Source organism: Triturus cristatus, chromosome 5_1, assembly GCF_964204655.1.
Source record: "Triturus cristatus chromosome 5_1, aTriCri1.1, whole genome shotgun sequence".
In the NCBI taxonomy this organism is placed as follows: Eukaryota; Metazoa; Chordata; class Amphibia; order Caudata; family Salamandridae; genus Triturus; species Triturus cristatus.
The window spans coordinates 177,853,656-177,925,744 of NC_140587.1; positions in this window are offsets into that span (position 1 = coordinate 177,853,656).

Here is a 72,089-nt window from a genome sequence, read left to right on the forward strand (position 1 = left end):
TTACGAGAATTACACAAGGAGAACTAGGAAGATAGAGGGAGAGAAATTTGGACATTAATACATTTGTGGCGGTTCATGGTCACGATTAGCGGGAAAATGTTGATATACGAATAGGTTACGAGATAATCGCTTGTAAAATGTTTAAACATGTACAAAGTAACATCGATTTGGAAAGTTCTTATATTGAAACGTTGTTTTTTAATCGTAGAATACCCCTGACGAAGGGCCACGAGAAGGCTCGAAATGCATTGGGTTACCGTGATGGATTAATGAAGATCACTTACATGAACTCCTAGCTACCGATTTAGGCCACGGCATGTATGTAGCGTTTGAGGTTACAGTGATGAAAGTAAGATGTCTCACAAGTGACTATGGATAAATCCTGGATACCGTGAATAACTCTGATGAGCTTTGAATACATTTTGGAGTAAACTTTGTTTAACTTATTGCATTATTGGTATGCACATATTCATCGCTGTGCGTCCAGAAATGGGGTGAGAGGTTACCCCATTGTTTCTAATGTCAATCAATGGGCTCCATCACAGTACATCAGTACGAGTGTCACATACCAGACACACACCACAGTGACTAGTAAGGACAGATGTCTACCCCACATCACAGGTTCCTGACAGATACACACAGGGACCTTGTGTCGCAACATGGACACCATCATGATGTGGCGTACCATGTGCACAACACAACGCACACATGACACACACATGAAGGGCCCCCTGATTTCATGCCAGCTCACACATGGATGTCTGTGACACACAGACACAACATCAACTCACATTGACAATAGACTGTGAACATTTGACATTGAGCACATGAAATCTGAGTCATCTCTGCATGGAAATGCACACATACTGTGGATGAACATCACATATGTGGCACTGTGACACCCTGTGAGGCACCTACCAATCCACTGAAGAGTCAGGGTGTATGTCACATGAAATAAACAATGTACACCGGGAACTGTGTACATGCCTCATGCACTGAAATGTACTGTCGTCAAACACAGTGGCTATGTGTCCAGCCAACAATTGGATCTGTCCCCATGACAACCTGCCCTGCCTGGGAGTGGGTGCCACTAAGGGAAACATACAAATTCACATGTTTACCCACATACACACACAGGTAATGCAGCCTGACATGCACTTTGAGTTACTGTGTCACAGAGTGTATTGTTGTTGTACCCATGGGTCAATGGCAAGCTATGGTGTGTTGCATGCCTTAAACAGTTACTTCTATGGTGACTGACGCAGGTGACCAATGCGAAAGACGCGTTGAACACCTAGGGAAGGAGCCGCACGCACGTCTTGCAGGCACGCCTTGCACAATGTCATTAATGTGGACTGATGCAGGAGGACCCATCCACACGCACACCTTGCACAATGTCACCAATGTGGACTGACGTGAGTGGACCGATCAGCATGCACGCCTTGCACGCACGCCTTGCACAATGTCACCAATGTGGACTGACGCGGGTGGACCGATCCGCACGCATGCCTAGCACGTACGCCATGCACAATGTCACTAATGTGGACTGACGCGGGTGGACCGATCCGCACCCACGCCTTGCACAATGTCACCGATGTGGACTGACGCGGGTGAACTGATCTGCACGCACGCCTTGCACATTGTCACCAATGTGGACTGACGCGGGTGGACCGATCTGCACGCACGCCTTGCACAATGTCACCAATGTGGATTGATACATGTGGACTGATCTGCACGCACGCCTTGCACGCAAGGCCTTGCACAATGTCACCAATGTGGACTGACGTGGGTGGACTGATCCGCATGCACGCCTTGCACAATGTCACCGATGTGGACTGACACGGGTGAATTGATCTGCACGCATGCCTTGCACATTGTCACCAATGTGGACTGACGCGGGTGGACCGAGCCGCATGCATGCCTTGCACAATGTCACCAAAGTGGACTGACGCAGGTGGATGATCCGCACGCACGCCTTGCACAATGTCACCAATATGGACTGACACGGGTGGACCAGCCACACGCACGCCTTGCACGCACGCCTTGCACAATGTCACCAATGTGGACTGACGCCGGTGGACTGATCCGCACGCATGCCTTGCACAATGTCACCAATGTGGACTGACACGGGTGGACCGATCCGCACACACGCCTTGCACAATGTCACCAATGTGGACTGATGCGGGTGGACCGAGCCACACGCACGCCTTGCATGCACGCCTTACACAAGGTCACCAATGTGGACTGACATGGGTGGGCCGATACGCACGCATGCCTTGCACAATGTCACCAATGTGGACTGACGCGGGTGGACTATCCGCACGCACGCCTTGCACAATGTCACCAATGTGGACTGACACGGGTGAACTGATCTACACGCACGCCTTGCATATTGTCGCCAATGTGGACTGACGCAGGTGGACCGATCCGCACGCACGCACGCCTGGCACAATGTCACCTATGTGGACTGAATCATGTGGACCAATCTGCACGCACGCCTTGCACATACACCTTGCACAATGTCACCAATGTGGACTGACGTGGGTGGACCGAGCCGCACGCACGCCTTGCACAATGTCACCAATGTGGACTGACGCGGTTGGACGATCCGCACGCATGCCTTGCACAATGTCACCAATATAGACTGACACGGGTGGACCAGCCGCACGCACGCCTTGCACGCATGCCTAGCACAATGTCACCAATGTGGACTGAAACGGGTGGACCGATCCGCACGTACGCCTGGCACAATGTCACCTATGTGGACTGAATCATGTGGACCGATCTGCACGCACGCCTTACACATACACCTTGCACAATGTCACCAATGTGGGCTGACGTGGGTGGACCGATCCGTAGGCACGCCTTGCACAATTTCACCAACGTGGACTGACACGGGTGGACCGAGCCGCACGCACGCCTTGCACAATGTCACCAATGTGAACTGACGCGGTTGGACGATGCACACGCACGCCTTGCACAATGTCACCAATGTAGACTGACACGGGTGGACCAGCCGCACGCATGCCTTGCACGCATGCCTTGCACAATATCACCAATGTGGACTGACACGGGTGGACCGATCCGCACGCACGCCTTGCACAATGTCACCAATGTGGACTGACACGGGTGGACCAATCCGCATGCACGCCTTGTACAATGTCACCAATGTGGACTGACGCGTGGGGACCGAGCCGCACGCACGCCTTGCACGCACACCTTGGTCAATGTCACCAATGTGGACTGATGCAGGTGGACTGATCCGCACGCATGCCTTGCACACACGCACTGCACAATATCTCCAATGGGAACAGACGCAGATTTGAGCCTGGTGCGAATAGGTTTCTTGAAAATCCGTTGGCTGCCTGCAACAATGTTTCAGACTCATCATTGCAATGCTTTTGAATATTTCAAACGAAGCGTAAGGTGTGTACGAGGCGTGCAATGCGATGGATTGGCCAGATTCATAGGATGCAAACGTGTTGGACCTATCGCTTTTGACATATGGAACTGAATCTGCCTCTGCCGCACAGATATAAGTCTGTCTGTTCACCTGGGAGCTTACTTGCCTGCATTACATGATCAAGATTGACATCTCTGCTACCACTGCTGCTGTCTCTGCATCCTCTGGCTCCAAGAATGGCACATACTGTGGAGAGGGCCCCTGCCTTCACAGAGGAGGATGACAAGGCCCTGCTGGACAGCCTCCTTCCTCAGTACAGCAAGCTGTATGGGACACCAGGGGAGCAGGTGAGTGTGCTCTCCACGGGGCATATATTAGCAAGGACATGCGGTATTTTCCGCAAAACGCGCTTAGCCTATCGCCAGATATTATTGCAGATATAACACGCTATTAGCAACATTTATCTCTAATGCGATAAAATATCCTGCGATAGCGGCTGAATGCGTGAATATCGCTGGAAATCCAGTGATATTCACGCATTAACGCCATTGGGACCTAACCTGACAATCCACCTCTCATTGATTACACAGGTAAGTAATGTTTCGAGCAGGTGTGATTCTGGCGATAATCGCGCTTAGCGCGACTTTGTTTTATCTCTACGCCTGCCTTGCTAATAGGCAATAGCTGTGTTAGCGACTGCTTTCAGTCGCTAACAGTTTGGGTACGCCCACTTTGCATGTCATTAGCGATAAATATCGTTGACATGCAAAGCGGGCCCCGAACCGGTCGCTATCGCCTGAAAGCTGTTGCTAACTGCTGTTAGCGATAGCTTGCTAATAGGGCGATAATAAAATCGCCGCTTTAGCGGCAAACAGTGCCACTAAAGCGGCGATGAAGCCCTTGCTAATATGCCCCCACATCCCTTATTCATTGTGTATGTTGTCTGACTGGCACCAATGAAATTGTGTTCAACAGTGTCTAGCATGCTCACTGAGTAGTTCATACCCCCATGGTGTGAAGGTCCCTGTAGTGGACAGGTACTGTGCATGAATACTGCATTTTCACATGGTTGTAATACTCAGGCAATGTTTCCCTGTTGAAAAATCCGACAACTGTCAATCACCATATCTGCACTACCTGTGTCCATCATATTCCCCAACGAGAAAGACATATATATCCAAATGTGTGATACACAAACATGTGGCTTGTGTGGTAAAGGAATTTTTCTACCCTTGTCATCCTCACAGGTTGATGCCCACCAGAAGCAGGAGATCTGGCTGACCATTGCCCGGGCTGTTCGTGCTTCGGGGGGCCACAGACGCCGCCTCCACAACTGCCAGAAGAGGTGGCAGGACCTTCGTGGCTGGACCCGGAGGATTGCCAGAGTCCAGCTGAAGCTGTCGCCTCCTCGCAGAAGGGGCGGACGACGGATACTGACCCCTCACATGCTCAGGATTCTGGCGGTGGTCTTCCCAGATCTGGATGGGCAGTTAAAGGCCAGACAGCAGCAAGGAGGGGGTAAGTGTATGCATTCTCTGTGTCCAATGTATCACATGCTCTTTGCACGCCCACATCCTGATTACACCTCCACAGATCTCCTGTCTGCTTGTACAGAAGTCATGTGGCAAGACTACGTCATGTCCCATCCTCATCTGATACACAGGTGTGCCCCTTTCAGGCTGTGACTTGTGTAGCTTGGGTTGTGTGTCCCTGCTGTTGTACAAACTTAACATTGTGAACAGCATCTGCGAACAGTGCATTGTTTTGTCTTCATGAGTGAGGCACATGATTTCCATGTGTTTGCACATTGCCTGAAAAAAGACATGTACTCTGTGTGGGCAATTGATATGTGTTCCAATTGATGTTTTTACACACCATATGTCCCTGGGGTATTTGACACACAGCCATTTGGCAGCAATGAGAATTTATGGGCCTCAGGAAAATGTACATCATGTGTTTCACACATGCATGGACACATGCCTGGTGTCCAGGGTAATACCTTTTTGCACATGTTCCTGGACAGGTATCCCTACTCCGGACATGAAGTACACTCTGTTCTTCTACTCTTGTGTGTCAGCCTAACATTAGTGCATTGTGAAGTGTGCTATATGGTGTCTGCATCGGTGTCATTGTGAGGTGGCCTAGCCTCTTAGACTCCTGTGGTGCTGGTCATTTTGGTTTGTGCAGCTAGCTGTGGTGTGGGAAATGGATCATCACAATGGGTCAAGCATAGGTGTCGAATCACCTGACGGTGCATTATGTTGTATAGTACATCACAGTGCAGGCAGTCTCAATTCATTCCCATCATGCTGTGATGTCATCATGCTTACAGATTGGTGCTTGCAGTCAGTCATCTGTTGCATTTTTATTACGTGTGATCATCAGATGCCTGAAGATGTGGTTAGCATTGGGTGTATCTGTGCACTTGACATCTGCGGGGCTTTAATTCTCATAAATGTTAATGGTTGTGACACAGTGCAGAGTGTTTAATTTTGGATGCCCTACCCCTGAAACTGAAGCCAGTGCTGGCTGCTTAGCCATTCTGGGCCGTTGCCTGGATACCCACTTGCTGATGTGTACCCCGCAGTGATGTCAGTTGTACAGCATGCACTCTATTGTGGCATTGACCATCAAGACATGTGCACATCATGGTGTCTTGTGAGTGAAGCATATCCATTTTACCGACAATGATTTTTGCCATCCCTTCTCATGACACATGTACTGAGTAAGTGGCAGGAGATGGCATGTGTTAGTCCAGGCAGATTTAAATCAAGAGTCCTGCAGTTCTGACATATGTCTATGTGGTGCTTGTGCACACATATGAGAAGTGGCAGACAACATGTCCCAGGCAGATGGGTCCATGGAAGGGCAGGATATGAGGGGCATGGTTGACTGGCACATTGACAGGTGTCATTTCCAAATGATGTCTCCACATTCCAGAATATCTGGCACTTGATGCAAAGCCATACTCTGTGATGTACTGTACTGTACTGACTGTGATGTGTCAGGTGAAACAGGTGACTGATGTGGATCTGTTTATCCCGATTGATTGCAGATACATCGACGGCTACTGGAGGAGACAGCTCTACAGACCAAGAGGAGCTGCAGAGCCAGACTGGGTCAGCTTCAGAGGAGTTGGAGGGACTCAGTGGCACAGAGGGTGAGAGGAGCCACACAGAGGAGACCTCAACTACAAACTCCTCTGCTGAGGAACACAGCATCTCCAGTGAGGACTCCCTTGTGGAGGTGGGTGTCAGCAGACCCCAGACAACACCTAGCGAGTCTGTCCCCACCACCACCACCATCTCCACCCTCCCATCTGCCGCCATCCCAGATGTCTGTGGAGGCCCCCGTGTGAGGGAACATGTCTCCTTTCGTCCAGGCATCACACCCCCTGCCCCTGTATCCCCTGCTGCCCTCAGTGTGGAGTCTGTGGACTTACTGAAGTAGCTCCATGTAGGGCAGACAGCGATGCTGAGTGTCCTCCATTCCCACACCACTCTGTTGACTCAACTGGTGTCCTTCATGGAGGGCATCTCATCCAACCTGTCTGCCCTATATCGGACCATTCAGTCCATGGCCTCCACACAGACGGCAGCAGTGTCCTTCATCAAACAGTCCCTCACCCCTCCTACCTCTGCACCACCCACAGTCCCCACTACCCTACCTGATCAATGCACACATACCGGCATACCGGCACCAGCACGCACCACAACAGACCCAGGCAGCACACAATCAAGCAAGTCCAAAACAAAATCCACAGGCACGCACACTCCAGGGACTTATGGCACACACACAGGGGTTGGGTCACAGATGTACAAACAGGCATCCACGAGCACTCTGCAGACCTCAGATGCCTCTCCCTCCAAAAGCACTTCCCCTGCCTCACCTGCAACACCCCCTTCCAAGCAGCTCTTCTTGTGTGACCTTGGCCACTTCCCCACTGATCCATCTGTTCAGACGCACAAGGGGAAGAGGAAGTCACCATGCACAGGGGTGAGTTCCCCTGCCACACAGACACCCTCCCCCAGGTGCCCAGACACTGAGGCCCCCATCCCCAAGTCCCCCGGAGCAGGACGAGCAAGACCCCCCCAATCCCACAGGTAAAAGTCACATTCTCCTTCCTGCAGCCCCCAGGCCCCCACTCCACAGGTCCCCCCGCCACACCCTGCCCCTGGTTCCCCCACACACCAATACCTCATCCCCCAAATTAGACCATCCTCTCCTACCACATGCACTTCCACCCCACCTCACATGCTCAGCCTGTTCCTGCCACTGATGTGGGGACTGTGCCCCCCCTCAGTCCTGCCAACCTCACCTGAGCCCCATGAAACTCCCTTGGAGTTTTGCACTGCAGTGGAGGCCCCGTCCCAACCATCTGACCTGCCCACTACAGTGGTGCGGGTAACAACCCTGTCTGACTTGGGCCCTGCATTGATGTCAGCACACACCCCATTGGACCTGGGCCCTGCCGTGGTGACGGCGCCCACAGTGTCAGACACCTCCGCTGCAGTTGCCAATGACACTGCTGCACCCACCAGCCCTCCCCTGCCCCATTCTGCTGGCCCCTGATCTTGTCCCTGCGGTGCCTGACCTGCCCCTGTGTATGCCCCTCCAAGGGGAGATGTCTCCTGCCTGTAGCAGTGCAAGCAAGCAATGGGTGACAACTTGTCACATTTCACCCTGGGAGGACTCCTGACATTGACTGGGTCCCGCTTCGCTTCTGTGGCCAGTATCGCCTTGTGCTGCCTGTCACCCCCGGAGGGGTAGACGCCTGGGATTGCTGCCGCTCCACTGCCCTGTGCCTGAGGAAGAACTGCGCACGGGACTCCATTGCCCAGGAGTCCGTGCGTCAGCACACCTGCGTGGAAGCCCGCCTCCCTGCCCACAAGCCCTTTAAAACTGCTCGCGGAACCCGCTGGCGCGGGTCCCGCTTCACTTCTGTGGCCAGTATCGCCTTGTGCTGCCTGTCACCCCCGGAGGGGTAGACGCCTGGGATTGCTGCCGCTCCACTGCCCTGTGCCTGAGGAAGAACTGCGCACGGCACTCCATTGCCCAGGAGTCCGTGCGTCAGCACACCTGCGTGGAAGCCCGCCTCCCTGCCCACAAGCCCTTTAAAACTGCTCGCGGAACCCGGTGGCGCGGGTCCCGCTTCACTTCTGTGGCCAGTATCGCCTTGTGCTGCCTGTCACCCCCGGAGGGGTAGACGCCTGGGATTGCTGCCGCTCCACTGCCCTGTGCCTGAGGAAGAACTGCGCACGGGACTCCATTGCCCAGGAGTCCGTGCGTCAGCACACCTGCATGGAAGCCCGCCTCCCTGCTTACAACCTTTGTCTATTGGCTTCCGCTCATATAAGATCATCCATCCATCGCAGAGCGGGACGCGCCGCGGGACGCCCAGGACGAAGCCCGGACAAAGGGCGGACAGTCTGAGACAGTCCGGGACAGGAGGGGGCTGGAGGGGGCCTATACAGGTTTGCCCGTTCGCTGTTACTCTGCCCAACCTTTTGGGTGATTTGTTGTAACGTTATAGTCATAAGGATAGGGCAGCGAACTGTACTGTGGTATCACGGGAAGTTGTCACTTATGTTAGACTGTCTTATCTTGTACAGGCTTGCAGGGTGCCGCATTGTGGTGCTAATTTATTTTAGTATCTGGGTACCGGTCTAGTCCGGCTCATTATGCCTAAAGCTAAATCAGCGGTTGTAAAGTCCACTATGGATAACTATCTAGTCAAGATGGTGGATAAAATTAACAAAGAACGGAGGAAGTCCCTTGGACGACCGGGATCCCAAAGTTCGAGCCCCACCTCTCCCGACCGATCAGTTATCCAGGCAACCATCAATCCTGATGTTAGTGTTTTTATAGACCCAATGGATAGTTCTATTGTGGTTGATGCAAATGATACTACTATTGAGGCTATGGTTATCCCTGGTCCTCCTAACGATGTGGAACTTGGTCCAGAAACTATTATTGATTCGACCGTTCCAAAAGTGCAGGCACCGAGGCCACAAAGATTAATACGATCATGTAGGAACATTAGCAAGATTAATCAGCCTAAACGAGGGGGGAATCGCCCCGTAAAAAGAACTGATCCCTCATTAACTAATGCCCAATGTGACCAAAAAAAGAAACAGGATGGTACTGCGATCAGTTTAGATAAGGTGCAATTAGATTATTTAATCAATGCTATTGATGTTAAGTTTGACATACTTGTTAAACCCCTATTGATTAAACTGGCTACAATATCAGACGAAGTAGTCAGATTGGGAGGTTTAGTGGATACATTTATTAAGGCCGCCAAGGGAGCAAAAGATAATGATAATGATCATAGCCCTGTGGAGGTACCAAGTAACTCCCGTAATTTGGTTGTAACGCCGGCCGTGAGCAGCTCACTTGGTCTTGGGAATGTTTGTGTAGCCCCCTCAGCTGTTCCCAATTTTCCCCCGCAGTTGCCGGCCCAAGCTAAACCATCCTTTAGCTCAGTCCTAAGGAAGCCGGTGAGTCCCAACGCTAATTTTAATATATCTAGTAGACATCAGCCAGACTTACCTCCGACTTGTGCACCTTTTGTGGCAGTTTTAACCAATGTTCCTCCTTTAAGTGCGACCGGAAGCAACCACGGTCCTGATGAATCCCATTCATCATTAAAGAATAAAACCGTGGATTGGCTTCACCGGCAGTGTGGTTTCCCCGTAGCTTTGTCAGGGGATATCTTAAGCACCAGAAGAGCTAACTGGGTGGGGAAATCCCGTAAGACTTGTGGAGGGGATTGTATTGTTATTAATTTTCGAAATCCTCAAATTACCTCCACGGTCCTGATCAAAGCCGCTTCTCTTCCATCTCGAGAACAAGGGATTTCTCTACGCCCCCTAGGGTTCTTTTATAGAGATCATGATATTCAATTGGATGCTAGGTATCACCAAGGGAGGACAAGAGAAATGAACACGTGTGTTGACCCCATTATCCCCACGTATAATAGATTCCAACCCTTGAGCGGGCTTGACTGTAACGACTGACTGGTATCCCCTATGGTGGACCCAGGCATTGTGGATATGACCCTGGGCGAGGGGAGATGTAGAGCGGTCCCAGTGGCTTCAGATTCAGTGGAGGCCATAGTTACAAGTGGTTCCAGTGTTTATAACACCGATGTAACAGTCGATTGTGGAAACGTAAGATTGATCCCTGGGGCTTCAGAATCAGGGGAGGCCATTGGTATAAGTGGATCCAGGGTGAACTCTACGGATGTATCAATCGCCAATGGAATTGTAAGTCCGACCACTGGCGATGGGGATGGGGTAGTATCTTTTAAACCCTCTGCATCAGTTAATTGGGATCGGTGTTCTATTGCCAGCTGGAATGTTGCTGGCCTCTCACAAAAGGATGCTTGTTTAGGATGGTTAGATTTTATTAATAAGTTTAAAATCATTTGTTTCCAGGAAACTTGGAGTATGGTCCCCATTAATTGTTCGGGTTATGTTTCTTACAAACTGCCGGCGGTGGCTTCCACCTCGGGCAGAGCTAAGGGTGGGCTTTTGATTAGGGGTGGGCGGAATTTGCGGAATTAACCTTCGCAAATTATCGCGAGAATGTTTAAAATTATCGCAAACAAGCAGAAATATCGCAAAGATGCGGAAGTTTTTTTCCGGCATGTTCGCGAGATTTTCTGCATGGTTGCGGGTCGCCAACTTACCCATGTGGTTGCTTGCGGGCGCGGCCATCTTGTTTTGAGTTGTTCTCGCGGTGCATGATCGCGAGAAGAAAGACGTGATCGCGCGACGCATGACGTCACTGCGGGCGCGAACTGTCGCGAGACAGCGCAAATGGCTAAAAACAATACAACATCTCATGGAGAACGCGACCGGATCAAGAAAACTTGTCGGCGAACGCAGGGATTCAGGTAAGGCGATCGCGCGCGCGCGAGAATGTATCATTTTACAGCGCGAGCAAGAAACAAATTATCGCCAAGCTGCGGAAACCGGAATTTTTGACATTTTCGCGCTCTCCGCGGAACGCAAAAATGTCAAATTATCGCAATTTCCGCGAACGGAACGAAATTTTTGCCCAGGCCTACTACTGGCCCCAGAACGTCTCCCTGGGGGCACATTTTCAGACTCCTCTGTGTTTACGATGTCTAGGACTTCTTGGGCGCTCTCCTCCTGAGGTGCATCTGGCGCCCCCTGTCCCTCATCCCCTCTCCCTTCTGGGTGGGCTTCTACCCATGCCCTAATGGCGGTGCGGAGTTCCGGCGCTTTGGCCCTCCGCATCCCAGGCACCCCCAACTCCTGCGCAAACTCCCTTAGTTGCTTCACTGTGTACCCCTCGAGGTCAGCTAACCGGGATTCCATTCTGGCAGGTGGGGACCTAGACTCTAAGGAGAAAATTCCTAGGGTGTAGGCAACAGTTAGTGGCTAACCAGGTTTCTTGCACTCTCTACCTGGACAGTGGAACTAATGATCCAGCAACAATGGTTTCTGAGCTGTGGAACAAAAAAAATGTAGGATAGGCGTTTAATTGTGGCGCCCTTCGCCTCACGGAAGGGTGCTGTATGGTCACAAGTCCCAAGGATCCCACCGCTGCCACCAATGTAGGAACCTGGGGTCACCAGGCCCTAAGGGCGGTAACGTGGCGCGAGCCGGTCGGGCAACCAGAGGGCTATGTGTTAAGCAACCATACACCACACGCTTCTCATGGACTAGAGTCACACACAATAAGGGACGCCACACCGTTTAAATTATGCAAATACTTCAAGTTTATCCAAGTATAGCTGGTCAGTTGCAGTTCAGGAAATAACAAGGTAATACATGAATCATAATACCATCGTTCAGTACATGCGACACTCTTGGTGATATCTATGCAGTGCCTAACCTCGTTCATGTACCCACGCCCGCTGGTTAAATGCAGGAGATTCTAGCGCTGTGCGCGCTTATGTAAAGTCTTTCCCTGAACAGGCCGTCTAACACAGCGTAATACTTGTAAGGGGAACATTGGGTTCATCAACATGGTGCCTGTCGAACTGAGCGCTCCTCGTGACCACTGGCCCCTAGTACTGTGAAGCAAGGCATATAAAACACAGCGCTACGCGCAATCAGTTGCATGTGGAAATGTTTGCGTGGAACAGTTATCACAACGCGTTACTCATAATCAGTTGCATATCATTACCTTCGAGCAGAGCATATAACACAATGCGCTACTCGCATTCCTGGGCATGTAACTACGGTCGAGCAGAGCATATAACACAGTGCGTTACTCGCGTTCCTGGGCATGTAATTACTTTCGAGCAGAGCATATAACACAGTGCGCTACTCGCATTCCCTGGCAGGTAATTACTTTCGAGCAGAGCATATAACACAGTGCGCTACTCGCATTCCTTGGCATGTAATTTACTTTCGAGCAGAGCATATAACACAGTGCGCTACTCGCATTCCTCGGCATGTAATTTACTTTCGAGCAGAGCATATAACACAGTGCGCTACTCGCATTCCTTAGCATGTAATTTACTTTCGAGCAGAGCACATAACACAGTGGGTTACTCTCAGTCCCGGTCTCTCCGGCTGGGGAAGCAGGGTCGGTGGCGTGAAGCGCCACACAAGGGTAATGGCAGTCAGTTCTTTGGGCGGCTTCCAGCGGGGAGGGTGACCGGACTTGAGGAGCGGGTCCCTATGCTCCGGTGCAGTTCACAGAGCACCGCGCTCAGTATTACAGAAGGGGGGACACGGACAGGATCCCTCGGCGGGGTCTCTCCGTCGCGCAGGCAGGGGAGGGGACTCCCACGGAGGGGACAACTCAGGCCAAGTGCGGTGTGGTTTCCAGACCAGCAGGGGGCGCACCAGGGGGGATCTCGGCCTCCGGGCTTACCTCCGTCTCGGCGTCAGCAGGCGTCCGTCCTCACGACGTTGGGGGAACTCGGCCCCGACCTTGCGCACCTCCTCACACGGCTGCGACGGCAGCGACGGGGCCCCGGACTTCACCTGGGCCTCGCGACAGAGCAGGGCACTCCTCCAGGCCTCCAGGCCGCGGCGGTGAGCGCGCTGGCTTCGTCGTCGCAGGGGGGGGGCTCAAATTAAGGATGGGGGTAAAGTGCTCAGCGGAGCACACTGCCGGGGGTCCCAGACCAGGGCAGGGAGCGCGGGGGTCACAGCGCTAGTACCTGGTCGATCCCCGGTGACTTGGCAATCGGCTTAGTATTTCGTTCAATAGGGTAGCTTGGACACGCAGTCTCAGCTCTGGCATTCAAGGCTTACAGCTCGCTCTTGTCATGCAGTCTCAGTTCTTAAAGTTAGGTTTCAGTTCTCAGTTGACAGATGAAGTCTTTTGGCGCAGATGTATCTGGCGCCCTTAATGGGTTCTGTTACAGGGGTAGGGATGGAGAGGGCGACTAGGTCCTTCCTAGTCAGGTTGGCAGAGAGTCTCTGGGTCCTCCTACTACTGGGCAAGATCAGTGGGATTCACAGGGCACCTCACTCACTTAAGAGGCAGTACCTAAATCCTGTCACTCTCAGAGGCATAAGTCCCTGGCTAGGCCTTACCGCCTACACTCCTGGTGGATTCTTCCAGCTCTGCTTCACCCCAATGGCCAACTCACCACAAAAGTTTCCCTCCCACCCTTAAGTAGCCCTAGGTCAGGTGACCTCTAGCCAAGGCGGCAAAAGTAAAACCCCACCTCCCTTCTAGAAGGTTCCAGCATATTCCAGGAGCTTCCCCACTCTACCTATGGGACAAAAAGGCGGGCTGGTGTCGCAACATTGTTGTGGGTCCCAGCTAGCTCCTGGCAGCTAGGGTGCTACTATGCAAAACGACCACCCTGCAGTAGCAGGGGTCTGTGGCAGCCATCTTGGGAGAAGGGAGCACCTGCACCTTAACACTGATTGGCAATGAAAAGGCGCCCGGAGACCTAGTCCAACATAAAAATGAGGGTGGAAAAAATGAGGCACGATACAAAAATAGAAGGGGAGACCACCCTAGGGCTGACAGGTCCAACAGTTCATAATGGCTCTGCCTCTGTGGCATTGTTCCCTGGCCTAGGTAGTAGTTTTCACATGTGTGATACATTTGCCCACTGGACAGGGATACACCAGTTTGCTTGTGCATACTCACACTGGGCAGTGCCTGTGTGGCTATTCACAACAATCTGTTGATGTTTGTTTGTGACCAATATGTTTTGCCAGCCCTACAAGGTGATGTCGTGTTAATGAAGCTAGTTTTCAAGCACAGTTATTGTAACCCTGAATAAGAGCTTTCACTTCTTGATTGGTATCAGTCACATTGACTCAGGTATGGGTGGGTGTGCGCGGGAGGGGCGTACATGTTCAACCCTGATGTTTCATTGCCAGTTCTGACTTGTGTGTGATGATTCGCAGTACAGAAAGTCATCGTGCAGTGCCCCCATGATGTTGGCCAGTGCTTGCTGTTGGTGCTTCATTGCCTGTGTCAGTTCTTGGCAATCATGTATCCTGCTTGTACATTTTTGGCACCTGTGTGTGGTTCAGATGCTACACAGTTGTGACTTTGTGTGCTGACATCTGTGGGTACATTCTGGCTTGCCATGAGGAGGGACCCACAGTACAGCTAGGCAATTGCAGGCCCATTAGCTCATGCATTGTCCTGGGTGTGGACATGTGTGCCACTCCAGATGACAGTCTGTAGGTCATATGTGTAGCCAACTGTGTGATCAGGTGACGGATAGCCATGTGACAAATGACATTATTCAAGTTGTTACTCTGGGAAAATGTCCATTGGCACTCACTACACCTGTCAACATGTCTCAATGTTTCATATGCTTGACCTTGTTGTTTGGTTGTGAAGGACAATGATGTGCCTGCATGACAGATGTCTCCCAAGGAAGTGCACAAGACACCACCTTTACACTTTCCAGGGACACGCTGGCACATTTTAAAGTAAGGCACAGTTTGGACAACACTTGTTTGGAGTTCATACATATACATGTTCCCACAGTGTGCTAGCATTTGGGTTAGTCCTTGGTTGTTGCTGATACCAAATTACGAGTGTCAAGTCATCCAGCCACCCTGGTGCCATGTATATGTACTTACTGCTACGCCATTTCTGCCTAACAGTGGCTGATTTGAATGAGTCTGGCAGCTCAGACAATGACTGTGTACATGTAGTTTGGTGTGCACCTCCTTGTGTGACTTCTGCTATACAGACACATGTGTGTTGTGTTCACAGAGTGCCACATTCACACATGCTAGACATGTCCATTTTGTAAAGGGTTGTGATTCTCCAGGAGTCACAATGTATTTATTTGGGGTGTCAAAAGTACTCACAGGTCTATGAGTGTGGGGACACCTTCTGCATTGGCATGTGGTATTTGGCCTTGGGTGCGACAATACTGTTTGTTTCCCAGTGAACAAGAGGTGGCATGCCTTCATAGTCTTGCTGTGCTCAACTGATCCCAGACACTAGCTTCTCATGATCTTGTGATTTCAAGTTATTTGCTGTTGTGTCCTAATTTTCATTGTTTGCAAGTGGCATGGTGCGTCAACCAACTGGGGAGTGCAGGGCTTACATATGTGGGGAGTATCCTAGATGTTACTCCTGATGCCTTTCCTGATATGCACTGTTGCCTATTTTGTTTGGACTCATGTGTCAGATGTATACAGGTGACTGATTTTTTCCTGTCTCTTCACCTTGCCCACAGCATCATCGGAGGACACCGAGGGAGACACCTTCACGGACGTGGAGGAGGGATCGAGCAGTGGTGCCATCACTGCTGTGGAGTCGGTGGAATCTAGTGGCACGGAGGGCGAGGGGAGTGAGGCGGAGGACCTGCCCAGTACCAACACAGACTACGAGGCAGACGGGTCCAAGGCTGAGCTCCCAGAGGGGGCGGAGGCTGCTCCCAGAGCTGAAAGCAGCAGTACATCTCTCGCCGCCCCCTCCATTCCCATCACCGCCCTCCCACTTGCTCGGGTCCCTTCTGTCCGTGCTAGGCCACACCGTGTCTCCTTCGTGCCAGGCACCGCACCCCCTGCCCATGTCCCCCCTGCTGCCCTCACTGCCGAGTCTGTGGACATTCAGCGGCAGTTGCAAGTTGGGCAGACATCGATACTGACTGTCCTCCATGGCCACACCAGACTGCTGACCCAGATGGTGTCATACATGGAAGGCATGTCATCAGCGATGTCTGACCAACGGATGTTGCTGCGGTCCCTGGACTCGTCACTGACGGCAGTAGTGAGTCACCTGCAGCGCTGCCTCCCCCCCTACCCCTGGCCCATCCACAAGTCCAACACCCATGCCTGTCCCAAGCACACCAAGACATCCACACACACGCACCCCACCAGAAACAAGCAGCACACCACCACGTAAGGGCAAGCGCACACCTCCTGACATGCACACTCAGGGGGTAGCAGGCACACCCACTGCGTCTGGGGCACACAGGCAGGCACGCAGCCACAGTCCTCATCCACATGACTCACTCCCCAGTCCCTCCGATGTCACTCCCCTTGGCTCCCCTGCCCCAGATTCAGAGAAGGAAGCCTACTTTGCTGGGCTGGGCCTCAGCCCCACTAGTTCACCTGGACGCAAACGGTCACGGCACTCCACGGGTAGTGGAGTTAAGTCCCCCAGCCCGTCCACCACCTCCCCCAGTAGCACTGCAACCCATCCCTCCGACCCCCCCCCCTCCTTGGGGCCTGTTGTTTCTCCGGGTGCAGGGGAGATGCTTGTAGAACTGGCAGAAGTGTGCAGCGCTGAGCTCGCCTCCACCTTTCGCTCTGCCCCACCCCCTGTGGTGGAGTCGTCCGTCCCTGCACCCACAACACCTACCCTTCCCCCTCCTGTCCCTGCGGTGCCTGGTCCTTCCCCACATGATGCCCCCCCCCCCCCCAGTCGACGAAACACTCTTGTGATGTGCAGGCAAGCTAGGGGAGACGCATGGCCATGTGTCCTCCCCGCAAGGACTGCTGATATGGACTGGCCATTGGCCTTTGTGAATAGTCTCGTTTACACATTATTATTTTCATGCTGAATAAAGCATTTTCTTTTTCTTTGGAAAAGTCTTGCATTTCAGGTATTGATGTTGATGCTGATGCTACAGGAGTTGGGGTTGTGGGCATGTGTTATGTTTCAGGGAAATGTTGTGGCCTGCTGCTCATGGGGTGGAACCTGGTATCTGCGTGCCATCACGCGATCTCTGCCAATATTCTTTGTTGTGTATGCTCTTTGTGTTTGGAGACATTGTCCCAAGGGGTGTTCCTTCCTCTGTGGCACCTGACATCTCCCCTGCAGAGAGTTGCACAATTGTTGTGTTGCCCTGTGTCTACATGTCCTTTGTTGGTGATGGATCCCTTCAACTCTGGCCATGCCTGCTCAGCAATGTGTCCGGCTGCATCGTCTGTGCCATCCTTGGTACTCACTGTACTTGTGTATGGAGTATTTTGCCATGCCTTCATGGATAAATGGTCCCTTTTCCGCACAATGCATGTGTGTAATCCCAGCCTAGTACACATATGGTACTTGTTCTGCTGGGTATTTGGACACCTGACTCACAATTGCGGGCATTGTATCTGTGGGATCTCCACACTATTCCTTCCATGACAGACAACATCTTGGTGGCTAGCCCAGCACCTGCACATTCCTATCAGTCCTGGGATGTGCGTGACAGTGTGTGTTCTCTTTAGCTCTCTTAGTTTGTTAGGCAGTGACATGACTATACAGTCTTGTGGCATGATCTCAGTGTGTGTATTGTGCTGCATCTGCCAGGGGTGGGTATGCATGTGTTATTTGTCCTCACACCCACATGTGGTGTGTCATGCAGTGTGGGTAAGACCTCCTTCCTCCTGGGAGTGGGACACTGCTGTCATTGATGTGTTGTTATGGCACTATCATCATTGTCCTAAGTTAGGGATAAGTACATTCACCCATGGAGCTGTGGTCATCTGATAATGATGTACACCCCCCCATGTCTCTGTCCACTGCTGGGAGTCCTCTGCACCCACCCCTCATATGTCTGGGCACTGCTGGGAGTGATAGGCACCCACCCCTCATATGTCTGGGCACTGCTGGGAGTCCTCTGCACCCACCCCCCATGTCTCTGTCCGCTGCTGGGAGTCCTCTGCACCCACCCCTCATATGTCTGGGCACTGCTGGGAGTGATAGGCACCCACCCCTCATATGTCTGGGCACTGCTGGGAGTCCTCTGCACCCACCCCTCATATGTCTGGGCACTGCTGGGAGTGATAGGCACCCACCCCTCATATGTCTGGGCACTGCTGGGGGTCCTCTGCACCCACCACTCATATGTCTGGACACTGCTGGGAGTCCTCTGCACCCACCCCTCATATGTCTGGGCACTGCTGGGAGTGATGGGCACACACCCCTCATATGTCTGGGCACTGCTGGGAGTCCTCTGCACCCACCCTTTATATGTCTGGGCACTGCTGGGGGTCCTCTGCACCCACCCCTCATATGTCTGGGCACTGCTGGGAGTGATAGGCACCCACCCCTCATATGTCTGGGCACTGCTGGGGGTCCTCTGCACCCACCACTCATATGTCTGGACACTGCTGGGAGTCCTCTGCACCCACCCCTCATATGTCTGGGCACTGCTGGGAGTGATAGGCACCCACCCCTTATATGTCTGGGCACTGCTGGGAGTCCTCTGCACCCACCCCTCATATGCCTGGGCACTGCTGGGAGTGATAGGCACCCACCCCTCATATGTCTGGGCACTGCTGGGGGTCCTCTGCACCCACCCCTCATATGTCTGGGCACTGCTGGGAGTCCTCTGCACCCACCTCTCATATGTCTGGGCACTGCTGGGAGTGATGGGCACACACCCCTCATATGTCTGGGCACTGCTGGGAGTCCTCTGCACCCACCCCTTATATGTCTGGGCACTGCTGGGAGTCATCTGCACCCACCCCTCATATGTCTGGGCACTGCTGGGAGTCCTCTGCACCCACCCCTCATATGTCTGGGCACTGCTGGGAGTGATGGGCACACACCCCTCATATGTCTGGGCACTGCTGGGAGTCCTCTGCATCCACCCCTCATATGTCTGAGCACTGCTGGGGGTCCTCTGCACCCACCCCTCATATGTCTGGGCACTGCTGGGAGTCCTCTGCACCCACCCCTCATATGTCTGTCCACTGCTGGAAGTCCTCTGCACCCACCTCTCCTATGTCTGGGCACTGCTGGGAGTGATAGGCACACACCCCACATATGTCTGGGCACTGCTGGGGGTCCTCTGCACCCACCCCTCATATGTCTGGGCACTGCTGGGAGTGATAGGCACACACCCTACATATGTCTGGGCACTGCTGGGGGTCCTCTGCACCCACCCCTCATATGTCTGGGCACTGCTGGGAGTCCTCTGCACCCACCCCTCATATGTCTGGGCACTGCTGGGAGTGATAGGCACCCACCCCTCATATGTCTGGGCACTGCTGGGAGTCCTCTGCATCCACCCCTCATATGTCTGGGCACTGCTGGGAGTAATAGGCACCCACCCCTCATATGTCTGGGCACTGCTGGGAGTCCTCTGCACACACCTCTCATATGTCTGGTCACTGCTGGGAGTGATAGGCACACACCCCTCATATGTCTGGGCACTGCTGGGGGTCCTCTGCACCCACCCCTCATATGTCTGAGCAGTGCTGGGAGTCCTCTGCACCCACCCCTCATATGTCTGGGCACTGCTGGGAGTGATGGGCACACACCCCTCATATGTCTGGGCACTGCTGGGAGTCCTCTGCAACCACCCCTTATACCCCTCATATGTCTGGGCACTGCTGGGAGTCCTCTGCACCCACCCCTCATATGTCTGGGCACTGCTGGGAGTCCTCTGCACCCACCCCTCATATGTCTGGGCACTGCTGGGTGTCCTCTGCACCCACCCCTCATATATCTGGGCACTGCTGGGAGTCCTCTGCCCCAACCCCTCATCTGTCTGGGCACTGCTGGGAGTGATAGGCACACACCCCTCATATGTCTGGGCACTGCTGGGGGTCCTCTGCACCCACCCCTCATATGTCTCGGCACTGCTGGGAGTGATAGGCACACACCCCTCATATGTCTGGGCACTGCTGGGGGTCCTCTGCACCCACCCCTCATATGTCTGGGCACTGCTGGGAGTGATGGGCACCCACCCCTCTGGGCACTGTTGGGCGTGATAGGCACACACCCCTCATATGTCTGGGCACTGCTGGGGGTCCTCTGCACCCACCCCTCATATGTCTGGGCACTGCTGGGCGTGATAGGCACACACCCCTCATATGTCTGGGCATTGCTGGGGGTCCTCTGCACCCACCCCTCATATGTCTGGGCACTGCTGGGAGTCCTCTGCACCCACCCCTCATGTGTCTGGGCACTGCTGGGAGTCATCTGCACCCACCCCTCATCTGTCTGGGCACTGCTGGGAGTGATAGGCACACACCCCTCATATGTCTGGGCACTGCTGGGGGTCCTCTGCACCCACCCCTCATATGTCTGGGCACTGCTGGGCGTGATAGGCACACACCCCTCATATGTCTGGGCATTGCTGGGGGTCCTCTGCACCCACCCCTCATATGTCTGGGCACTGCTGGGAGTCCTCTGCACCCACCCCTCATGTGTCTGGGCACTGCTGGGAGTCATCTGCACCCACCCCTCATATGTCTAGGCGCTGCTGGGGGTCCTCTGCACCCACCCCTCGTATGTCTGGGCACTGCTGGTAGTGATAGGCACACACCCCTCATATGTCTGGGCACTGCTGGGGGTCCTCAGCACCTACCCCTCATATGTCTGGACACTGCTGGGAGTGATAGGCACACACCCCTCATATGTCTGGGCACTGCTGGGAGTGATAGGCACACACCCCTCATATGTCTGGGCACTGCTGGGGGCCTCTGCACCCATCCCTCATATGTCTGGGCACTGCTGGGAGTCCTCTGCACCCACCCACTTGCGCCCTTGCTGTGGTACACTGCTGTCCTGGGCATACACCACCCCCAATTTACAGCTGATGTGCTGCACCAAGCCGTACACCTACATCCGTGGCATGTGTACGCCTTGTATCCATCATGTAATGGGGCTGTAGGGGTACGCGTGGTACGGCCCGTACCCGTGCTCTGGGGTCGTGGGTACGGTCTGTACACGTGTACCCCTACATCACCACTGCAATGGTGGTACAGCCCGTACCCACGCTCTGGAGAGCGTGGGTATGGGCCGTACCACCATTGTGGCGGTGACGTAGGGGTACGTGAGGTACGGCCCGTACCCATGCTCTGGGGGCGTGGGTACGGGCCGTACCACCATTGTGGCGGTGACATAAGGGTACGCGTGGTACGGCCCGTACCCACGCTCTGGGGAGCGTGGGTACGGGCCGTACACGCGTACCCCTACATCACCACTGCAATGGTGGTACGGCCCGTACCCACGCTCTGGAGAGCTTGGGTGTTAGACGGACCGGGAGGGTCGGCCGAGGACAAGGGGAGAGGTCTCCGGGGAGAGCCGTCTCCAGCGATCGTACAGATAAATAACTTCCCCCCCACAGACAGACACCACACCAGGAGAAGATTTAGCGTTCTTTATAGGCAATTTCTTAAGGTACGATGAAATGGTACAAGGAGGTCTGGACTCAGGGGTCCCCTCGATTCGAGTCTCTCAAGTTGGGGAAAAGGGGGTAGCGGGACAGTCGGGTTACCAGTCTGGTAGTTGAGATGGTATGGTGGATAGCTCACAATCCTCGAGCTCGGTGTTCTAGCTTGGACGGGCCGCGGCAGCGCCAGCAGGTCCCGGTGGAGATGGTCGATACACGGTCCGCGGCAGCGCCAGCAGGTCCCGGCGAAGATGGTCGTTACAACGGTCCGCGGCAGCGCCAGCAGGTCCCGACGAGGATGGATGTTACAGAAGGCCGCGGCAGCGCCAGCAGGCAGGACGACAGTTCACAAGGCAGGGCTACGGCAGCGCCAGTAGTCCGTCAAGGCTGAGTTCTCTCGGTGTCTCTCGACTCCAAGATACAACTGCCTTCCTGCTCTGGAGCTGCCCTAGTTATAGGTCTGGCGCCCTTTGATGTCCGGACCCTCGCACTTGGAGGTCGGGGGGTCCGGGATGAAGGTGTCCAGACACCCAGCAGGGGGTGGAGCCAGTGCCTGGGGGAGCTGGAGGCGATCGGCACCTGGCGGGGGAGAGCTCTTGACGCTTCTTTCTCCCATTGACCTGCCAAGTGGTCCGTTCACCTCCTGGGTGGATGGTGGTGCCGGGATGTCGGGGCCGGCCAGGCCCAAGGTTAGGGTCGGGTGGAGGCCACGCGGCCTCGTGGCGCAGGGCCCAAGATGGCGGCTTGATCCGGCCGGGGGAGCCGGTGGTGGTTCGGTCCCGTGATACATGGAGGTCCGGGGGCAGGAGTTCAGTTGGGAGACGGGGTGCGGGTGATTCTTGTGGATAACACCTGGCGGGAGCAAGCCCTTCGTGTGGCCTGTCCAACATTGGGTACGGGACGTTCCACCATTGTGGCGGTGACGTAGGGATACGCGTGGTACGGCCCGTACCCATGCTCTGGGGGCGTGGGTACGGGCCGTACCACCATTGCGGCGGTGACGTAGGGGTACGCATGGTACAGCCCGTACCCATGCTCTGGGGGCAAGGGTACGGGCCGTACCACCATTGTGGCGGTGACGTAGGAGTACGCGTGTACGGACCGTACCCACACTCTGGGTGCGTGGGTATGGGGTTCGGGCCGTACCACCATAGTGGCGGTGACATAGGGGTACGCGTGGTACGGCCAGTACCCACCCTCTGGGGGCGTGGGTACGCTCCGTACACGCGTACCCCTACATCACACACTACAATGGTGGTACGGGCCGTACCCATGCTCTGGGGGGCGTGGGTACGTCCCGTACCGCCATTGTGGTGGTGACGGGTACGCGTCCACGTCCACTTCCGTTGTGGCGGGACGTGGGATTGGTGGACACGCCCCCCGAAGTGACCAGACCATGGAGGTAATTAATGGGCAGGATGAAATAAGTATTTTGTGGGGTGTGGGTTATGTTTCCTGCCCCTTGCACACCTTTGCCCCTGGGGGTTGTCTGACCTTCTGCGGCATCTGCGTCGGTTTCTGTACACGAGGTGGGAGGCTATGAGGGCCGGGAGGACGCGTAGGTTGGGATCCATAGCTGTCCGTCGCGTACCGGTGCTCCTTCTTCGCGTCATCCTCAATTTCCCTGCAGTTTTTGGCTCCCGTAAAAAATGCTGCGTGCGGAGTGACGTCGGCACGAATCGTACTTGCTGGTCCGTAGAACGCTGCCTGACTTTGTCCAGAAGTTGCGTTTGCGCCGTCCAGAATCAGATTTGTATGCATTTTTTTGCTGGTCGGTGTTTTTTACGACTCGTACGGAAATGGTATTTCTGTGCGAATCATACTTGCGAGTTTGTAAGGTGTTTTTCCTGGGTACGAGTCGGACGGAAAAAACGCTCCGTACGACCATTCGTACCCGGGTTTTACCGGATCGGAATCGGCACCTAAATATCTATTAAATGAATATTATTAAATACAAAATAATCATTAATTTCTTCTCATTACATTACTTCCCATCCTATCCCCCTATAAACCCACAACTCGCTATGGAATTAAAAAACAGAAAATTCAATTACATTTAATTTAATAACTAAAAAAAACTGAACACATATTAAAAAACATAAGCAATAATTATACAAAACAAATGACATCACAAACCTTTAAAATGTAGCCTAAACATAACACTAATTAAAAAACTATATTTTAAACAATATATTTTTGCAAACGATATTAATGATTCATATATCTTAAAAAACGATTTGACTTACCTTAGGGACGCGCTTGCAGGGGGCTTCATTCGTGATACCTTCCCAGCGCCGTGAGGGCAACGGCATTCCTCTACTGCCATCCAGAAGGGCTCTGACACCACGGAGTAAACACCGTCCTAAAGACCTTCAGGTCCGCCGTGAGGGCAACGGCTGTAGCGTGAACTTCAACTCCCAGGCTCCCCTGTCCGGCGCTAGCAGGTGACGTCAGTGGCAGGCGTCACCTGCCTACATCTACGCTGCACGCCTCCCGCAGTGCGGGACGCGCTTGCAGGGGGCTTCATTCGTGATACCTTCCCAGCGCCGTGAGGGCAACGGCATTCTTCTACTGCCATCCAGAAGGGCTCTGACACCACGGAGTAAACATCGTCCTAAAGACCTTCAGGTCCGCCGTGAGGGCAACGGCTGTAGCGTGAACTTCAACTCCCAGGCTCCCCTGTCCGGCGCTAGCAGGTGACGTCAGTGGCAGGCGTCACCTGCCTACATCTACGCTGCATGCCTCCCGCAGTGCGGGACGCGCTTGCAGGGGGCTTCATTCGTGATACCTTCCCAGCGCTGTGAGGGCAACGGCACTCCTCTACTGCCATCCAGAAGGGCTCTGACACCACGGAGTAAACACCGTCCTAAAAACCTTCAGGTCCGCCGTGAGGGCAACGGCTGTAGCGTGAACTTCAACTCCCAGGCTCCCCTGTCCGGCGCTAGCAGGTGACGTGAGTGGCAGGCGTCACCTGCCTACATCTACGCTGCACGCCTCCCGCAGCACGGGACGCGCGCGGGCAGCGCCCGGGCAAAGCCTGGGCCAAGGGCGGGCCCGTTCTTGCCCGTCACAGCCCGGAATAGGCTGGGCTGGGCCATGTTATTTGGCCCCCTCTTGTCGACTAAGGACTCTGGTGTGGACATAGAAGGGAAAAGGTACTGTTTTGCATGATCACCATATAATACCGGACTTTATTCGGTTATTTTCGATCTGCTTGCTTTGTCTAGAAGGGTGGCATTCTCTGTCAATAATAGTGTCTTCCTTGTTTGAATTATTTACTGTTTCAACAGCAGATCATGGAAAAGGCAAAGGTTAATTTGGGAAAGAGGGTGGCAGGTACTCTTGATGCCTTTATTACCAGAGCCAATTCGGTCTTAAACCAGGAAATACACGAGACAGAACGTAGATTATCCCTGGACCTTCAAAACTCAATTCCCAGGCTATCCCTAACACCTGAATTCCCCACTTGCAACCCAGTGTCACAGAAGATTCCCCTGTTAATAAATTGACATCTCAGCTAGGGGTGGGCGGAATTTGCGAAAGCGACTTTTGCAAATTATCGCGAAAATGTTTAAAATCTCCGCAAACACGCGGAAATATCGCGAAGATGCGGAAGTTTTTTTCTCGCCCGTTCGCGGGATTTTCTGCGTGTTCGGGGCTCGCCAACTTACCCATGCGGTTGCTTGCGGGCACGGCCATCTTGTTTTCACTCTTCTCGCGGTGCATGATCGCGAGAAGAAAGAGGTGATCGCGCGACGCATGACGTTACTGCGTGCGCGAACTGTCGCGAGACAGTGCAAATGCCTACCAACAATCCAACATCTTGTGGAGAACGCGACCGGATCGGGAAAACTTGTCGGCGAACGCGGGGATTCAGGTAAGGCGATCGCGCGAGAATGTATTATTTGACAGCGCGAGCAAGAACCAAATTATCGCTAAACTGCGGAATGCGGAAATTTTGACATTTTCGCGCTCTCCGCTGAACGCGAAAATGTCAAATTATTGCAATTTCCGTGAGCGGAACGGAAATTTAGCCCAGGCCTAATCTCAGCCCCCCAAAGAGAAGGTTATCTCTCCTTCAAAGGAACCTGTGATAGAGAACAATGGTATGAGGACCAGGGGGAAACAGGGTAAAGCTAAAACAGCAAAGGCCAACATCACTACATTGAAGGGACGTCGGGAAAATAAGCAAGTGGGTGCACAGGGTAGCACGGATGGGACCATATGTAATGAACAGAATTCAGAAATAATCGATCTTGAAACTATTCCCCGGGGAAGAAAAGCAACTAAGACTGACAAGTCCATGGGCCAGCCTAAGGAATGTAGCCTGGAAAACCCAGAGATTATGTTAATAAAGCTACTGAACCCTATCGTGGAGAAACTTAATAATCTAGAAGATAGGTTAGCATCACTAGTGGGGAGCTGTGGATGTAAAAATACTGACAGACAAGTCACTCAGACTACCAACATAGCTGAAACATTATTAAGCGACACCCCCAGGGTCTCCATGAAGGATCAGACTGGGGTACAAAATGTTGATCTAGGTAAACCTAGAGAGGCTCCTGTCTATCCAGCTTCTCTCCCTAAACCACCCACTGACATCACGCCCATTTCAGGGCCCCCGGAAGCTTTAAAATCTAACAGCATTCTGGATAAAGCAGGGAGAACTCGGGAAGGGGATGTGCATGCCCAACACCTCCAGGAAATTCAGATAATGGATTTACCAATGGAGGCCACTCCATATACCTTAATTCTAGGAAATGTCCCTAAACTAAAGGAAGGGGCTATAGAAGATTACGATCAACTTAAAAACAAATTAAATCAATGGTTTACCAATAACATCTACATGGGTCACGATGTCATTAGATATATAATAATGGCTCGGAGAATAAGCTGGATCGGTAACAGGGAAAAAACGTTTCAAGGTGACTGTATAGTGGTAAATTTTGATAACCCTTGTTCCGCAGAGAAGATATTGCAGGAGACCCAAAAGCGTTATGTAGGACTTAGTACTAACATTGTTATCTTACCCTTGGGTTACTTTTATTCACCAGAACCTCGTAGGCATAGGTTTGATACTGGCCGTAGAGTGCATACAAATATACGTGACTCATTGGAACAGAATTCCCAACATCGAATTCCTCCTTGTGAGGTTCCGTGTGAGACGGGACGGCACTTTTTGAGTGGTGACGAATATGGCTGAGTTGGTATCTGCGAACCGCAAATGACGAGTATAGTGGGTGTACGAAGTCTCGCAATACAGCCACGTATGGTTCGCCCCATTTTTGGGTTCGTTCATCCAAACCCTCGGGTTCCATTTTAGATACAGCGTCCATTTTGTTTCTTGCCCTCAGGTAGCCAGCGAACGGGTTTTTTGTCCGCTCCGTGACCCTGGGACTCTCAAGCTTGCACGAAGGACACGTGTTTCTTTGAGGTGACTTTTACGATGAGGGGAATGACACGAGCGAGGCAGATGGCCCCGCTCAAGGCCCATCTTGCCGCTCCGGTCTATTGTTACAGTCACGCATACATTAGACACGAGGTCTTTGATCCCTCTATCGAGTTTCCTTTATTGCCCCTAACACTCTTTTCTAACCTGTTGTGCATCCTTGTCTTTTCCTTACATCTGTTTTTCGTCCTTCTTCTTAATGTGTTTATGGTTAGGATGGAATGTGCTTATTGCGGAGGGAATATGCTTTTACAGTTGGGAACCGGCAGGACTGTTGTAATTATGTTCCGGCCTCCTGAAACATGAATGCGACCCTTTTGAAGTTTATTGTGGGAACTAAGTTGTAACCTTTGTTCGCCATACTGTGCTATGGCAAAAACGTGTATAAAAGGAGCGACCCACTTCTACGAATTTGAAGCAGTCTCCGAGAACCTACACGTTGTGTACTTCTTGTGACTTCTGTATCCCTGCAGTAATAAACGCTGATCTCTGACGTCGCTGGAAGTGTCCCGTGTCTCTGTGTTTGGTACGCCAGAACAGGTAACCCACGAAGGTTTCAGGTGTTGTTCCCTGGCACCGCTGGGTCTTAAGAATAACCCAGTCCTTCAGTTGGCGCCCAACGTGGGGCGACATCAACGGTACCGGTCCAAAGCCCGACGATCGTGAGGAACTTCGTGTGAAATCTCCGAGGGAAGGTGCACCCCGCTTCATCGATCCAGTTGTCGAAATAAGTGGCCCGACGTCTTTTCCCGCGAAGATCCCCGCCTACTGACGGCTGCGACGGACCGATGCCCTGACTGTCGACCTGTTTTGGCGCCTGGCGTAGTCCTTAGTACGGCGAGACGATCAACGGGCCTTCCTGGTGACGCCATTGTTCTCTCAGTTAAGTATTTGTGGGTCGCTCCCAGTATTGCTTTGTTGTTTGCATGGTTCCATAGCATTCGTGGTTCTTAGTTGTTGGGTTTTATTTGACGATTGCAATTGCCAAAAACCGAGGGTCTTGCATTTTTGCGAGGACATCGTAATTCGATAGCCCTTGAAGTTTGTATACTTGGCTAGTGTGCACGATGCCTGGCCGTAGTACTTTGTTTGGGTTTCTTAAATGTTGCAGCATGGATTCCCGGCTGGAGGATTCATGTCCGATACCTCCGGCTGGAACTCCGCTTTACGAGCTCTATAGTCGCCATGGCGTGGGTCCTATCGTATATAATGAATATTGGGTTTGTTATACTAAAAAGGATGGCGTCCTTAGTTGGCCACCTCATGGTAGTTTCGAGACTGCCATTTTAGATAACTTGGAAGCTAAATTATTTAAAAAGAAAGCTAGGCCGGCCATGTTTGATTCCTTCCGGTTATGGCGGAAAGAGGCCAAACAGAAAGAAATCAAACAGAATAAGAAAAATAAACGAGAAGGTGTTATTACGGTGATGCGCAATGCAGAACAATATCAGTTAGACAAAGATGAGAAAGAGCAGGAAGTTAGTGCTCGGCTTCACCATATGGCAGTGGACAAATGTTATCCGGCGCTACCTTCGACGATCGATAAGACAGGAGAAGAATCGATGGAGGATTCGCTCTTGTCTTATCTGATGAAATCGCCACCTCCCTATGCTCCCGATGTTATGGGTCCCGTTCATCCACCTCTTCCTCAACCCGCTGTTTTGGCGGCTGCTGGTCAGCCTGCCGTTCCTCCCGTACTCCCGAATCCCCTTGGGCCACAGATCGTACATCCTCTTGTTCCGGCTTCTCTCCCTATTGCGCCTCTCCAAGTCCCTCCTCAGCCTGTCGTTCCCGCTACTCCTGCTGCTGCGTCTACTTCTACTGTTTCCACCCCTATGGCTGCTACGCCTGCATCTTCTTCCTCTTCTCCTTCTGTTCGTAGTCGTCTCTTGACTGCTGTTGCTTCTCTTTATTCTCCGCTCTTTGGGCCGATACTTGGTTCGACTCTTTCAGATGTTGCTCAAAGACGCAGCCAGCTTCCTGATGGTAGGGAACGTGAATCGTTGGTGAAAACGGCACGTAGATGGATTCGTAACCCTGTTAAATACACCCCACGTGTAGTGTTTGAAACGTTTTCTCAGTTTAATGTGCCCACGCAACGATTTGTGTTCGAAGAATTGTGTAAGTCATTGAAAGAGGAGTGGGACGATGATGTAGCTGATGATATACCACCTGAGGTTTCCGAGCTACAGCTTCGGTTTGCCACGGGTACAATTGTAGGTGACAAAGTTCGAGAGGCTTTGGAACGCTTGTTATCCTTTCGATGTACAGTGCAACCACGTGCGCTGTTTAAGGACGCGACCGCGGAATGGATGGCACAACCTGGTCAATATCCTATGCGGGAAGTTCCCCCGGTATGGATGCCAGGTGATCAGGCTGCTATCCCTCCTGTCCCAGGCCATTTCCAGAGAGTGTGGATACACCTCCCTTGGAAACGATCGGAAGTGTTGCAAGTAAAGCAATCCTTACCTGATCCCCGTAAGAATCCTGCGGGTTATTATAAGGAGCTGTCCCAATTGGTGGATGCTACTGTTATGAACCTAGCTGATATTGATATGTTGTTTGGCAATGTGGTGCCTCAGCCGATTTGGGCGAAAATTCGTCACGAGAATCACGTAGCCGAGTTAGGCGGTGACTGGGCTGCCCTTACAGCGGCAGATGCCCGGCAGGTTGGTGGGGCTAAACCTGAACAGATTATTGTGGCTTTGCCCCAGAGGATAATTACCCTCATGAAAACGCTTATGCCAGCGATGCGCGTCAATTGGGACAAATTATCAGCGTGCAGGCAAAAGAGGGATGAAAGTGTTTCTGATTTCTTTACGAGATTTGAGGAAGCGTTCATTGACCATAGCGGTCAGGACATGGGTTCCGAGGGTGGTCAGCGGCTGTTCGTTGATAAGTTCGTATCAAATTTGTTGCCCGACCTCGGCAACAAGTTGAAGAATTCTGAGAGTGCGTGGGCTGTTTCTACCACTGCCCAAATATTGGCTACGGCCCAATATTACGAGAATAGAGAAAAAGAGGAAAATGAGCGTGCAGAAAAGAAAACTAAGGATCTCAAAACTAAGGTCTTGTTGCAGCAAGCCTACCCACCGCGTTCGAATTTCAGTGATACACAGCAGCCAAACAGATCGCAATCACAGTTTTCCAGATCGCAGACGCGAAATGCTTCGCCTGCGCCTCGCTTGGTGCTGGGATATAATCAATGCGCATATTGTCGTGGGGAAGGCCATCTGAAGTTCGATTGTCCGGTTCTCCGTGATAGGACTAATGGCGTGTCGGCTCGAGGAGGACGTAGTGGTCCTCAACAGGTTTCTCGTGGTAGAGGTCGCGGAGTTACCCAGACACAGGCCGAACACTTTGCGACGTCTTCGGATTCGCAAAATTGTTTCGATCGGCGCGAACCATCGTCCGGTCGGTCTGCACAGTATCATGTGGATGATTGTTATGTTGAATGTGATGGTGATGCGGATGGTATCTACTAGGACAGCCATAGACAAAGGAAGGGAGAAGTATCAGTTCCGGTTGATCAGAGAGGGCCTTATGTTACAGTAGCCACTTTGGGCGTTGTTGAGCCTTTTCTGTTGGACACTGGTGCAGCAAAAAGTTCCATCATGCATTCCAAACTCCCTGGCGCGCCTTTGTCTGGCTTAACGAATGTTTCCGTTGGATTTTCTGGCGCCCCCGTTAGCAATCCAGTTTCTAGCCCTTTGCCCCTTACGATTGGGTCTCATGAGCTGGAAGCTCCTTTGATTTTGACTACTGGTTGTGGTGAGAATCTTTTGGGTTTAGATTTGTTGAAAAGGTTACATGCGACTTTGTACTGTTCTCCTACGGGTGTGGAGCTTACGTTGGGTAAGAGTGTGGTTTCCCCTATGTATTTATCGATCGATAAGTTCCCATCGGAATTGAGATCTCTCCCAGACTCCTTGTGGGCGACAGGTCCCAATGATGTGGGCCTGTTGGATATACCACCTTATGTTGTCCAACTAAAAGTTGGTGCGCGTTTGCCACGTATACCTCAGTATCGTATTTCCCTTGATGGTGAAAGGGCACTGTTAGCGATCATTTACGATCTGATCGGCAAAGATGTTATTGAGGAGACACGAGGTAATGTGTGCAATAGTCCCGTGTTGCCTATTCTGAAACGAACGGATCCCTCCAAGCCTCCCATGTATCGTCTAGTTATCGACTTACGGGAGGTAAATAAAGTCGTTGTCCCGCAGTTTCCTGTGGTGCCAGACATTACAGCTTTACTGACTCTGATTCCAGCCACTGCATCATGGTTCTCGGTGATCGATCTGAAGAATGCGTTCTTTAGCATTCCGATTGCTGAGGAAAGCAGAGACTTGTTTGGTTTCTCATTAGGTGGTCGCAGCTTCAGATTCAAACGCGCTCCACAGGGCTACTGTGAGAGTCCATCAATCTACAGCCAAGCTCTTAAGAGTCAACTTGATGCATTTGTGTTACCGGCTGGTGCAGCCTTGATTCAGTACGTTGATGATCTGTTGGTTGCTGCTGACACTGAACAGCTCTGTAGAGCCGCTACAGTGTCCTTGTTACAGCATCTTTGTGCTTTACATCATAAAGTGTCACCTTCCAAATTACAATATTGTTGTCAAGAAGTTACCTATCTCGGTCACTTATTGTCAAAGGCGGGAAGAAGGTTGACCCCTGAACGAATTGCAGCAATTGCTCGAATGCCTGTGCCAGCAACTCAGAGAGATGTGCGTGCCTTTTTAGGTATCACGTCATACTGCAGACAGTGGATCCCGAACTTTTCACTGTTAGCGAAGCCATTGGTAGCCCTCACGTGCAAGGACGTTTCAACTCCTTTGCCTTGGACGGAGGAATGTCAGAAAAGTTTTTCTGAACTACGTGATGCGCTGTGTTCGGCTCCTGTGTTAGGTACTCCTGATTACAGCAAGCCTTTCACATTATACGTCCATGAGAGGGACGGTTGTGCGTTGAGTGTTCTAACGCAACAATTTGGTGATAAGCAGCGTCCGTGTGCATATTTCTCCTCGACCTTAGATCCGGTGGCTAGAGCGTTGCCAAGTTGCTTGAGGGCGACAGCGGCAGCTGCGGCGTCTATTCGGCAGTCCGCAGGTTTGGTCATGGACAATATGCTCATAGTAATGGTTCCGCATGCAGTTGATACGCTCTTGAATCGGACAAAGACTCAACATCTGACGAGTGCAAGGTTGTCTGGGTACGAGCTGACCCTTTTGGCAAGTCATATACAGATCAAGCGTTGTAATGTACTGAATCCGGCGACATTGTTGCCGATTAATATGGAATCAGATGATGTGCTGCCCCATGATTGTTATTTACGGACTGAGGAAGAAACAAAAGGTCGTGTGGACCTGAAAAACACTCCCTTGTTAGATCCCGATGGTACTTTGTATGTGGATGGTTCTTGCTTCAAATTGCCGAATGGCGATGTGACGACTGCGTATGCTGTGGTGACGTTGAGCACGATTGTGGAAACTGCGAGATTGAACCAGAATTCAGCACAAGCGGCAGAATTAATTGCTTTGACAAGAGCGTGTGTTCTGTCGAAGGGAAAGCGAGTGAATGTGTTTACCGACAGTCAGTATGCGTTTGGTGTTGCGCATAACTTTGGAAGATTGTGGAGAGAAAGAGGATTTATGACATCGCATGGTACAAAGATCCAGCACGGGCATCTCGTGAATGATCTTTTGGATGCACTTACGTTGCCTAAACAAGTGGCGATCGTCAAATGTAGTGCACATCGGAAAGTGACGGATGATGTTGGTCGTGGTAATGCATTTGCGGATGAGATTGCTAAGGAAACGGCTAAGAATCTTGCGACTCGAATGTATGTTACGAGTTCAGTAAGGTGGCCGACGGAGACTGGTATGTGTGAAAATACTGTTGAAAGTGTGAAAGCGATTCAGAACGAAGCTACTGAAGCCGAAAAGACCAAGTGGAAAGAAAGTACAGGGAAATTGGATATGCATGGATGTTGGGTTGACCTGACGGAATGTCAGAGGTGGATGTTAACAGACGCGTATGTATTAGCTGTTGTGACGATGGCTCATGGGTTGTCACATATTAGTGCGAAAGGAATATGTAAGTTTTTGTCTCCTGTATGGAGGAATGATGGTATCGCTAAGTGTGCCGAAAGAGTGGTTAAGAATTGTATGGTGTGTTTGATGCACAATCCCGGAAAAGGCACCCCCACTCCACCTGGTCATTTCGCTCCTCCTGCTTGTCCCTTTGAGGTTATCCAGCTGGACTTCATCCATATGGAGAGATGCAATAATCTGAAGTATGTTTTGGTTGTGGTTTGCGCGTTCTCCAGATGGATTGAGGCCTATCCTCTTAAAGATAATACTGCCCTGTCCACAGCAAAAATCCTGTTGAAGGAATACTTTCCTAGGTATGGAATGCCACGGATTGTGTGGTCGGATAATGGAAGTGAGTTTGTGGGAAGTGTAATGCAGAGTGTGTGTAAGGGCCTTGGAATTCGTCAGAAATTCCACAGTGCCAACCATCCTCAGGCAGCGGGTTTGGTCGAAGGGTACAATGGTACCCTGAAGCTGAAACTCGCTAAGATTCAAGCTACGACTGGTCTGTCATGGCCTGATGCCTTGCCTCTGGCTCTCCTATCGACCAGAGCAACTGTACACTCTCGAGTAGGGCTCAGCCCATATGAGATTGTGTTCGGTCGCCCTGCGAATATTTGGGGAGTCCCGAGGCCTAGGGCTTTTGATAGTCTTGAATATCCAATGTTGATCGATTACTTGCATGATTTGACCACTAAACTACGGTTAATTCATCAACAGGTCTTTGAAGCTCTACCAGCGCAGACAGAGGGTCCTGGACACCAGCTCCGGCCAGGAGATTGGGTAGTTACCCGAAACTTCGGTCGGAAGCGTAACCTGGAGCCCAGATTCATCGGACCCCACCAAGTCTTGTTGACAACGAGGACAGCGGTTCGACTGGAGGGCCGGAAAAATTGGGTCCATGCCAGTCACACCAAAGAAGGTACCGATTCCCTTACCAACCGACTGTTGGGTGAGAACTGGGATTTTGGCCGGAGAAACTGAGACTCCTCCGCGTTTTGTGCCATTTAGCGACGCTCAACTTGTGGAAGAGGATTCGTCTTTGCCGAGTCCACAGGTGGAGTCATTAGTAGCAGAGAACCCAAGGTCCGACTCGTCATCTGCTTCATTGAACACTGTTGCGCCAGCTGAACAATTGTTCGTAGAGCAAACTCGACCTGGAAGAAGTCGATACTTTCTTCGTTCAAGGACTAATAAAAATTAACAGTATAGTGGTTTTTAACGTTACGAATATTATGAACAATTACATCCTTTCTTTCTGAGTTTTTGTGCTATCCACTGCTAAGAGACTTGTAGTAAAATTTGAACGTTTCGAGGAAACCTCGCCATCCGGGTTACCGTAGGGCCGTGCGGGTACTTTTTTCTGTTTAGCAGGTTTCTGACGCTAGGTTGGTTACTTTTGTCGATCTCTGGGAACTCCTGGGGATTGATAATCGCTACTCAGAACGAAGTGCGTCAAGTACGTCACGGACGGTTTGTAGAGGATGGCATTCTCTAAGCTGATGGAAGAAGAAAGGGTGTTGGCACAGAGATCAGAGTTATGGAGGGTTGTACGAACAAAATGTTTTCTGTTTCAGGTGTTTCTATTGTTCCTAACTGTATCTATGTTATTGGTGGGTGGAGTGTATTTCGGAGTATCGTTGTTCTTGCCTTCTGTTTCACCTACCTCTTCTCTTAACCTAAGTTCCCTCACCACTGTCTCCCCACATTCCTTTCATCCTTTGCCTCAACATGAGCAGGTTAGACGTGCGGAATTCATGAATAATTCCTTTGTTCAACTCCCACATCAGCATCAGTTGGTGGTGAATACTACCAATTGTTGGGTATGTGGGTTAATGCCACACACTATGGATAGGGGTATTCCGTATTTGGTCCTTCCATACAGCTCCCAGGGTTCAGCCCGAGCATTCCAAACTATGTTCCGCAGTGCACTAGATTCCTACCCCAGTCGAGAGCCACGGTCTGTCAACTTTGGTCCTGGGCCGTACCACAAGCCTTTGGCGATAGCCATAGCAGATCTGGATAGAGATGTTTTCGATGCATCACTCATTCCAGATGAAGAAGTACAGGCCTATAACGACCTGAGTGAGACTGAGTATAGTACATCAGTGGGTGATAGACAGCTTAAGAGCTCGTCCCCAATATGGATTGTACCGCACCTTGGAAATTACTGCTTGCAGGGTTTGGGTCGAAATCCGAGAGCACAACTTGGGAACAGTGCTTGCACTGAAACGTATGTCCTACCGATGCTCTCCTCCCCTGTTTTTCTGACTGCTAAGGGCACCTATTTTGTGTGTTATGAACGTGCATATACATGGTTACCCCGCGACTTTTCGGGTACCTGTTATATTGCGAATCTTTTACCTCCGACCTTCACAGTTGCTTCGGACTACCACAAAACTAGAGTCGTGAGAGGCGTCATTAGCAAAGAGGATACTGCTGGTCAAGAAGCAGGAGACTTCTTTAAGGGTTTCTTGCCGTTTTGGGGACCTATGGTTAATAGTAGGAACCTAAGACAGTTGACCCGTGTGGTAGAGTCGACTGCTAATATTACTGCAAATGCCCTTGGTAATCTAACAGCTGAACTACAGGCGGATAGACTCATGACGTTGCAGAACCGTATGGTTCTAGACGTTGTTCTTGCAGATAGAGGGGGCGTGTGTAAAATTATCCATTCGAGTTGTTGCATTTTTATTCCTGACAATGCTCCAACTGTTTACCAAGCCATCTCGAAGTTGCACAAGATTTCCGAGTCCATACACGTGGACGAAGGTAATTGGACGCTCCTAGGATGGTTTTGGGGCCTGATGTCAACCTGGGGTTGGAAGATTCTAATGATCGTAGGGGCTGTTGTAGCGTTTCTGTTCACGTGTTGTCTTTGTGTACAGTGTGGTCCTGCCTTATGTGGCCTATGTACTGCGACGTGTATAAGGCGGCCATCTGTTACCAAGGAGACGTTGATGAATAGAATGATGTTCCAGCAGCAGCTGAACGATCTGATGAATATTGATATAGATTCCGATCTTGACTAGTGCTTGCCTACATGAGGGCAAAAGGAGCGTCTGAGGTTCCGTGTGAGACGGGACGGCACTTTTTGAGTGGTGACGAATATGGCTGAGTTGGTATCTGCGAACCGCAAATGACGAGTATAGTGGGTGTACGAAGTTTCGCAATACAGCCACGTATGGTTCGCCCCATTTTTGGGTTCGTTCATCCAAACCCTCGGGTTCCATTTTAGATACAGCGTCCATTTTGTTTCTTGCCCTCAGGTAGCCAGCGAACGGGTTTTTTGTCCGCTCCGTGACCCTGGGACTCTCAAGCTTGCACGAAGGACACGTGTTTCTTTGAGGTGACTTTTACGATGAGGGGAATGACACGAGCGAGGCAGATGGCCCCGCTCAAGGCCCATCTTGCCGCTCCGGTCTATTGTTACAGTCACGCATACATTAGACACGAGGTCTTTGATCCCTCTATCGAGTTTCCTTTATTGCCCCTAACACTCTTTTCTAACCTGTTGTGCATCCTTGTCTTTTCCTTACATCTGTTTTTCGTCCTTCTTCTTAATGTGTTTATGGTTAGGATGGAATGTGCTTATTGCGGAGGGAATATGCTTTTACAGTTGGGAACCGGCAGGACTGTTGTAATTATGTTCCGGCCTCCTGAAACATGAATGCGACCCTTTTGAAGTTTATTGTGGGAACTAAGTTGTAACCTTTGTTCGCCATACTGTGCTATGGCAAAAACGTGTATAAAAGGAGCGACCCACTTCTACGAATTTGAAGCAGTCTCCGAGAACCTACACGTTGTGTACTTCTTGTGACTTCTGTATCCCTGCAGTAATAAACGCTGATCTCTGACGTCGCTGGAAGTGTCCCGTGTCTCTGTGTTTGGTACGCCAGAACAGGTAACCCACGAAGGTTTCAGGTGTTGTTCCCTGGCACCGCTGGGTCTTAAGAATAACCCAGTCCTTCACTTGTTTCCATCCTACAAGGGATATGGGTAGAGCTTACTTTAGTCCAACTTTAGAACTAAGAAATAGATTCTTACCTCTATCTGATATAGAAGAGTGTCACTGACTAAATCCTCAGCCAAGAAGGGAAACAACTGTACACACTCCCCTACAGGACCCTACGAAAGAGGCAGGAATAGTCAGCTCACTAATCCCTAGAAATAACATATTATCATGGAACATCACAGGACTGGCTAGTAAAAACACTGATCCACTATGGCTTGCCTTTGTCAGACAGTTTAAGATCATAAACTTACAGGAAACATGGGCCCTGGATAGCAACCATCTTTTTTTTGGATGGATACAAGGTTTTTTCTGTTCCAGCTACCCCATCGGTGAGTGGCAGGCCTAAGGGATGATTGGCTACCTACATATCACTTGATATCAAATGTGAGGCCCGCATGATATCACACCCACATACAGGAATCTTGGCATTGACATTGAGGAGGGGGGGTCTGAATGGGGCTTAATAAATTTGTATAATTCCCAGACTATCTCAGAGGAAGGTGATAATATCAAGTCATTGGCTAACTTTATAAGTAAATATATGGCCAACAAACTACATAGCCTGATAATAGTGGGGGATTTTAACATCCACCTTTGCGGCAACCCTAATACCTTTCATTTAGCTAACTTAGGTTGCCCGCGCCTGACAGGCCTACATTTTGAACATACGTTGAAAGGAGAGGAATTAAATAATTTGCTGAGTGAAAACGACATGGGGGTGGCTATGTCTTATATGAGCCCTGCTTCAACATTCCAGATTCCAACGTTTATATGTAAGGGGAGGGGTACCTTTATTGATCATATTCTTATCTCGGCATCCTTAGCCCCCCTTTTAGGGGGATTTGTCATAACAACAAACGAATATAGCGATCATAACCCGCTGTCAGCTCACCTTGGGGGTATGTTGACCGATCTTAATAGAAATACCCCTGCAACAGGCTCTTTAAGTACCACAGATGGTAAGAGGAGGCTAAGGTGGTCTCACATATCACCAGATGACTTCAATAACAATGTAAAGGCCTATTGCGCTGGAGAAATAGTTACCTGCACAACGGAGGGAGCAACCACAAGTAGTGTTTTGGACGCATTCTATAATATGACTGGAAAAATAAGCGAGTTATTGACAGGAAAGCCTGGACATAAATCGAATTTGGGCCCCAAATGGTTTGACACCAATTGCACTAAAGCCGCTAAACGGTTAAGAGAAGCATTGGCTAAAAACCCTAGAAATCCGATCTTAGTGCGTTCCCTGAGAAGGGAGTATAAGAATGTTCTTGCAACTCGCAAAGCCCTGCTAAAGGACAAAGCCTGGGAGGAACTTATAGACAGCAGCACCCTGAAAGACAGTGCTAGATTTTGGAAAGTCGTTAATGGTCCCTTGTTCTCGCAGGAGGGAGGAGATGGCCTGGTGGCTCATATAGGAGAAGGGGACTGGGTTCACCATTTTAAATTAATGTTCGATAGTCCAGCCACTGAAAATTATGAAAACCATGTGTCACAAAGTCGCGTGGACATAGCAGCTATAACTTTTACTCAAATTGAGATTTTTGACGGCATTGTGGGCTTGACTAGCAATAAAGCCCCTGGCCCTGACGGGATTCCACCAGATTTGTTTAAATCAGACCCTAGCTTCTGGGCATCTATCCTCCACCCTGTCTTTAATGCGGCATCGATAGAAGGTTGTCCGACGTCCTGGGCATTGTCAACAATAGTGCCCGTTTTTAAGAATGGCAACAGAAATGACACCAGCTGTTACAGACCGATATCACTTATTGATTCGGTGGTTAAGGTAATGGGGCGACCTATCTTAAACAGATTGAAGGACTGGGCAGAAAACAACAAGTCGTTATCAGACTGCCAGTATGGTTTCCATCAAGGGCGTTCGACTATCACCCAGTGCCTCAATTTGTATCTGCTGCTTAATAAATATACCGTGGTGTACCCCGGTTCAATTCATCTCGCCTTCATGGACCTGTCTTCAGCGTTTGATTGTGTCAACAGATCGAAACTTTGGCAGGTCATGGAGGTGAGAGGGGTAGATAGGGGTTTGATATACTTCTTACGGGATCTGCATTCCTCAACCCGAGCCAATGTTAGATATAGTAAGGACCTGGAAGTAACAAAGGATTTTCCAATTAAGAAAGGTGTAAGGCAGGGCTGCATCATGGCTCCTTTTTTGTTTAATTTTTACATAAATGATTTGGAGAGCACCCTTGTAGAGACAGGTGCAGATTTCCCGCGTATGGCTAAACGGGGTATTCCCGTTTTGCTATACGCGGATGATGCTGTACTTATAGCTAGAACAGAATTTGGGCTTCAAACCCTGTTAAACTCATTTTTTGAGTTTATGAAAAATCTAGATTTAAAGATTAACAGTACTAAGTCATTTACTATGAGACTGGGTAAGTGCACCAGAAAGCAATTTCAGTTCAAAACAGGGGGTGACATAATTCCCAGCACCAGGGTTTTCTCATATTTAGGAGTTCTCTTCGATGATAAGTTAAAGTGGGAGGCTGCGATAAATAAAAAAAAGGGGAATATGGCCAGGGCAAATGCTGCAATATTAAATTTAGCTTCGAAACTGGGGAAGAAACCGACGGGGGCTATGCTCCAGGTTTATAGTGCCAAGAGTGTTGCCATAGCAACCTATGGTAGTGAGCTGTGGGGTCGGGGTGTAACTAAACCTATACAGGTCGAGGAAAACAAGTTTTTAAAAAGATTATTATGTGTTCCGCAAAGTACTCCGAACCTGGTGGTACATGAAGAATTGGGAGTACCTTAAATAGACGACCAACTATCATTGCGCCCCATGCTCTTTTGGCTACAGTGCTGGCTTAATCCGGACATTCCCCTGACCCGAGCTATACTCAAGGACTGCTTGGCATTAGAGAACATGGCACGAATCCCCTGGCTCAATTATATTAAAATGGGATTTAACCAACTGGGTAGGGGTTCCCTATTTACCAACCCTGAAGAAATCATTAAGAAGGATATCCCATCATTTAAAATTGCCTTCCTGAACTATAAGAGGGAGGAAAGGGAGGGGATCGAGCTCATGAAATTAAGTGTCCGGTCTTATATGCCGCTAGTCACGACTCCCACCGCTGAGCCCTACCTATTGTCTACACTTACCACACACGAAAAGTTTCTGCTAATTAGGTTTAGATGCAATACATTTCATTTCTTATTTGCAAGACCAAAAGGAGGAACAAGAGGACAGCTGCTACCAGCATGTGGATGTAACGCGCAATCGCCGCAAAATATTGAACATTTTATGTTTTTCTGTACTTTCTATTCAGTCCCAAGAAAAATGTTCCTGATTCCAATTCTAAAGAAAATGAATTTTACTCAAGTTAAACCCGCCTTAATGTTTTTACAATTACTGAATATGGACTGTATATATTTTATTGTCCGTTTTTTAAAATCTACTCTGAAATCTAGAATGGATATGGACTATTAAACACTGTGATGGGACTTGATTTTTTTATCTTTAATGTACAATTTATTCTGTCTTCTGTGACTTTTATGAATTTATACTCTAAATTCGAAATAAAGTATATTTTGATTTGATTTGATTTGTGCTTCGCTTTGGAATTTTAAGGCCTATTGCATCGAGAATCTACGCTGCAAGATCGCTCTCATTCAAGCGCACTACGTTAAGAATACAGGCTCCACTGCCTTTGGAAATCTCATCAGAAACATTATGTGGGAGGCCATTTTGGAAGTATTTCCCAATCTCGGGTGCAGCAACAGTACATTTTATCGGCATCTCTCATTGGGAACCATCTATTCAGGATCAGTGATTCGCCCACTTTACCAACGAGTCAAATTACCAGCGACTCGCACACCTGCCTAGATTAACTGAAGTATTTTCAACCTCACTTTGTTCTGTGCTGTCAGCAGTGACTCACATATTTACATAGTGAGTAATTCTTTACCTGCGGTGGCTCGCACACCCCTTACTCATCATCCGCAGCAACCATACAAATATACAAACTATTGTCATTATTCTTCCAACACATTATTCTTCTAACACACTAGTCAATACCACCAGTTAATATTTAAAATCGACATGCAATCACAAGGAGCTATGGTGTCTCCTACAGTTTGAACCCGTTTGCTGCTAGGCCTTACCCCCCCCACCCCCTGTGCTAAGCCTTTTTTTGGCTATTTGGGGTAGTTCAAGCTTAGGCCCCTGTAACTTTTTGACCACATAAGATATCCATGCCAAATGTGCATCCTTTTCTTCCAACATCATGGGGATTCTAAAGGTACCCTGGGTTTGTGGATTCCCCTGGAGGGGACACAGAAATTAGCCAAAATACAGCTAAATCTGGGTATTTCCCTGCAAATGTTATCAAAAAAGCCTTTGTGTATTGCCCTGGAGGGGACCCAGAAATTAGCCAAAATACAGCCAAATGTAGGTTTTTTGTTTTTTTTTTAAATGGGAGAAAAGTGCTGCAAATGAAAGCGTCTGTTTTTTTCCCTGCAAATGGTATCAACAAAGGTTTTGTGGGGCTGAAATCACAATTTTCTCAGCTTTTAGGGACTGACAGACTTTTGTCAGAAAACCAACATTGTGTACACAGTTTGGGCATTTTACTGGAACATAGCCTATTTTTCAAGTTTTTGTGCTTTCAACCTTCTTCCAGTTAATGGTAAAAATGGGTATAAAAGCAATAATGGATCCTGGAAAGCTATAGATTTAGGAAAAGTAGACTGATTTCTGAATTCAGCAAGGAGTCATATCTGTAGATCCTTCAAGGGCTCTTTATAGAAACTAACAGTTGAAAATAGGAAAAATTGAAATGAGTTGAAAAAAACAGCCATTTGTGCCAACGTTTTAACCTGTAACTTCTTCTAATTACGCCAGATATTTGAAAGCAATATACTGTTACATCTGCTGGAACTTTCTGGTAGTGAGGGTATATAGGACTTGTAGGTTCACTGTTAGACCTGGCACCATTGGCGAGGGTCTCCCTTCCATTTTTCGCTGTTGTCTCCTCTGTTTTTGCTGGTAATAGATGCTCTGGGAGCTGTGCCACTGCCATTCAGTGCCACAGCGTGAATGCTCCCTGTGTAAAGATGACATATGCATTGGTATATCAATGATTGGCTTATTTGGTTTACCTGTTAGCCCCTAGTAGCATGGCCTGTGTGTGCCCAGGGCTGGTAAACCAAATGCTGCTAGTGGGCCTGCAGCGCTGGTTTGCGCCACCCACAGAAGCAGCTTGTAAAGTGTGTCTCAGACCTGCCACTGCAGTGTCTGTGTGCAGTCTAGAACTGCCATCTTGGCTGTGAAGTGCACCCACTTCCCAGCCCCTGAACCTTCCCTTGGCATCATGTAAGCCACCCCTATGGTAGGGTGCATTGTATGTGTAAGGTAGGACATGCTCTGATGTGTGTAGCATGTCCTGGTAGTGAATTACACCCAATTTCGTTTTTCACTACTTCTAAGGCTACCTGTTCTCCATAGGCCAGAATGGGAGGTTTGGCTATTACATTCTATAGTCCTAACTGACCCACAGAACATAGTAGAAAAACTAATTTAATATGCCTGAGCTCAGAATATTAAAATACATATTTTAGTGAAGTTAATTTTTATTTTCTGTGTTTGAAAATACCACGTTTAGAAAGTAGGTATTTTCTTGCCTAATCCTTCCCGTGTGCTCTGTTGTTATGTGTATTGGATGTCTGGTTTTGGAGGGACAGGGCAGGCTGAGTCAGACCTGGGTTGAATAGAGAGATCTGCATTGGAGTATGGGGAGGGGTAGCTCCTGGATCTGAATAGGGCTGTGCCTGGCAAGGTGAATGCTGGCTCCACCTCCTACTGTGCATCTGATGGCAGACCCCCTCTTTCTGAAAGGAAGGGTGCAGCCTGGTAAACAAAGTGCTCCAGGACTGGCCAGAACTGGTTCTGGCTGGGTTCAGTGACTTGTAGCTTCTGAGAACAAAGATTTTCGGGGTATAAATATCTGTGCTGAAACCCCTACAATTGGTATTGCTCCTGAACAACAAGAAGAACTTCTGTCTGTGTAACTGAAAGAATCTGCAGGAGAGGACTGTTCTTGTGCTTGTGAGCTGTTTCTTGGACTGGCCTACAGTGGTTACTGTAGGAAGGTGAATATCTGACTATGGTTACCCCCAACTTTTTGCCTAGTGTCTAGCTGGTTTTTCGACCTAGTTGGCCTGAGATCCTGCCATTCAGGGTCTCAGGCTGTCTACTCTCTCTTAAAAATGGACTCCATGTACCCTAGGTACATACCCAATTGGTAAGGATCACCTTATTGGACCCTGTGCAGTGTTCCCTAGGTACCCAGGGCATAGGTGTACCCTAGGCCTACCAGGGGCTGCAGCATGTATAATGCCACCCCTGGCCTGGCCTTCCAATCAGACACAACTGGCTGATCTCTCAGCTGGGGCAAGGTCGTGTAATCACCCCTTGCTTAGGTGTAGTAGTCCTATACCTACCTTATATATAGACACATGTGTACCTATCAGCCACTCCTATGGCAGGCCTTAACAATCCTGGAGGCAGAGTGCTTGGTAACATGTGAGATGGTGCTCTAGCATGAGCTGAGCTTGTCTGCTGCTTTCGGAACCATGTCCTTATAGCTGTTCTATGATATAGCCTACCATATGCTCTTAAAGTACCTTATAATCTTAAACGGTTATGGTAACTATGGTTTGGCTTTATCAAAACATGTTGTGTAAGGTGTCTAACACTTTGGAATATTACCCCCATACCATTTCTGGTGATGAGGATATTATTCCTCCCTTCTAGAGGGAGAGACATGTTAAAATCCTACTTTGCTGTTTAACTCTGACCAAAGCCTCAGCATCACAAAACGGATGCTGCTGCCACAGACACGAGTCTGACCTCCTGCAGCTGGGAGCCCTCCCAGCCAGGGAGGCCTGGACAATAGGTTTCCTGCTTGGGGAGGTGCTGGCTCCTCCCCAGACAGACTTTAGTAGATTGGGGCAGGGAGGGCTGAAAGGAATGAGAGACTTTCTGGGGCACACAAGGTGTCCCATGCATAGTCCAGTTCAAACCGGCGCTGGGGAACTCCAGCCCCAGCTCTGGCGTGAAACTGGACAAAGGAAAGGGGGTGTAACCACTCCCCTTCCTGGTCCCACCCATAGGAGGGCCCTTGCAGGTAGCCCAGCCCACTAGCCCAGTATATCAGTAGGTAGCTGAGCCCTGCAGGACTAGATTATCCTGAATCTGCAACTTGAACAGAATCTCTGGACCTTCGGCTTTCGACCTCAGGAAGAAGACTAAAGAATCTCTCTTGTGGCCAAGGAGTGACCACCCTGGGCAACCAGGCACCATCCAGCGAACGCTGCTTGCTTTGCGACTGATCCTACGAGGGACGACTGCAGAGACTGACCAGCGCCGAGACTTCCAGACACCTCTGAACCAGATCCACATCTACAGCAAAGCTGAGACCCGTGGAGGCGTGGGACCGGCGACTTGGGAAAAGTGGCTAGTAACTGACTAGCGCGACTTCTGAGGCTTCCTCGAGGCTGTGCTTGGGGAATTGAGAAGCCCCCATCCCGAGCACCATCTGCAAAGAAGATCAGCTCCCCACACTTCACGTGTTCTGCGTTGGGCCCTTCTGCACCTGAGTTGCTCGATGTGTTTTCCGGTTGCTGGCCCGTTGGCTAGTGACCTCTGCGACGACGAACCTTTGATTTCACCTTGCTGGTCCGGCTCCTCCAGACTGGCACTCGCTCCTCTGTGAAAGAGAAGCACCCCAAACCTTCCTGGTCTGCACCAGAAGCAAGTCCTCCATTCTGCGTGGGTTCCGCTTGCCAAGGCTTGTTGGGTCCTAACTCGACATCGACGCCGCCGACAGCAGGAGCCTTCGTGGGACAGCTCGCCTTCTGGTCCTGGTCATCCACGACGTCTCCTGGTACCCGTGGCTGCTGCGACAAGCTTCACCTCTTCACCTGCATCTGCACAACATCGCCTGGTTCCTTCCTGGTTCCTTCCTGGCTCCTGGCTGGTGACCTAGACTCTGTCCCTTCTGCTTGCAGGTATCCTTCCTTCTTGATTCCATCCTCTGGATCCACCGGACACTCTTCACTGACTGCCTGTCAGCAACTTTCCTTCAGGCATCCATAGGAGTCAACGACGAAACCTGACGCAAGTTCACACCTATGCACCCGCAGCCTGTGGGCTAGGTAACTTGAGTACTCCAGTGCTCACAAGGATATTGACTATCCTAGGGTCTAGTTTCCAAGTCTCGAACTCCTAGCTATTCCAGAAGTGTCCTAAAACTCTTAATTTCTAATAACTATTAATTCTATCGACTTTTACGCATTACGCGTGAGTGTTTCCACTCTGCACCTGAATCCCGTGGGCCTCCCACTTCCTAACCTTTGGTAATATAGTGTAGCCCCAGCGATTCCCTAGGCCTAGGCCTATCCTGTGTTTGTGACAGTGGTTCTTATACCACTTACTTAGTATATGGTTTGCGTGGCCCCTAGGGCCTAACTGTATTACTTACCTGTGTGACTTATGTATGCTTAAATAAGACTGTGTTGTACTTACCTCTAATCTCATAAAGAGTGCTGAGGGTATTTTGACTAGAATAAATACATTCTATTTTTATATATATCTGTTGTGGTGTCCTTTAATTTGGTATTCAAGGGATTACAAATGGTATAACAGCTGGCTTCACATGCCATACAGAGTTTAGCCTAAGACTGCTCTTGTCCATGCTACCACTAGGATAGCTGGTCTATAAGGTTGACTTTACAACCAATCACCATAAGGGTTGTTTGGACTGATACAAGATGTACACTAGAACTAGTGACATCATATATCAGGCCAACTTCCCACATTGGTGAGCAGCGGTTGGGATCTGAGCTTGCTATTGTTAATACCATTGTAATCTTAAGATACTAAATTGAAAGATCACACAGATATTGTTAGGTACATATAACATAGATTATAAATACTTAAGTCCTACTGGACTTAGTTGTTGTAGGTTGAAGGGCCTAGCACACCCTGACTACAACTACTAGAGAGGTTTAGTAGATACAACTAGTGTAGATAGGTGCACACACCACACCCTCACTAGATCATGTCTCTGAGAGGAGATCAAGATGATACTCTCTCAGGGGAGGGATTTCCTAGAAAGATACCCTCCAGATATGATACCCTAACTTTTCAGGAGATGAGACAATTGTGTACCTCGAGAAAGTTAAAACAGGGTTCAAACCCTACCCTCATTTATCTAGTGGAGCTCCTAGAAGAATATGATATTCAGAAAGCCTCCCAAGATGGTACCCTAGGTACCAATGAGGGTCTGCCCTCTACAGGAGATTCCCCTCACCATACTGATGCAGATGAGTCAGAGGAGACTTCAGAAGATGAGGTAGACAGCCAGGTTAAAGTTAGGAGACTTAGCCAGGCTAACTTAAGCCTACATGGGAGTCTGAATGGGCCCCCCCCATTCAGACCCTCAAGTGGACTTAACCAGAGAAGCAGGAGAGGGAGATCCCCTTCAAGGGAATCTATCCACTCCCATGTCTCTAATAGATCCAATGCCTCTTCTCACAGGGGAATGACTTCTCCACAGAGAAAAGAGCATCATTCCAGAATGAGGGAAGTCAATCTGAGGATTGAAAGGAAAGAACTTGCCCTTGCCAAAGAGAAGCTTGCTCTGGCCAGGGAGCAGAAGTTAAGTGGGTTAGATCCCACTGGTGGCAGCAATATTCCTAGAGATAGGGATAGGTCTTATGACCATAGAAACCTAAGGAAGATAGTCCCCCTATATCAGAATGGGGATGACATCCACAAGTGGATGCCTGCTTTGGAGAGGGCCTGCAAAGTACAGCAGGTACCCCAGAGTCAGTGGGCAGCTATCTTGTGGCTCTCCGTTTCTGACAAAGGTAGAGACAAGCTCCTCACAGTTAGTGATGAGGATGCTAACAATTACAAAGTCCTGAATAGTGCTCTGATAGATGGGTTTGGCTTAACCACTGAGCAATATAGGTTGTTGTTCAGAGACACCCAGAAGACACAGACACAGGACTGGTCTGATTTTGTGGATTGTGCCACTAAGGCTTTGGAAGGTTGGCTAACTGGCAGCAAGGTGCAGGACTATACAGGATTGTACAACTTGATTATGAGGGAGCAGATCCTTAGTAATTGTCAAAACCAGGTTCTCCATCAACACCTGGTAGACTCAGATTTGACCTCTCCCCAAGAACTGGGAAAGAGGGCAGATAAATGGGTCAGGACCAGGATTAGGCCTAAAAATCAGGGTGGTGACCAAAAGAAAGATACCACCAAGCCTCAAGAGAAGGGTGGGGATAAAACAAAAGAGAAATCTTTCTCAGGGCCCCAAAACCCCACACAGGGTGGTGGGTCCCAAGCTCCCTCCTCTACCACAGTTAAAAAGCCTTACTGCCATGAATGTAAAATTCCTGGGCATTGGAATACTGACAGCAGTTGCCCAAAGGCTAAAAACAAAACTGTTCCTCCAATTACTCCTGTAACACCACCTATTACTGTCAGCAGTAATCCCCCAGGTGGTGGGAGCGCCCCCCAAAATTTGGTTGGGTTTTCTTGGGGAACACAGGTGGACCCTGGCTTAGCCAAGTCCCCTACAGCAGCTACTCTTGTCTGTGATGGTGGCATGGGGTTTGCCAACTTCACTGCCTGTCCCAACACTTTGGGTAGGTACAGACAGGAGCCCTACATCAATGGTAGAAAAGCTGAGGCCTACAGAGACACTGGAGCTAGCATCACTATGGTGACTCACAGGCTAGTTCCCTCTGAGCAGCTTTTGCCTGGTTTCTCATACCAGGTAACTAACATTGATGGCAAACAGAACAGTCATCCCATGGCAGAGGTATGTCTCAGCTAGGGAGGTGTCACTGGCCCTAAGAGGGTGGCAGTGTCCCCAACCTTGCCTGTAGACTGCTTACTGGGGAATGACTTAGAACTCTCAGCTTGGGCTGGAGTTGAACAAGACACCCATTCTAAAATGGTAGGCCTTTCACAAAAGGGTAGTGGGGGTGTGCCAGCCACAACCCCTGTCCAAGAAGATTTCCTCGCTGAAAAGGTTGGAAAGGTAGTGGTAGCCACAGCCCATGCAACGACAGACTTCCCTGTAGAGATTGGCAGAGCTGTGACAGTCACAGCTCAAACCCAAACTGAGTGCCTCCCTGAAAAGTTTGGCAGGGCTGTAATGGTCTCAGCCTATACTCAGACTGACATAGGTGTAGTGAAGCCTGAAACTATGGGTCACTCCACACAAACAGAGAGTAGTGGGGAGGAAGAAAAGTCTCCCTCTCCCCAGACATTAGGAAAAGGTCAACTTCCTCAGGGATCTAACCTCACCCCTTGTAAAGGAACTGCCCCAGAGGTAGCCGGCCTGGCCTGGCAGAGCCTCTGATGTCAGTGGACCCTTCCAAGGTGGGACCCAGTCTGGAGCAGGTAGCCTGCCTCTCTCTACCCTGCCTCAGTCAGCCCAGGGCTGCAGAGGTCAGGGAGGCCAGTGGACCCCAAGAGGGCCCCTGTCCACAAGAACCCCCCCTCCATCAAAAGAATGAGGATTGCCTGGCTAGTAGCCCTAGCCAGGTGATGGTAAAAAACATTCCTGAGGGATCACCTTTACCGGTAGTTAGGGACCTCCCCCAGAGGGATTCTGTTGGGCACAGGCAAGCATGGGACCTTAGGGCCCCAAACCTGACCTGTCCCTCCAGTAAACACACAAAAGGGACCCAGCCTCCAGCTTTAGGTAGCCAGAGGCTGACCCTGAGAGCACAGTGCAACTCAGTTAAAGAAAGAAAGGCATCCATGGTGGAGGATGATTGGAGGAAGCTGAGGCCTCACTTTGAGGACACTCACTTCAGTACTCCATCTCAACACCAGCCTTTTACTTTGCAAAGACACACCAAAGGTAGAGATTCCCTATGGTGGAGACCCTATGATACCCTTAGGGTGAGTGTAGGACTTGGCCCTTTTTCCCTCAGTTGTTTTCATTATTCATATTGATGCAGATTCAGGGAGCCATTTTAATTACCCCTGAAAACTTCTGCCTGAGGGCCTGAAGCACAAAATGGTGGCCACCTGTGACATCACCAGCATCCACTGGAACCTACCAGCACCTTCCAGAACATTCCAGGAGGTTCCAGAACTCTGTGACAGTTGGAGACCGTTTAGAATGTTGGGAGGATAAGAGAGGCAGTTGGCAGTTGGAGCTGGCAGTTGGCACCTGACTGGTGAAGAGAGAGGAGCACAACAGTGAAGGAGGAAGGAGTGAAGCAGCAGGGGTGGAAACTTGTGCCTGGAGTGGGGTCCATAAACCCACCCTTGATACTTGTCCCTACTGATGGATCCCAGCCTATAGCCCTGTGTGGGAAGAAGACAGAAGAAAACCATCCTAAGGACCTGGACAGCAGGAACAGGCCTTAGAACCAAGAAAGCAGCAAGATTCTGACCTGAGAACTGGTTTCCCTGGAGCCTGGCGTCGAGTAGCCGAAGACCTGGAGCCCGAGGTGGAGAAGCGGCGCTGACTGAGGTAGCAGACGTCGTACCCGGAGCCGCCTGAGGTCGTAAGAGGGCGCCGGCGGAGGTCGAGAGGAATACCAAGGGTCGAGAAGGAGGTGAACCGAGGTCGAGTGAGCGGCGTCATCGGAAGGGTGAAGTCCGCCCTCCGGAGTCGTCGGAGACCGAGGTAGAGGAGCACCGGAGGTCGGGAGTGAGGATCGCACTCCGGAGTCGCCCGGAACCTGTGAGGAAGAGCACCGGAGGTCGGGGGTGAGGATCGCACCCCGGAGTCGCCGGAAGTCGACATCGAGGCCAGGCCGGCCGACGTCATCGGAGCCGAGAGCGCCATCGGACCGGAGCCGCCCGAAGTCGACATCGTGAAGAGTCTGCCCGACGTCATCGAATCGGAGGTCGAGATCGAACCGAGGCCCCCGACATCGGACCGGAACCGCCTACCGGCGTCGACAAAGAACTGACACTGTGCCGAGGCCGCCGAGACCGAACCGGAACCGCCTCACGGCGTCGACACGACTCCAGCGGCGTCGGAACATCAGAAAAGGGCAGTAAGTGGAGTAGAGGGCGCCTAAGGCCCTGTGGAGACCTGAGAGACTACTCTAAGGGGCTAGGGAGGTGCTGAAACCCACCTGACTGTGCCTGGGGTGAACTGGGACTAACCTAGAGAGGTTGTGTGGAGAGGAAAGCCAGGGCATTGGAATTCCCCCCTTTGATCTACCTCAGTTTAGGCCTCAGCCTTTGCCTCAGCCAGGGAGTAGAACCCCCCAAGCCTTCCACACCCTACAAGCTGTGCCTGGGCCAAATCAGCCCTTAAGTATTGGAGCGTCATCTGATTCATGAGTGTTACTGTATACTTCCAATTATTTATTGAGGAAACTGTATTTATTAAGTTCTTATCTATTTAATGCTGCACTGTATTTATAGGTCCACAGGACTTGTTGGTGTACAGTATTTATTGGTACAGTATTTATTGGTACAGTATTTATTACCTCAAAGTATTTAATTGTCTGTATATATTGCACTTGTATTTATGCCCGGTTATTTATGATCACCCCTATTTATTTCAGCAAACAGCAAATATTTATTTGACCTGCTCTATCTAAGAATTTGTATATTGTGATTGTTATTTATTTTCCCAATCAGCAACTAAGAGAAAAAGATAAAGAAGAATATTTTCATAATTTTTACGGTGTAGAGTCGTTTTTGGAACGGATGCACGCATGGTTATTGTATGGGTATATTGTATGCTTAGCACTGTGCCTGTTTCCTGACCACTCGAGCCAAGCTACCACAGTGTGTTCCGGAGGACCACCACCACCCTTTCAGAGTGGGAGTGTGGTTTTCCAACATAAATTGGTGGCAGCGGTGGGATTGAGCTGTGCCTACGTATACTCAACAATAACTGTGGGTAGTCCATAGGCCTACACCGGGAGTTTTCTCAAAAGCGGCCTTCCTAATTGTGGGTTTTTGTTTTTTCCAAATTTACTCTGGTGGTGGGAGGAGGTATTATTAAAGGTACCCCCCTGCATTGTTACTGCACAAAACCTGTCCTCTAACCTGAGTGGGCAAGATGGAGTTTGAGGACAGGGATAGAGAGCCAGACAGTGAGGGAGCTGGTTTGTACCAACCTGAGGTGGGGAACCTGTCAGCGGGGCCCAGAACCATTTCTAGGAAGGGCAGCAGTGCCTCTAGCGGTGGCTTGTCTAAAGTGGAGTTAGCAGACCGGAGGGAGAAAAGACAGCTCACATGGGACTTAGCAAGGCTGGAGAAAGAGATGGAGGAGAGAAGGATGGCGCACGAGCTTCAGATGAGGGAGTTGGAGCTGCGTGCCCTCCAAATGAGTGTGTCCAGCGAGGACACTGGTGGCAGCATACCAGAAGCTCCACAGGAGCTAGAAGTTTATTTACCCCAGGATGACATCACCAGGGTGTCTGAGGAGGCATTGGGGTGGGAACCTGAAGGGGGTAGTGCAGGGATCTCTCAACCCAGCGAGGTGAGAGAAGTGGCAGATAGCCCAGCTAGGTCCCAGGGAGAGAGGGTTGTAGGGCCTCACGACCTATCTGTAGGAAGGCGTGAGACGGGGAGGTGTCCCGAGGTGCCCCAACCGAAGTCTCAGGGCCTGGAGAGTTCCGCAAGGGAGCCCCAGGTTGGGAGCCTAGGCTGTCCCGATGTGCCCTCCAGTGCAGGGGAGCCCCTAGTGGCAGGAGGACCCAGGGCGACTGTAACCAGCGCGCCTGAGGTTCTGGGGTTGGCCCAGTTTCAGGGTTTAGGTCCTGGGCTGGGATGCCAGGCTCAGGGGTTGCCTGACCTGGCGGGTGGGGCCTCGGTTAACCGGGTCCCCCCGAAATTGACTTCCAGGGGTACTTTTCCCGGTAGGAGGGTGCTGAAATCTGGAAGGGGGTGCAGAGGGAGGAAGGTCTCGCCTCGGGCACCGACTCAGCCTAAGGGTTTAGACCCTAGGTTGAAGGATCAGTTGAGGGGTCAAGGCCCTAGACTGAGGAGGAAGTGTTGGTCTGAGGGTGCCTCGCAGGGTAGGATGAGGAACCCCAGAAGGAGAGTTAGGGGGAGGAGAGCCTCGCCCCTGAAGGCTGGTCAGCCTAAGGGTGCGAAACCCAGGAGGAAGGACCAGAGGCAGTTTAGGACTGCAAGGAGGAGGACCGGAGTGGTCAACAGGCACTACAGGCCTGGGGCTACTGCCCCCCACTCCGCGAGATCACCCGGGCCAGGGACATCTGGATGGCCCAGGGGCCGGTCCTGGCCACAACTAGCTAGGGAGCCCCCGTGGGGTGGTTTTGTTGGTCCAGGGAGGTTTGTTAGGGAACCATTGGGTTCCAGAGCGGAGGAGAACTTGCGGGTGCTCCTGCCGTTGCGGGCCTGCGTCCACCTTTTCTCGCCCCAAGCAGGGAAGACCATCAAGGCATTGATCGGTCTACCCTGGCTTTTGGCTGGAAGGGGGTTGTGTAGGACTTGGCCCTTTTTCCCTCAGTTGTTTTCATTATTCATATTGATGCAGATTCAGGGAGCCATTTTAATTACCCCTGAAAACTTCTGCCTGAGGGCCTGAAGCACAAAATGGTGGCCACCTGTGACATCACCAGCATCCACTGGAACCTACCAGCACCTTCCAGAACATTCCAGGAGGTTCCAGAACTCTGTGACAGTTGGAGACCGTTTAGAATGTTGGGAGGATAAGAGAGGCAGTTGGCAGTTGGAGCTGGCAGTTGGCACCTGACTGGTGAAGAGAGAGGAGCACAACAGTGAAGGAGGAAGGAGTGAAGCAGCAGGGGTGGAAACTTGTGCCTGGAGTGGGGTCCATAAACCCACCCTTGATACTTGTCCCTACTGATGGATCCCAGCCTATAGCCCTGTGTGGGAAGAAGACAGAAGAAAACCATCCTAAGGACCTGGACAGCAGGAACAGGCCTTAGAACCAAGAAAGCAGCAAGATTCTGACCTGAGAACTGGTTTCCCTGGAGCCTGGCGTCGAGTAGCCGAAGACCTGGAGCCCGAGGTGGAGAAGCGGCGCTGACTGAGGTAGCAGACGTCGTACCCGGAGCCGCCTGAGGTCGTAAGAGGGCGCCGGCGGAGGTCGAGAGGAATACCAAGGGTCGAGAAGGAGGTGAACCGAGGTCGAGTGAGCGGCGTCATCGGAAGGGTGAAGTCCGCCCTCCGGAGTCGTCGGAGACCGAGGTAGAGGAGCACCGGAGGTCGGGAGTGAGGATCGCACTCCGGAGTCGCCCGGAACCTGTGAGGAAGAGCACCGGAGGTCGGGGGTGAGGATCGCACCCCGGAGTCGCCGGAAGTCGACATCGAGGCCAGGCCGGCCGACGTCATCGGAGCCGAGAGCGCCATCGGACCGGAGCCGCCCGAAGTCGACATCGTGAAGAGTCTGCCCGACGTCATCGAATCGGAGGTCGAGATCGAACCGAGGCCCCCGACATCGGACCGGAACCGCCTACCGGCGTCGACAAAGAACTGACACTGTGCCGAGGCCGCCGAGACCGAACCGGAACCGCCTCACGGCGTCGACACGACTCCAGCGGCGTCGGAACATCAGAAAAGGGCAGTAAGTGGAGTAGAGGGCGCCTAAGGCCCTGTGGAGACCTGAGAGACTACTCTAAGGGGCTAGGGAGGTGCTGAAACCCACCTGACTGTGCCTGGGGTGAACTGGGACTAACCTAGAGAGGTTGTGTGGAGAGGAAAGCCAGGGCATTGGAATTCCCCCCTTTGATCTACCTCAGTTTAGGCCTCAGCCTTTGCCTCAGCCAGGGAGTAGAACCCCCCAAGCCTTCCACACCCTACAAGCTGTGCCTGGGCCAAATCAGCCCTTAAGTATTGGAGCGTCATCTGATTCATGAGTGTTACTGTATACTTCCAATTATTTATTGAGGAAACTGTATTTATTAAGTTCTTATCTATTTAATGCTGCACTGTATTTATAGGTCCACAGGACTTGTTGGTGTACAGTATTTATTGGTACAGTATTTATTGGTACAGTATTTATTACCTCAAAGTATTTAATTGTCTGTATATATTGCACTTGTATTTATGCCCGGTTATTTATGATCACCCCTATTTATTTCAGCAAACAGCAAATATTTATTTGACCTGCTCTATCTAAGAATTTGTATATTGTGATTGTTATTTATTTTCCCAATCAGCAACTAAGAGAAAAAGATAAAGAAGAATATTTTCATAATTTTTACGGTGTAGAGTCGTTTTTGGAACGGATGCACGCATGGTTATTGTATGGGTATATTGTATGCTTAGCACTGTGCCTGTTTCCTGACCACTCGAGCCAAGCTACCACAGTGTGTTCCGGAGGACCACCACCACCCTTTCAGAGTGGGAGTGTGGTTTTCCAACAGTGAGGGATTGCTTAGTGGACCATGAGACAGGGGGTAACCATGCCAGTGCTGTTTCTTCCTTATATGGCCACTTAGGCAATATAGGCTTACCTGGTCAAGGACAGCCTTGTCTCCTTTCGTTTGGGGGGGGAGGGGTTTGTGTAGGAAGGTGAATGTCTGACTATGGTGTTCTGCTTTGGTTTTTCCTCCTGATAGAACCCGCTCCACAGAGCCCTTCTGACCCAAAACAGAACGTTACCCCCTCCCTAGGGTCTTTTTACACCCAAATAACCACATATATACGTACCACCTAAGGACAGGGAATTCCTATTATATATATATATATATATCAAGACCTCACAGCCTCGCAATCTCAGCAACCACAGTCTCGCGGCCTTAGGCAGACCCAGAATCTCCTACCCATTCGGCAGCGACACACACACGATCTCGCGACCTCAGTCAGGTCCAGAATCTCCTACCCATTCGGCAGCGACACACAAAGTCTCGCGACCTGGGTCAGGTCCAGAATCTCCTACCCATTCGGCAGCGACACACTCACGATCTCGCGGCCTCAGTCAGACCCAGAATCTCCTACCCATCCGGTAGCAACACACAAAGTCTCGCGACCTGGGTCAGGTCCAGAATCTCCTACCCATTCGGCAGCGACACACTCACGATCTCGCGGCCTCAGTCAGACCCAGAATCTCCTACCCATCCGGTAGCAACACACAAAGTCTCGCGACCTGGGTCAGGTCCAGAATCTCCTACCCATTCGGCAGCAACACACAAAGTCTCGCGACCTGGGTCAGGTCCAGAATCTCCTACCCATTCGGCAGCGACACACTCACGATCTCGCGGCCTCAGTCAGACCCAGAATCTCTTACCCATCCGGTAGCAACACACAAAGTCTCGCGACCTGGGTCAGGTCCAGAATCTCCTACCCATTCGGCAGCGACACACTCACGATCTCGCGGCCTCAGTCAGACCCAGAATCTCCTACCTACACGGCAGCCTTAGCACGAGCTCATCCTATTAGTACACGACAGGGGAATTGGGATTACTATATATCAGATCACACAAAGACTATTAGTTGAGCACAACCTGTTCTCTTAGTTCGAGGGGCTTGTTTTCCCCCTCATCCAGTTACCACTTACCTGACCAGGATTAACCTCTGTTCATTCTAAGGCAACTCTGACTAAAGAATAGGCTATCCTCCTATACAAAAGTACACAACACATGCTAACGTACAACAAGCTAAATACTTTATTTAAATGCCACATGCACATTCGCAGAATACATTATATATATAGACAACCTGCAAGGAAAGTGAAAGGTTAAGTTGTATACTCTAATAGTAAAGGGTTAACGTCACCTGATTATATTCTGCCTGTACTCAAAGGTCATCTAGGTTCCCTTCCCGTCTGCGCCTTGGCTTCGCCTGGAAGTCACACCTCTGCAGTCACAGATCCACTCCCTCCTCTCTTTCTCCTAGTCACTGGAACCTCCTCCATCAGCTATTCTCTCCTCTTTAGATTCAGGCTCATCATCTGTCTTCCCTGGAACAAGTAGCAGCTTTTACTGCTAACGGCCAGATGCCGCCTACGGTCTAGAAGCAAGTGCCAGTATCTGCCTCAGACTTTCACTAATATAGATGTGCATTCTCTCATGGAAATTTCCAGCTCGAAACCTGCCGCCCACCAAATTCCTGTACCTCCCCGTGCCAAGGACACGTTCCCAGCCGGCCGGCCTGTTGTAGTGTCTTCGGCATGAAGGAGAATACAATCCTTCGATAAGGGCCGGCCTGAACCGGTTCTCTCCAAGCGAATAACACCTCCTAACTAAAACACTGCCTATGACCTAGAAACTTCCCAAGCTGCCAGAGCAGGAGGAAAGATGGAGTCTCTCCCGTTTAAGGCCTACCAGGCCTGAATGCAGCACAGCTCCATTAGATACCCTCACTACAGAACAGATTACCCCTAATGCTAACGAATCTATCCCCTAGGATATGTATGCAAACCCTGATCTATGGGGAAGAACACAGGATCATGTTGAAGTGCCTAATAAATAGGCTCTATACACTACTCTAACCCTTAGACTTGAATGGAAAGAGACTGAAGTCACATTAGGCCTCCCTTAACACGGGAAGGCCGGGAAAATCGGGCAGTACATTCCACCCTTGACTTCAGTCTATTATACATTCAATAAACATGACTGACATCGGTGGAGGAATAACATCTCTCCCGTTTAAGGCCTACCAGGCCTGAATTCAACACAGCTCTATGAAATACCCTCACTATAGGGCAAGTTATTCTCAAGGCTAACGAATCTATCCCCTAGGCTATGTGTGTAGGCCCTGAGCTATGGGTAGGAGCACGGGATTGTGTCACAAGTGTCTAATAGATAGGCCCTATTCACTACTCCAGTCCTTAGACTCGGATGGAAAGAGACTGAAGTCATATGGATTGCTCTGCAACACCGGAAGGCCGGGAAAATCGAGCAGTACACTATGGTTACCCCCAACTTTTTGCCTAGTGTCTAGCTGGGTTTTCGACTTAGTTGGCCTGAGATCCTGCCATTCAGGGTCTCAGACTGTCTGCTCTCTCTTTAAAATGGACTCCATGTACCCTAGGTACATACCCAATTGGTAAGGATCACCTTATTGGACCCTGTACAGTGTACCCTAGGTACCCAGGGAATAGGTGTACCCTAGGCCTACCAGGGACTGCAGCATGTATTATGCCACCCCTGGCCTGGCCTTCCAATCAGACACAACTGGCTGATCTCTCAGTTGGGGCAAGGTCGTGTAATCACCCCTTGCTTAGGTGTAGTAGTCCTATACCTACCTTATATATAGACACATGTGTACCTATCAGTCACTCCTATGGCAGGCCTTAGGCCTTAACAATCCTGGAGGCAGAGTGCTTGGTAACATGTGAGATGGTGCTCTAGCATGAGCTGAGCCTGTCTGCAGCTTTCGGAACCATGTCCTTATAGCTGTTCTATGATATAGCCTACCATATACTCTTAAAGTACCTTATAATCTTAAACGGTTATGGTAACTATGGTTTGGCTTTATCAAAACATGTCGTGTAAGGTGTCTAACACTTTGGAATAATACCCCCATACCATATCTGGTGATGAGGATATTATTCCTCCCTTCTAGAGGGAGAGACATGTTAAAATCCTACTTTGCTGTTTAACTCTGACCAAAGCCTCAGCATCACAAAACGGATGCTGCTGCCACAGACACGAGTCTGACCTCCTGCAGCTGGGAGCCCTCCCAGCCAGGGAGGCCTGGACAATAGGTTTCCTGCTTGGGGAGGTGCTGGCTCCTCCCCAGACAGACTTTAGTAGATTGGGGCAGGGAGGGCTGAAAGGAATGAGAGACTTTCTGGGGCACACAAGGTGTCCCATGCATAGTCCAGTTCAAACCGGCGCTGGGGAACTCCAGCCCCAGCTCTGGCGTGAAACTGGACAAAGGAAAGGGGGTGTAACCACTCCCCTTCCTGGTCCCACCCATAGGAGGGACCTTGCAGGTAGCCCAGCCCACTAGCCCAGTATATCAGTAGGTAGCTGAGCCCTGCAGGACTAGATTATCCTGAATCTTCAACTTGTAAAGAAACTCTGGACCTTCGACATTCGACCTCAGGAAGAAGACTGAAGAATCTCCTTTGTGGCTAAGGAGTGACCACCCTGGGCAACCAGGCACCATCCAGCGACCGCTGCTTGCTTTGCGACTGATCCTACGAGGGACGACTGCAGAGACTGACCAGCGCCGAGACTTCCAGACACCTCTGAACCAGATCCACATCTACAGCAAAGCTGAGACCCGTGGAGGCGACGAGGGACGTGGGACCGGCGACTTGGGAAAAGTGGCTAGTAACTGACTAGTGCGACTTCTGAGGCTTCCTCGAGGCTGTGCTTGGGGAATTGAGAAGCCCCCATCTCGAGCACCATCTGCAAAGAAGATCAGCTCCCCACACTTCACGTGTTCTGCGTGGAGCCTTTCTGCACCTGAGTTGCTCGACGTGTTGTCCGGTTGCTGGCCCGTTGGCTAGGGACCTCTGCGACGAAGAACCTTTGATTTCACCTTGCTGGTCCGGCTACTCCAGACTGGCACTCGCTCCTCTGTGAAAGAGAAGCACCCCAGACCTTCCTGGTCTGCACCAGAAGCAAGTCCTCCATTCTGCGTGGGTTCCGCTTGCCTAGGCTTTTTGGGTCCTAACTCAACATCGACGCCGCCGACAGCAGGAGACTTCGTGGGACAGCTCGCCTTCTGGTCCTGGTCATCCTCGACGCCTCCTGGTACCCGTGGCTGCTGCGACAAGCTTCACCTCTTCACCTGCATCTGCACGACATCGCCTGGTTCCTTCCTGGTTCCTTCCCGGCTCCTGGCTGGTGACCTAGACTCTGTCCCTTCTGCTTGCAGGTATCCTTCCTTCTTGATTCCATCTTCTGGATCCACCGGACACTCTTCATTGACTGCCTGTCAGCAACTTTCCTTCAGGCATCCATAGGAGTCAACGACGAAACCCGACGCAAGTTCACACCTATGCACCCGCAGCCCGTGGGCTAGGTAACTTGAGTACTCCGTATTGACTATCCTAGTGTCTAGTTTCCAAGTCTCGAACTCCTAGCTATTCCAGAAGTGTCCTAAAACTCTTAATTTCTAATAACTATTAATTCTATCGACTTTTACGCATTACGTGTGAGTGTTTCCACTCTGCACCTGAATCCCGTGGGCCTCCCACTTCCTAACCTTTGGTAATATAGTGTAGCCCCAGCGATTCCCTAGGCCTAGGCCTATCCTGTGTTCGTGACAGTGGTTCTTATACCACTTACTTAGTATATGGTTTGCGTTGCCCCTAGGGCCTAACTGTATTACTTACCTGTGTGACTTATGTATGCTTAAATAAGACTGTGTTGTACTGACTTCGAATCTCATAAAGAGTGCTGAGGGTATTTTGACTAGAATAAATACATTCTATTTTTATATATATCTGTTGTGGTGTCCTTTCATTTGGTATTCAAGGGATTACAAATGGTATAACAGCTGGCTTCACATGCCATACAGAGTTTAGCCTGAGACTGCTCTTGTCCATGCTACCACTAGGATAGCTGGTCTATAAGGGTGACTTTACAACCAATCACCATAGGGGTTGTTTGGACTGATACAAGGTGTACACTAGAACTAGTGACATCATATATCAGGCCAACTTCCCACAGTTACTACTGGACTTGGAAGAAGAGGAAAAGGACTTTGAAGGAACTTTTATTTTTGCTACAGCCATCACCCAATGGCTAGAGGAGAGCTAGCCTCCTGCTGGAGACTCAGGTACATCAGATTCCACCACCAGCCTCCTGTTTCCTCCCAGCGAGGATTTCTATCGGCAGGTGAGGCTCCTGTGAGTTCCAGGGCCTCTAATTCTACTGTGGAGAAGAGAGTGCTGAAAATCGTCGCTAACACCCATTAGCGAGCCGCCGCAGCTGAAGAGCGTAAGGAAAATCATCGCATCACACGTTTGCGGGCCGCCAAATGCTCGCTAACCCGAAGATTATCGCATCACATGTTTGCGGGCCTCCAAGTGCTCGCTAACCAAAGATCATCACATTGAGTTCATCGCTTCACGACATCGCATCGCATCAGGATCGTCGCTCCCTCGTGGGGCGCCATTTCTTTTCATCGCAACAAGATCGCACATGCAACAGGATCGGCGCATCATCCTCCCTTCGCGGCAAGGATTTCAATGCATCGCCGGCTTAGCGTGGAGAAGTGTGTCGCTTTGTCCTGCACACAGATCAGCGCAACATCCTCCCTTGCGGCAAGGATTCAACGCATCGCTGGTCATGCGTGAGGAAAATCATCGCTACAACTCCTTAGCGACATTTTGGTTGCTTTGCTACAGACTCCAGATAGTTTGTGAGTAAAAGGGTCGCAGAGACCACTGCCTTGAACTGAACTCCTCTTTGCACACTTTGAACTTCTTTTGCAGCATTTTAAGAGTAACTCTATTTTCCAGTACTGTGGCTTTTTACTGTTATTGGTCTTGTGTTAAGTCTATATATAAAGATAGTTATCTTTTATAACTACTTATGTGGTGTCCCGTTGTAGTGTTCTTCACTGTTTTACTGTGTACGGTCATAAATGCTTCACACACTGGCTCTGAGATAAGCCTAGCTGCTCGTGCTACGTTACCACAGGGTTGAGCAGGGGTTATCAAAGGGTGTAGCCCGCTTACTCTGACTTAGGAAGAAAGGTCCCTACTTGGACAGTGGCCAGCCATTGCCAACTAGAGACCCCCATTTCTAACATTCACCAAGTAACCGACGAACCCAGAGCAAATAACTCAGCAGCGTCTTGCAATGGTTTTTTATTATGTACTCGGCATATAGCAATTAATTTGGGAAAATATATATAGTGAAAAATCGGGATGAAAGACACCTATGTATTTCTGAAATTGGAACAAAAATTAGAGTTTACAAACAGTAGTTATTTGCACATTTCCAAAATTTGTAGTACCCATACTAGCATGAGAATTATAGAACATTTTTCAAAGTGACTTATATTTTACACATTGTCTTTCATTTGGAAGGCAGAAATGCATTGAAAGTCAATAGGTAATAACAGTTGCTCCACACTTCTGTGTTACCCTTAGTCTCCTGATAAAAATGATACCTCACTTGTGTCGGTAGGCCTAGTGCCTGCGACAGGAAACGGCTCAAAATGCAATGTGGACACACTTCATTTTTACAGTGAAAACTGACCCTTTTTTTGCAAAGTGCCTAGCTGTAGATTTTGAACCCTAGCTCTGCCGGCACCTAGGGAAATCTAGCAAACCTATACATTTTCTAAAACTAGACACCCAGGGAAATCCAGGATGGGGTAACTTGACTGGCTGCCACCAGGTGCTGTTACCCAGAATCCCTTGCAAACCTAAACAATTGTAAAAAAAACAAAATTTTCCCCACATTTCTGTGGTGGAAAGTTCTAGAATCTGCGTGGATTCACGAATTTCCACCCACCCCGCATTCCCTAAAGTCTTCCATGAAAAATCGTACCTCACTTGTGTGGGTCGGCCTAGTGTCCGCCACAGGAAACGGCGCAAAACGCAACATGGACACACCTAAATTTCGCAGGGAAAAATTACCCTTTTTTTTTTACTTATCCCTGTCATGACGACATTATTTTCTCACATTTTTGAGGAGGGGAAGGATATACCATCTTCTTGGAATGAAACAACAGTAGCCTTGTGTTGGACCCGACCTCGTGGCGTGGTCCTGACTTCCCGGGGAATGGGCCCGTTCCCCGCCCTAGCCTCCACGAGCTACCCGTGCGGGCCGCACAAGGTCACCTGCGCCTCGAGGTTCCGCCATTTTGTCACCTGCCACGTGACCCTGCACGCCAGCCCTCAGGACTCCGCTCAACCCGGCCTCCGCCTCAGCAAGGCCCAGACATTGAGGCACCAAGAACTGGCCAGGGGGTGTCACGTGAACACCTCATCGCCCTGGCGGAGGGCGGTATCGATGGGACCCCCAACCGCCCCCACACACCGAGGTGCGATCGGCCTCCAGCTCTCTTGGGCCGGGCGCCTCTCCTGCTGGGCGTCTGGTCACCTCCACCCGGCCTCTCCGCCCCCCCCCGGGCGCAAGGGTCCGGACATCAAAGGGCTCCAGACCTATATCTGGGGCGATCCCGCCACAGATCGGCAGTTGTATCCCGGAGTCGAGAGCCCTGCTGATTGAATCGCGGCCGACCCTACGGAGAAGAACTCTTGCTTGAACTTCCACGAGCCCTGCAGACTGCGTCGCGGCTCCTTCTTGCTGAAACCTTGAAGCCCCCCCGGAACAACGGGGCCCTGCTGACGCTGTCGCGGCCCAACCTCGCTGAAACCTCCCTCGGAGCCCTGCTGACGACGTCGCGGCTCGAGCTGAGCAGAAACCATCTTGAGAGCCCAGCTGATCTGATCGCGGCTCTCCACGAACTGAACGCCAGAGCCCTGCTGACGCCGTCGCGGCTCGACCCCTCCGAGATCCGGAGGTCCTCCAGCTTGAGGATAAGAACTGGGCCCCAGGTACCCTCGTACCGAGCTCCTGCCAAAGACAGTCCCGCTACCCCTACCCTTCTAAAGAGACACTGAGACTTTTTGTGGATCCCTCGATCCCTTTCGTGTAAATATTGATCCCGTAACCTTTAAGTGCTGATAAAGAATTGCTCGTCTTGAAACAACCTCTTTGAGTCCTGTGTGGTGGTGTTACTGGGCTAGTACGTGATAGGAGAAGGATCTCTCAGGAGGCTTCTCTGCAGCGCTCGGCTACTTCGTGCAGTGTGGGGGCCCCCCTCTGAGTGGTCTCGCCGACTCCTCGGGGTCCGCCTTCCAACACCTTGATTCTTAAACCCTCAAAATTACCATGTGATTCGTCCCGGCCTTTCTCTCTGTTTAATATTGATTATAAGATCTTTGCAAAAATATTGGCAGAGGGGTTGAATGGAGAGATAGAGGGCCTACTCCACAGAGATCAATAGGGATTTGTTCGAGGGAGAGGAATCCGGGATCTCACTTATAACCTGATTGGGGCAATTGATATAGCAACACTCTGTAAAGCACCTCTAGCCATAATAACCATAGATGCTACAAAGGCCTTTGATAGAGTAAACTGGGCCAACTAAAAGTATATATTAAAAAAAGGAAATAAAGGAAATACATTTTGTAGGACAGTTTCCTTGATAAATCAAGCCCCTATTGCTAGAATTCTATTGAATGGGAACCTATCTGCACCAGTTAAAATTGAGAGAGGTACAAGGCAGGGTTGCCCGTTATCTCCACTGCTTTTTAACTTATACATTGAGCCTTTAGCTGAAAAGATTAGACAACATTCAAGTATACCTCCTTTTAAATTTAAGAACTGGGAAAGGAAGGTGGCGCTATATGCCGATGACTTAATGGTATTTACATTGGACTTGAATGTTGCAATTCCGATAATGTACAAGGAAGCACAGAACTTTGGCCTCGTTTCGGGATATGAAATAAACGCAGCAAAGACTGAATGTATGGCATAGAATATAGACTCTAGACTCTAGTGCCCATCTAACAAAAAAAGTGTTGAGGTATCTGGGTAAACTGATCACCCACAATATCGATAATATTGCAGATACGAATCTTCAGAAAATCAAAAAAGAAATACATAACTCTTTAACAGGCTGGGCTTATTTACCTTTGACTCTAATTGGTAGAGTTAATCTAATAAAAATGATGGTGTTACCTAAAAAAATATTTTTATTACAAAACATCCCTCTGGCATTTAATGAAGAAAGTCTGAAAAAACTCCAGACAAAAATAAATACTATTATTTGGGCCTAGAAAGGTATCAGAATATCATGGAAGAAACTGCGTAGAAAGAAAAACAAACCCAGACCTAGTTTCGTACACAAGAGTATTTATATTGAGGGCAGGGAAAATGCTGATGGACCTACCAGACAGCTCAGATATTGGTATAATATTAAAAGAAATGCTGTTAGATCTCGAGGGAGGAAATCAGGTCTTCTTATATAAATATGGAGACCCAAGATTCTTTAAGAAAGTTTGTTAAAAGATATTGAAAGGTTTAGCTGGTACATGGTTTAAAGTTAAGAAAGTTTTAAAGATTAGTTACTTCGGCGCATTAGCAGCCATCTGGAATGCTCCAGGCTCACCAGGGTGGACTAAAGACTCTTTGGTAACTCCTTTGGTAAAGGCCGCAATCTTGCGTTTTGGAACAACTGATACCGGAAGGTTATTTGCTTTCTTGGGATATTCTGAATACACTTACAGATAATGGGCTGTCCAAATTTAAGTACTGGCAAATAAAAAGCTGGCATCAAGCCATTGGGACAGCCGTGGGCATGTCCAATGTATTGGAAAGGACACTGAGGAGGAAAATCTCAAAAAAGAATGAGGAGGCAATCCTTTATTGGCTACTGCTAGACCAGGCTGAGGGTGAATTTAAAGAACTTGCCTGCCGTCCATATTGAAGATTTATTGCAAGTATCTCATGACATTTTGTATACTACAGTTCCACCTGCAAATTTAAGCAGAAACCATATCTTTTGTATTCACAGGGTGTACTGGACTCCCTTAAAGCTTTCTAAATTTTCGAAAGGTCCAGCGCCAAAGTGTCCAAAATGTTGCCAGATCAATGCGGATTTTGGTGTAAGCTCCCAGGTAAGCATAACCTTGGTGTTCTTTGGGTTGGTTCCAGGTTATAAGTCCATGTCTCGGTGGGAAAACAAGTTATGTTTATATCTGATTTTACTTGCATAAAGAGAAATCTGCAAAATGTGGATTAGGGACACACCTACAACATTTTTAGATTGGGTGATCTCCATTAAATATACAATGAAGCTTGACAGAGTTAAAATAGAAAGAGATAAAAATAACATAAAAGATTTCTGGGCTCCATGTGAGGAATGGTTGGGTACTCTCTGACTACTAGCATGAATTAGTCCAATGATTATGCCTTTACACTGACTTACTTCACCCCTCTGGTTTCTGTGAGGCGCCTAGTGTGATACAGAACAAGTCAGCAGAGAGGCTCTGTGTAAAGCATATCCATCTAGATACAGAGCTCTCCAGTTGGCGCCATCTGAGAGGGGTACCTCAGGAGTTAATTGAACAGCTCTGAGTTTATCTGACGGTGAATGAGGACAAAAAAATAAGAGTTTTCTAAAGAGGGTACCCAAGGGTGCCACATTTATGCCTGACTCGAGTCTAACCAATACGGAAAAAGTTCCAAGGTGTAACCCTACCCACTTTTGCAGCAGCTCCTCTGTGCCTTTTGCAAACAATCCCACAGTGTCCCTCTCTACCTAAGTTCAGCATTGCAGAACACTTTTCCCTCTGTGCAGAGCCTGTGCCCCCCCAGGGTGTGGCCAGAGAAATTAGCAATCCATCCTCTGTGGTCATTTCAAACCAGCTCTTGGAGCAGTCCTCTCTCTTATTCTTATACTTTGTCATTTACTTTCCTTGTGAGGGATGTGGAACACTGCTTGATCTTGTGTTCCCCATTCCCCTTGAAGTAGTAGTGTTCCATATTGTTCAGTTGAAGATTGGCTGGCTGAGGGACAGTCACACCTATGTCGCAGGGGAAGTCTTATCAATAAACCCTTTTTTCAACGTACCTGATTTGCCGTGAGACATCATTTTCCAGCTTGCAAGATTTGCAGACGAGCTGGGCAAGCTGAGCCCTGTGACGAGTGGTGATTGCGAACCCGATTAAAGAGCCACCGTATCGTTACATGGTAGGCAGAGGCATGATAACAGCAAGGCGAGTAGGACCTTATTTCGACTGGAACCGGGTGAGTCCTAATCCTGCTGCGAGCGTTGAATGCTAACCAGAATTAACAGGAAGCAAAGAGAAGGGGCAAGTGCAACTTAGGAGCACCGTCACTAGACCTGCACATTAGCGCAAGCGATTTTTAAAGAGTCCGTGCGCCCAGGCTTATGTGCGTCGCTTTGGAATTTTAAGGCCTATTGCATCGAGAATCTACGCTGCAAGAGCGCTCTCATTCAAGCGCACTACGTTAAGAATACAGGCCCCACTTCCTTTGGAAATCACATCAGAAACATTATGTGGGAGGCCATTTTGGAAGTATTTCCCAATCTCGGGTGCAGCCACAGTACATTTTATCGGCATCTCTCATTGGGAACCATCTATTCAGGATCAGTGATTCGCCCACTTTACCAACGAGTCAAATTACCAGCGACTCGCACACCTGCCTAGATTAACTGAAGTATTTTCAACCTCACTTTGTTCTGTGCTGTCAGCAGTGACTCACATATTTACATAGTGAGTAATTCTTTACCTGCGGTGGCTCGCACACCCCTTACTCATCATCCGCAGCAACCATACAAATATACAAACTATTGTCATTATTCTTCTAACACATTATTCTTCTAACACACTAGTCAATACCACCAGTTAATATTTAAAATCGACATGCAATCACAAGGAGCTATGGTGTCTCCTACAGTTTGAACCCGTTTGCTGCTAGGCCTTACCCCCCCACCCCCTGTGCTAAGCCTTTTTTTGGCTATTTGGGGTAGTTCAAGCTTAGGCCCCTGTAACTTTTTTACCACATAAGGTATCCATGCCAAATTTGCATCCTTTTCTTCCAACATCATGGTGATTCTAAAGGTACCCTGGGTTTGTGGATTCCCCTGGAGGGGACACAGAAATTAGTCAAAATACAGCGAAATCTGGGTATTTCCCTGCAAATGTTATCAAATAAGGGTTTGTGTATTCCCCTGGAGGGGACCCAGAAATTAGCCAAAATACAGCTAAATTTAGTTTTTGTTTTTTTTTTAAATGGGAGAAAAGTGCTGCAATTGAAAGCGTCTGTTTTTTTCCCTGCAAATGGTATCAACAAAGGTTTTGTGGGGCTGAAATCACAATTTTCCCAGCTTTTAGGGACTGACAGACTTTTGTCAGAAAACCAACATTTTGTACACAGTTTGGGCATTTTACTGGAACATAGCCTATTTTTCAAGTTTTTGTGCTTTCAACCTTCTTTCAGTTAATGGTAAAAATGGGTATAAAAGCAATAATGGATCCTGGAAAGCTATATATTTTGGAAAAGTAGACTGATTTCTGAATTCAGCAAGGGGTCATATCTGTAGATCCTTCAAGGGTTCTTTATAGAATCCAACAGTTGAAAATAGGAAAAATTGAAATGAGTTGAAAAAAACAGCCATTTGTTCCAACGTTTTAACCTGTAACTTCTTCTAATTACGCCAGATATTTGAAAGCAATATACTGTTACATCTGCTGGAACTTTCTGGTTGTGAGGATATATAGGACTTGTAGGTTCACTGTTAGACCTGGCACCATTGGCGTGGGTCTCCCTTCCATTTTTCGCTGTTGTCTCCTCTGTTTTTGCTGGTAATAGATGCTCTGGGAGCTGTGCCACTGCCATTCAGTGCCACAGCGTGAATGCTGCCTGTGTAAAGATGACATGTGCATTGGTATATCAATGATTGGCTTATTTGGTTTACCTGTTAGCCCCTAGTAGCGTGGCCTGTGTGTGCCCAGGCCTGGTGAACCAAATGCTGCTAGTGGACCTGCAGCGCTGGTTTGCGCCACCCACAGAAGCAGCTTGTAAAGTGTGTCTCAAACCTGCCACTGCAGTGTCTGTGTGCAGTCTAGAACTGCCATCTTGGCTGTGAAGTGCACCCACTTCCCAGCCCCTGAACCTTCCCTTGGCATCATGTAAGCCACCCCTATGGTAGGGTGCATTGTATGTGTAAGGTAGGACATGCTCTGATGTGTGTAGCATGTCCTGGTAGTGAATTACACCCAATTTCGATTTTCACTACTGTAAGGCTACCTGTTCTCCATAGGCCAGAATGGGAGGTTTGGCTATTACATTCTATAGTCCTAACTGACCCACAGAACATGGTAGAAAAACAAATTTAGTATGCCTGAGCTCAGAATATTAAAATACATATTTTAGTGAAGTTTATTTTTATTTTCTGTGTTTGAAAATACCACTTTTAGAAAGTAGGTATTTTCTTGCCTAAGCCTTCCCGTGTGCTCTGTTGTTATGTGTATTGGATGCCTGGTTTTGGAGGGACAGGGCAGGCTGAGTCAGACCTGGGTTGAATAGAGAGATCTGCATTGGAGTATGGGGAGGGGTAGCTCCTGGATCTGAATAGGGCTGTGCCTGGAAAGGTGAATGCTGGCTCCACCTCCCACTGTGCGTCTGATGGCAGAGCTCCTCTTTCTGAAAGGAAGGATGCAGTCTGGTAAACAATGTGCTCCAGGGCTGGGCAGAACTGGTTCTGGCTGGTTTCAGTGACTTGTAGCTTCTGAGAACAAAGACTTTTGGGGTATAAATATCTGTGCTGAAACCCCTACAATTGGTATTGCTCCTGAACAACAAGAAGAACTTCTGTCCGTGTAACTGAAGGAATCTGCAGGAGAGGACTGTTCTTGTGCTTGTGAGCTGTTTCTTGGACTGGCCTGCAGTGGTTACTACTGGACTTGGAAGAAGAGGAAAAGGACTTTGAAGGAACTTTTATTTTTGCTACAGCCATCACCCAATGGCTAGAGGAGAACTAGCCTCCTGCTGGAGTCTCAGGTACATCAGACTCCACCACCAGCCTCCTGTTTCCTCCCAGCGAGGATTTCTATTTGCAGGTGAGACTCCTGTGTGTTCCAGGGCCTCTAGTTCTACTGTGGAGAAGAGAGTGCTGAAAATCGTCGCTAACACCCGTTAGCGAGCCGCCGCAGCTGAAGAGCATAAGGAAAATCATCGCATCACACGTTTGCGGGCCGCCAAATGCTCGCTAACCCGAAGATTATCGCATCACATGTTTGCGGGCCTCCAAGTGCTCGCTAACCAAAGATCATCACATTGAGTTCATCGCTTCACGACATCGCATCGCATCAGGATCGTCGCTCCCTCGTGGGGCGCCATTTCTTTTCATCGCAACAAGATCGCACATGCAACAGGCTCGGCGCATCATCCTCCCTTCGCGGCAAGGATTTCAACGCATCGCCGGCTTACCGTGGAGAAGTGTGTCGCTTTGTCCTGCACACAGATCAGCGCAACATCCTCCCTTGCGGCAAGGATTCAACGCATCGCTGGTCACGCGTGAGGAAAATCATCGCTACAACTCCTTAGCGACATTTTGGTTGCTTTGCTACAGAATACAGATAGTTTGTGAGTAAAAGGGTCGCAGAGACCACTGCCTTGAACTGAACTCCTCTTTGCACACTTTGAACTTCTTTTGCAGCATTTTAAGAGTAACTCTATTTTCTAGTACTGTGGCTTTTTACTGTTATTGGTCTTGTGTTAAGTCTATATATAAAGATAGTTTTTTTTTTATAACTACTTGTGTGGTGTCCCTTTGTAGTGTTCTTCACTGTGTTACTGTGTATGGTCATAAATGCTTCACACACTGGCTCTGAGATAAGCCTAGCTGCTCGTGCTACGTTACCACAGAGTTGAGCAGGGGTTATCAAAGGGTGTAGCCCGCTTACTCTGACTTAGGAAGAAGGGTCCCTACTTTGACAGTGGCCAGCCATTGCCAACTAGAGACCCCCATTTCTAACATTCACCAAGAACCCGACGAACCCAGAGCAAATAACTCAGCAGCGTCCTGCACCCAATCACCTGCATGCACAACCTTACTGTGCCTGCCCTTAATCTGTTTGCATCTGGCTTTGGTCACAGGCTCTACGCCTAACGTCTTGCACCTGCTGCCCTGCAGAATTTAGGGGCCCGATTCACAGAACAAACTTAAGACAAAATCCTAAACTTAGTACCATTTTGGTATTCACAGAATGCACTTACTACTTCTGGTATTCACAGAATGAATTTACTACTTTTTCGATTCACAGAATAAATTTACTACTTTTGCTATTCACAGAATGGATTTACGACTACTAAACTTACGTCCGCACTCGGGCCGGAAATTCCGGCCCGGAGGCGGAGCTTCCGGCCCGGAGACGGAGCTTCCGGCCCAAAGGTGGGGATTCCGGCCAGTGGCGGAGATTTAGCCATGGCCAAAATCTCCACCTGTGGTCCGGAAGCTCCGCCTCCGGCCCGGAAGCCCCGCCTCCGGGCCGGAAGCTCCGCCTCCGGGCCGGAAGCTCCGCCTCCAGGCCGGAATTTCCGGCCCGAGTGCGGACGTAAGTTTAGTAGTCGTAAATCCATTCTGTGAATAGCAAAAGTAGTAAGTTTATTCTGTGAATCGAAAAAGTAGTAAGTTCATTCTGTGAATACCAGAAGTAGTATGTGCATTCTGTGAATTCCAAAATGGTACTAAGTTTAGGATTTTGTCTTAAGTTTGTTCAGTGAATCGGGCCCAATGTTATTATCCTCTGCCATATGCAGTGTGCCCTGGGAGCAGGTTCTGCCTCAGTCCCTATGAGTGTGACCCATCTGTGGCTGGCCTTCCGCAGTGCACCAGACTTTCTGGCACAGGGCTTTGCATCAGCCTCTGGTCCAAAAATCAAACTGCACATGGTCTTCAGGCATACAGAGTGGGCTCTTGGAGCAGAGTCTGGCATGAAGCAAGGCCCTTCAGAATCTCCTCTACAGTGGACCCAGTTGAGCCACAGAACTAGATATGCACAGCTTTGGGAATGCAGTATGGGCTCTGGGCAGAGAGGAGTGGACTATGGCCAGGCCTTGAGCCATCTCTGGCACAACAGTGCATGGTCTTTGCCATGCCTACCCGCATTGTGAATTATTTTCTTTTTTTAAAAGCTGTTTAAGTAATTACAAAAAACAAGAAAATGGGATTGTTAGAAATGGTAAATCTGGTTGGTTCAGGTATGCACCCAGGCCAGGCAGGAGCCACCACTCTAGTCAGGGTAAGCTAGATACACACTAAAAGCTAACCTGTGCTCACCCCCTGGTAACTTGGCACAGAGCAGGCAGGCTTATCTAAAGAGACAATGTGTAAATTGTTGGCCTAGCACACCCTGACTACAACTACTAGAGAGGTTTAGTAGATACAACTAGTGTAGATAGGTGCACACACCACACCCTCACTAGATCATGTCTCTGAGAGGAGATCAAGATGATACTCTCTCAGGGGAGGGATTTCCTAGAAAGATACCCTCCAGATATGATACCCTAACTTTTCAGGAGATGAGACAATTGTGTACCTCCAGAAAGTTAAAACAGGGTTCAAACCCTACCCTCATTTATCTAGTGGAGCTCCTAGAAGAATATGATATTCAGAAAGCCTCCCAAGATGGTACTCTAGGTACCAATGAGGGTCTGCCCTCTACAGGAGATTCCCCTCACCATACTGATGCAGATGAGTCAGAGGAGACTTCAGAAGATGGGGTAGACAGCCAGGTTAAAGTTAGGAGACTTAGCCAGGCTAACTTAAGCCTACATGGGAGTCTGAATGGGGCCCCCCCATTCAGACCCTCAAGTGGACTTAACCAGAGAAGCAGGAGAGGGAGATCCCCTTCAAGGGAATCTATCCACTCCCATGTCTCTAATAATTCCAATGCCTCTTCTCACAGGGGAATGACTTCTCCACAGAGAAAAGAGCATCATTCCAGAATGAGGGAAGCCAATCTGAGGATTGAAAGGAAAGAACTTGCCCTTGCCAAAGAGAAGCTTGCTCTGGCCAGGGAGCAGAAGTTAAGTGGGTTAGATCCCACTGGTGGCAGCAATATTCCTAGAGATAGGGATAGGTGTTATGACTATAGAAACC